Source organism: Hyperoodon ampullatus (genome assembly GCF_949752795.1).
Source record: "Hyperoodon ampullatus genome assembly, chromosome: 4".
In the NCBI taxonomy this organism is placed as follows: domain Eukaryota; kingdom Metazoa; phylum Chordata; class Mammalia; order Artiodactyla; family Ziphiidae; genus Hyperoodon; species Hyperoodon ampullatus.
Window position 1 is genome coordinate 120,445,820 of NC_136917.1, and position 72,089 is coordinate 120,517,908.

The window sequence follows — 72,089 nt, forward strand, 5'->3', positions numbered from 1 at the left end:
ATTTGCCTAAAGTCATATGGTTTGTATGAGCCAGAACCAGCACCCTGGTGCTCTCCATACTGGAGTTTCCCTACTTTCCATCTGCACTCCCTCACCCTTCAGTGTTGCGTTCTCTCTCATCTTAATAGTTGTCCATCACATTAGTTTAATTTTCTTGCTATTTTTATGCCTTCCAAGGGAAATGACAATTAAAAAAATGATGTAATATTTATTGTACCTATCTACTTAAAATTTTTTAATGTATAAAAATTACATTAAAACATCAATATGCAATTATTTTCCCACCACTCAAAAATTTTAATATGTATTGAAGATTCTGGACCAGAAAATGTGTAAAGAGAAGACAAGGAATATCAAAATAACTTATAACAAATTTCTAAAACCTCTCACATTTTAAAATTTGTAAGACAAAAATATGATTTAAATACATGTTTGCCATTATGGTATAGATAAGAAAATAGTATCCATACTAAAATTAATTCATCCTACTTATCAAAATTCCTAGTATAAGAGTGAAAATACTCAGATGCTTATAAATAGGTATTCAAAAGTTTCTCTTGGTCAACATTCTTTGGTGTTCATAAAACTGCATATATTATTATGTATCTATTTATCATACAGTCTTTTTAGACTATACATTCAGTTTAAATTGGAAATGAAAAAATATAGATATTACTATAGAAAGTAGTTATAGAGTAAGTATTTTGATTTCATAGTGCCCAAGGGTTTATGAACAAGATTTACTTATTAAACTTTAAAATAACCACCTAATTCTTTGATATTTCTTCTACATCTACATGTTCCAGAAATTTTAAAAAAAGTTACATCTATAGGCAGAAAATTAACTCTGAGCTGACAATTATTTATGACTCTCTCCACTGGCTGTTCTACAACATAGGAAAAGATGAAAAGCCTAGCATTGCTTGGATACCAGCTTAATAAGCAACTTGGAATGCCAGATGCGTAACAAGAAATGGAATATTCTACTTTAGAGGAAGAAGACAGAGTGAATAACATGAACACAACTTAGTCTAAGTTCTTTACCCTAATAAAGTAATTATTCATTTGCAAATATTACCAAAAGTAAAAAAAATTTATTTTACAGAGTGGTTGGCTTTTGTAATACATCAAAAACTGTCATGTTATCCTTCACTATTCTCACTGCTGCCTCATATCAGTGGTTGAAGTTTCTCCCAAATAATTTAGTTTACATTTAAAGTGGCAATACAGGTTTTACTTAATGGATTTAAGTTATAATTAGGAACCAGTTTTATATACAGAAAATCCATAAATATAGAACTTTTATTCCTATTTTACCCTAGGGCTATACAAAAAATTGACTAAAAATTTTTCATTTGGGTCTTTGTAATAAACATGTAAATACATTATTTACAATGGAGATGCTTTCTTACAGAAAGTAAACACACAGAAGTTATTTTGGTCTTCACTAGAATCCATCATTATATGTTCACTTTTGAAGATAGGATACATCATGTTCACTTAAACTTTAAGTTTCCTGTTTTACACATAATTTAAACAATTATTTTACTTATACAATTAATGCTTTATTCTGTATTTAAATTTCCTTTAAGAAAGATTCCTTGATCCAACTGTAGGGAGCTTTTTTTTTTTTTTTTTTTTTTGCGGTACGCGGGCCTCTCACTGTTGTGGCCTCTCCCGTTGCGGAGCACAGGCTCCGGACGCGCAGGCTCAGCGGCCATGGCTCACGGGCCCAGCCGCTCCACGGCATGTTGGGATCTTCCCGGACCAGGGCACGAACCCGTGTCCCCTGCATCGGCAGGCGGACTCTCAACCACTGTGCCACCAAGGAAGCCCTGTGGGGAGGTTTAAAATTTTTTTCAAATACCATAAAATGTTTCTGTACAATTATGTGCAATTTTCTTCTGGCGATATTATAAATAACCGGTCATTTCATCTTCATTGTTCATACCCCAGGGGTAATTCCCAAGTTATCTCACATGATGTAAGTACCATCTTTGTAGTATTTCATGGACTCCATTTGTTTTGTCATAGCCAGAACATCATGAAATCCAGTACTTAGACCAGACATATGTTGAAAGTATGCTTCTTTTTCCACTTGAATTGTTAAGTTGTTTACTCCAGCATCTTTAAGTATTCCTGTAACCTGTTATAAAAATCCATACATTTAAAAGCATTTAGATTAATGCATTTAGTGCATTTGGATTAAATAATAGATATCACATTTTTTTGAATAGCCATAGATAGTCAATGATAAGTCCTTAAAGTAATGTTTATTATTTAGCTGGTCAAATATTACATAGGATCTTTTAGAAGGCCAGTAAATCACTGACCTGACATTCAAGGTAGAAAAGGAAAACAGCTACTGTTTCCAATTCGGTAGGTCTAGAATAGGGATACAGGAACTGTTTTTTTTTTTTTTTTTTTTTTTTTTTTTTCTGTACGTGGGCCTCTCACTGCTGTGGCCTCCCCCGTTGCGGAGCACAGGCTCCGGACACACGCAGGCTCCGCGGCCATGGCTCGCGGGCCCAGCCGCTCCGCGGCATGTGGGATCTTCCGGGATCGGGGCACGAACCCGTGTCCCCTGCATCGGCAGGCGGACTCCCAACCACTGCGCCACCAGGGAAGCCCCAGGAACTGTTTTGATCCTTATCTCCAACCATGACACATACCTGCCAACTTTATTATTATTATTAACTTAGGACTATATTTATAATAACTTATTTTTTGACCATCTATTGGGAACCAAGGTGGATTACAAATGAATTTTTTTTTTTTACATTAACTTAAGCTTGTCCTCCACATACTAAAACTTGACTTTATTTTTTACTACTTTTGGATATAAAACAAATCTAGATGTAAAAAAATAACTTATCCTTGGACAGCTGTAAGAATGATATTTTTAAACAATTAAATGACTACTGAGCTGTATAACTTACAATGTGTGCAATTACCTCAACTGAAATTATTTTAAAAACTTAAGATTATTACCTGCTGTACTATTCTTTGTTCCAGCACATCAGATGTCACCTGTATATGAATTGTTCCTGCCACAATACTGGCAGAATGACGCCAAAAATGTGGGTCTCGGTATGATATTATTCCTTCAATTTTCTGTAGCTGTCAAATAAAAGGAGAGGTGATATAAATGGATTTGAAGGCTAATTTACTGAACACAAAGAAGTCTTTTTAGTCCAGAAACCATTATTAACCTGATTAAAAAAAGAAAAGTAATAAGGAGAGCCCAGAAATGAGAAAGGAATGGGAGGGACAACTAACTTCAAGTAAAGGTGTCTAAAATATTTTGACCTGGCAGTGATGCCAGGGAAGGAAGTTTGGAATAGGAAGTGAACAGGGTTACACAGGTGACTTTACACCCATTTTCAGCGATATAAGATGTACTTTGCCTAGTCTAAACATTGGATACGTTCAATAAACCATGTTGTTTCCTTTATATTGATACAAACATTCCAGTATTATTTGTTATATTTGAGATAACACATACAAAAGATATCCTTCATGTTCAACAATGGAAGGCTAGTCAAATAAAGTATAGACTATCCACACAATGTAACACTACCCTGTCATTAAAAATGTATTAGACGGGCTTCCCTGGTGGCGCAGTGGTTGAGAGTCCGCCTGCCGATGCAGGGGACGCGGGTTCGTGCCCCGGTCCGAGAGGATCCCACATGCCGCGGAGCGGCTGGGCCCGTGAGCCATGGCCGCTGAGCCTGCACGTCCGGAGCCTGTGCTCCGCAACGGGAGAGGCCACAGCAGTGAGAGGCCCGCGTACAGCAAAAAAAAAAAAAAAAAAAAAAAGTATTAGACTATTTATCAACATGACATAATTAAGTGGGGAAAAATTTACAAAGCAGTACATTTTTTTGGCCATTTTTATTTAAAAAATATTTTTATACAGAAAAATGACTCAAAAGCGTTTCTGGGCTTCCCTGGTGGGGCAGTGGTTAGGAATCCGCCTGCCAATGCAGGGGACATGGGTTCAAGCCCTGGTCTGGGAAGATTCCACATGCCACGGAGCAACTGGGCCCATGCACCACCACTACTGAGCCTGCGCTCTAGAGCCTGCGAGCCACAACTACTGAGCCCATATGCCACAACTACTGAGGCCCGCGTGCCTAGAGCCCATGCTCTGCAACAAGAAAAGCCACCGCAATGAGAAGCCCACACACCACAATGAGGAGTAGTCCCTGCTCACCACAACTAGAGAAAGCCCGTGCGCAGCAACGAAGACCCAATGCAGCCAAAAAAACAAACAAACAAAAAAACCAATAAATAAATAAAGAGATAAATTTTTAAAAAAGTGTTTCTTTCCAGGTAGTGAAATTATGATTATTATTTTTTTCTTTTTTCTACTTTGAAACTTTCTGTAACGGATATGTATTATTTTTGAAATAAAAAACTTTCTTTTTTAGTAGGATGTATTAGTTGCCAATTATGAGAAAGTGAGAAAACTTTACTAATTTTATTTATGAAACCAGTGGGTTAAGATGCTATACCTTAAGTATTCAAGATGCCAACTGTTCATCAGCAGATCCTAATTACTTTAATATGATATGTCAGGGACTTCCCTGGTGGTGCAGTGGTTAAGAATCACCTGCCAATGCAGGGGACACAGATCCGAGCCCTGGTCCGGGAAGATCCTACATGCTGTGGAGCAACTAAGCCCATGTGCCACAACTACTGAGCCCACGTGCCACAACTACTGAAGCCCGTGTGCCTAGAGCCCGTGCTCCGCAACCAGAGAAGCCACCGTAATGAGAAGCCCGCGCACCGCAACAAAGAGTAGCCCCCACTCACCACAACTAGAGAAAGCCCGCGCACAGCAACGAAGACCCAATGCAGCCAATAAATAAATAAACAAATAAATAAATAAATAAGATATGGCAAACCACAAGCTGAAATACATTCTATTCTGTGTTTGGTTTTTCTATGAATTGCCTGTTTATGTTATTAGTCCATTTTCCTACAAGACTGTCATTTTCATTTCTTATTAGGTCAACTTATTTAATTTCAAATACTATTTTAAAAGGAAGAAGACTAGTAAAGAAATTATACACAGTACCTTTTCTAAGGCAATATGTAGTTCTTTTTCACATTCTGGTGGCAGTCTCAGAAGGAGAACCTGACAGGCATCCTTAATCAGTGGGACAACACTGAGAAATATTAATATAGCGATAAAAAGAGAACAGAGGGGATCAGCAATGAACCATCCAAACTGCTCTATAAGAATGGTGGATACGATCACACCAATACTGCCAAGTGTGTCTGCCAAAACATGTAGAAATACACCTACAAGTAAGATACATAAAATATTAAAAATTAAAGCACATTTAATTTAGTTCTTTTATTCATTGTACAAATATTACGAGGTACCTATTATTCACCAGGCACTCTGCTAGGGGCTGGTACTTCAAAATGACTAAACATGGTCACTTCCATCAAGGAATTCATGGCATAGTGGTGAAAGTAAGGATGTGGGCAACTATTACCAGTGTGGTGAGTTTTATGATGGTGTCTGGGAAAGCTTCCTAGAAATCATACATGAGCCAAGTTTTGACATTACCTAAATTATTTCTACTAAATATCAGAATAGGGAATTCTCTGGTGGTCCAGAGGTTATGACTCTGCACTTTCACTGCTGAGGGTGAGGGTTCAATCCCTGGTTGGGGAACTAAGATCCCACAAGCCATGCGGTGTGGCCAAAAAAATAAATAAAAAAATAAAACATCAGAATAAATATCTCAACATAAATGATACTTCCCCCATATTTTTTTTTCAGTACAATAAAAATTTCTTAGTTCTTTTATAGTGAAAGTGCGTAATGCACAGTTTCCCTTGCAACTAATATTTACTCAAATGTCACCATGAAAAGGACTCTATAATTACAATAATTTATTTTAAAAATTTGACATTTATGAACAGTTGTGAGCATTTTCTGTAACAGATGACTTTATATCTCTTTTTAGTTACAGGTTGGTTTTTTAAAATAAAATTGTACCAAGAACCCAATACTTAATACAAATAAACAATGTCAATTCAGAACACAGTTGAAAAGTAGGACAGTATCTGGCAAGGACTCACCCCTCATGTTAGCATTCATGCCTCTGCCTGCAGATCCGTGGCTGTGACCGTGCCCATGGTCACTGTGTCCATGCACATGGTGTGAATGGCTGTGATCAGATGAGTGACAGCTTCCTTGAGAAGCTCCATGGGTATGGTTATGGGCATGGCTAAAGGCACAGATACCAATAAGGTTTACTATCAGCCCTCCAACTGAGACTGGCTAGCAAAAAAGAAAAAAGAAAACCTTTAAATTTGTAATTAAAAAAATACACTTGTTATTTAAAAGTTATTATGTAGCTATATATGGTTTTTGGTTTACAGTTTTGAAAATATTCATAGTAAAACCTCATTAAATTCAATAAGAAAATTTTAAGTGTGAATTTTAGAATATTTTAGAAGAAGCATTTAACTTTCAAATACCAAAGTGTTGACAAGTAAAAGGATTTAGATTTGCTTTAATTAAATGATTAAGAATAAAAATGTACTTGATTCAGGGTTTATGAATAAATAAATGATGCTAAAGTTTTGTTTTATTTAAATAAAGAGTTTGAAAGTACTGCTTACTAGAGCAAGTATACATTGTACCTGAAATCTCATTTATATTACTAGGTAAATATCAATACTTTAAAAGGCAATGATTGTAATTTACTAATGAGTGGATTACAAATAAACACAGTCTTACTGTTTCTTAACTATAGTAAAATTTCCCAAAGTAAAAAAAGTACAATGGAAAAGCATTTTTTAAAAAACAAAGTAGAGAGCCGGAGGAAGATGGCGGAAGAGTAAGACGCGGAGATCACCTTCCTCCCCACAGATACATCAGAAATTCATCTACACGTGGAACAACTCCAACAGAACACCTACTGAACGCTGACAGAAGACCTCAGACCCCCCAAAAGGCAAGAAACTCCCCACATACCTGGGTAGGTCAAAAGAAAAAAAGAATAAACAGAGACAATAGGATATGGACGGGACCTGCACCAGTGGGAGGGAGCCGTGAAGGAGGGAAGGTTTCTACACACTACAAGCCCCTTCGAGGGCGGAGACTGCAGGTGGCGAAGGGGGAAAGCTTCCGAGTAGCGGAGGAGAGCACAGCAACAGGGGTGTGGAGGGCAAAGCAGAGAGATTTTGGCACAGAGGATCGGTGCCCTCAGGCACACACCAGCCCGAGAGACTTGTCTGCTCGGCCGCCAGGGCGGGCGGGGCTGGGAGCTGAGGCTCGGGTATCGGCTTTCAGTCGGAGCGCAGGGAGAGGTCTGGGGCTGGCGGCAGGAAGAGACCCTGAAGGGGTTAGTGCTAGCCCGGAGGGAGTCCGGGGAAAGGGTCTGGAGCTGCCGGAGAGGCAAGAGACTTTTTTCCCTTTTGTTGCCTGGTGCGCGAGGAGAGGGCATTCCCCTCCCTCCCCTCTGCCTGAGTGAGCCAGAGCCCCCGAATCAGCGGCTCCTTTAAACCCGTCCTGTCTGAGCGAAGAACGGACGCCCTCCGGCGACCTACGCGCAGAGGCGGGGCCAGGTCCAAGGCTGAGACCCGGGAGCTGTGAGAGCAGAGACAGGGAAATCTCTCTGTGCAGCCTCCGAGGCAGCGGATTAAAGCTCCACGGTCCATTTGATGTGCCCTGCGTCTGTGGAGTGCATGAATGGACAGCGAATCATCCCAAATTGAGGAAGTGGACCTTGAGGACAAGATTTAAGACTTTCCCCCCCCTTTTTTTTTCCTCTTTTTACAACGAATTATCTCAAATTAAGGAGGTGGACTTAGCAAGATTTCAGACTTTTCGCCCTTTTCCTCTTTTTACAACGAATTATCCCAAATCGAGGAGGTGGACTTGGAGAGCAAGATTTTTGATTTTTCCCCCTGCTCTCTTTTTGTGAATGTGTATGTGTAATCTTCTGTGTAAGATTCTCTCTGTATAGCTTTGCTTCCACCATATGTCCCAGGGTTCTTTCGGTCCGTGTTTTTTTTCAATAATTACTTTTTAATTTTAATAACGCTACTATATTTCATACTTTATTCTATTGTACTTTACCTGCTCTTTCTTTTTTTCCTCCCTTCCCTTCCTCCCTCCCTCCCTCCGCTCCTCCTTTCCTTCTTTCTTTTTCTTTCCTCCATCCCTCCCTCCCTCCCACCCTTCTTCTTTCCACTTTTTCTTTCCTTCCTCCCTCCCTCCCTCCTGTCTTTCTTTCTTTCTTTCCTTCCTCCCTCCCTCCCTCTCTTCTTCCATTCACTCTTCCTTTTGCATTCCTCCCTCCCTCCCTCCTTTCTTTCCTTTCTTTCCATCCTTCCTCCCTCCCTCCTTTCTTTCTTTCTTCCTTCCTTCCTTCCTTACTTCCCTTCTTCCTTTCTTTCAATCTCTCTTTCTTTCTTCTACTAATTATTTCTTTCTACTTTTTCTCACTGTTATTCTGAGCCGGGTGGATGAAAGGCTCTTGGTGCTGCAGCCAGGAGTTAGTGCTGTGCCTCTGAAGTGGGAGAGCCAACTTCAGGACACGGGTCCACAAGAGACCTCCCAGCTCCACATAATATCAAGCAGCGAAAATCTCCCAGGGATCTCCATCTCAACACCAGCACCCAGCTTCAGTCAACGACCAGCAAGCTACAGTGCTGGTCACCCTATGCCAAGCAACTAGCAAGGCAGGAACACAACCCCACCCATTAGCAGAGAGGATACCTAAAAACATAATAAGGCCACAGGCACCCCAAAACACACCACCAGACGTGGACCTGTCCACCAGAAAGACAAGATCGAGCTTCAACCACCAGAACACAGGCATTAGTCCCCCCCACCAGGAAGCCTACACAAACTACTGAAACAACCTTAGCCACGGGGGACAGACACCAAAAACAACGGGAACTACGAATCTGCAGCCTGCAAAAAGGAGACCCCAAACACAGTAACATAAACAAAATGAGAAAGCAGAAAAACACACAGCAGGTGAAGGAGCAAGATAAAAACCTACCAGACCTAACAAATGAAGAGGTAATAGGCAGTCTACCTGAAAAAGAATTCAGAATAATGATAGTAAAGCTGATCCAAGATTCTATTTCCCAGATCCAAAATCTTGGAAATAGAATAGACAATATGCAAGAAACAGTTAACAAGGACCTAGAAGAACTAAAGATGAATCAAGCATCGATTAAAAACACAATAAATGAAATGAAAAATACTCTAGATGGGATCAATAGCAGAATAACTGAGGCAGAAGAACGGATAAGTGAGGTGGAAGATAAAATAGTGGAAATAACTGATGCAGAGCAAAATAAAGAAAAAAGAATGAAAAGAACAGAGGACAGTCTCAGAGACCTCTGGGACAACATTAAACGCACCAACATTCGAATTATAGGGGTTCCAGAAGAAGAAGAGAAAAAGAAAGGGACTGAGAAAATATTTGAAGAGATTATAGTTGAAAACTTCCCTAATATGGGAAAGGAAATAGTTAATCAAGTCCAGGAGGCACAGAGAGTCCCATACAGAATAAATCCAAGAAGAAATACGCCAAGACACATATTAATCAAACTGTCAAAAATTAAACACAAAGAAATCATATTAAAAGCAGCAAGGGAAAAACAACAAATAACACACAAGGGAATCCCCATCAGGTTAACAGCTGATCTCTCAGCAGAAACTCTACAAGCCAGAAGGGAGTGGCAGGACATAATTAAAGTGATGAAGGAGAGAAACCTGCAACCAAGATTACTCTACCCAGCAAGGATCTCATTCAGATTTGATGGAGAAATTAAAACCTTTACAGACAAGCAAAAGCTGAGAGAGTTCAGCACCACCAAACCAGCTTTACAACAAATGCTAAAGGAACTTCTCTAGGCAAGAAACACAACAGAAGGACTATACCTACAATAACGAACCCAAAGCCATTAAGGAAATGGGAATAGGAACATACATATCAATAATTACCTTAAATGTAAATGGACTAAATGCTCCCACCAAAAGACACAGAGTGGCTGAATGGATACAAAAACAAGACCCATATATATGCTGTCTACAAGAGACCCACTTCAGACCTAGAGACACATACAGATTGAAAGTAAGGGGATGGAAAAAGATATTCCATGCAAATGGAAATCAAAAGAAAGCTGGAGTAGCAATTCTTATATGAGACAAAATAGACTTTAAAATAAAGACTATTAGAAGAGACAAAGAAGGACACTACATAACGATAAAGGGATCGATCCAAGAAGAAGATATAACAATTGTAAATATTTATGCACCCAACATAGGAGCACCTCAATACATAAGGCAAATACTAACAGCCATAAAAGGGGAAATCGACAGTAACACAATCATAGTAGGGGACTTTAACACCCCACTTTCACCAATGGACAGATCATCCAAAATGAAAATAAATAAGGAAACACAAGCTTTAAATGATACATTAAACAAGATGGACTTAATTGATATTTATAGGACATTCCACCCAAAAACAACAGAATACACATTTTTCTCAAGTGCTCATGGAACATTCTCCAGGATAGATCATATCTTGGGTCACAAATCAAGCCTTGGTAAATTTAAGAAAATTGAAATTGTATCAAGTATCTTTTCCGACCACAATGCTATGAGACTAGACATCAATTACAGGAAAAGATCTGTAAAAAATACAAACACATGGAGGCTAAACAATACACTACTCAATAATGAAGTGATCACTGAAGAAATCAAAGAGGAAATTAAGAAATACTTAGAAACAAATGACAATGGAGACACGACGACCCAAAACCTATGGGACGCAGCAAAAGCAGTTCTAAGGGGGAAGTTTATAGCAATACAATCCCACCTTAAGAAACAGGAAACATTTCGAGTAAACAACCTGACCCTGCACCTAAAGCAATTAGAGAAAGAAGAACAAAAAACCCCCAAAGTTAGCAGAAGGAAAGAAATCATAAAGATCAGATCAGAAATAAATGAAAAAGAAATGAAGGAAACGATAGCAAAGATCAACCAAACTAAAAGCTGGTTCTTTGAGAAGATAAACAAAATTGACAAACCATTAGCCAGACTCATCAAGAAAAGAAGGGAGAAGACTCAAATCAGTAGAATTAGAAATGAAAAAGGAGAAGTAACAACTGACACTGCAGAAATACAAAAGATCATGAGAGATTACTATAAGCAACTCTATGCCAATAAAATGGACAACCTGGAAGAAATGGACAAATTCTTAGAAATGCACAACCTACCAAGACTGACTCAGGAAGAAATAGAAAATATGAATAGACCAATCACAAGCACTGAAATTGAAACTGTGATTAAAAATCTTCCATCAAACAAAAGCCCAGGACCAGATGGCTTCACAGGCGAATTCTATCAAACATTTAGAGAAGAGCTAACACCCATCCTTCTCAAACTCTTCCAAACAATATCAGAGGAAGGAACACTCCCAAACTCATTCTACGAGGCCACCATCACCTTGATACCAAAACCAGGCAAGGATGTCACAAAGAAAGAAAACTACAGGCCAATATCACTGATGAACATAGATGCAAAAATCCTCAACAAAATACTAGCAAACAGAATCCAACAGCACATTAAAAGGATCATACACCATGATCAAGTGGGGTTTATTCCAGGAATGCAAGGATTCTTCAATATACGCAAATCAATCAATGTGATACACCATATTAACAAGTTGAAGGAGAAAAACCATATGATCATCTCAATAGATGCAGAGAAAGCTTTCGACAAAATTCAACACCCATTTATGATAAAAACCCTGCAGAAAGTAGGCATAGAGGGAACTTTCCTCAACATAATAAAGGCCATATATGACAAACCCACAGCCAACATTGTCCTCAATGGTGAAAAACTGAAACCATTTCCACTAAGATCAGGAACAAGACAAGGCTGCCCACTCTCACCACTCTTATTCAACATAGTTTTGGAAGTTTTAGCCACAGCAATCAGAGAAGAAAAGGAAATAAAAGGAATCCAAATTGGAAAAGAAGAAGTAAAGCTGTCACTGTTTGCAGATGACATGATACTATACATAGAGAATCCTAAAGATGCTACCGAAAAACTACTAGAGCTAATCAATGAATTTGGTAAAGTAGCAGGATACAAAATTAATGCACAGAAATCTCTGGCATTCCTGTACACTAATGATGAAAAATCTGAAAATGAAATCAAGAAAACACTCCCATTTACCATTGCAACAAAAAGAATAAAATATCTAGGAATAAACCTACCTAAGGAGACAAAAGACCTGTATGCAGAAAATTATAAGACACTGATGAAAGAAATTAAAGATGATTTAAATAGATGGAGAGATATACCATGCTCCTGGATTGGAAGAATCAATATTGTGAAAATGACTCTACTACCCAAAGCAATCTACAGATTCAATGCAATCCCTATCAAACTACCACTGGCATTTTTCACAGAAGTAGAACAAAAAATTTCAAAATTTGTTTGGAAAAACAAAAGACCCCGAATAGCCAAAGCAATCTTGAGAACGAAAAACGGAGCTGGAGGAATCAGGCTGCCTGACTTCAGACTATACTACAAAGCTACAGTAATTAAGACAGTGTGGTACTGGCATAAAAACAGAAAGATAGATCAGTGGGTCAGGATAGAAAGCCCAGAGATAAACCCACGCACATATGGCCAACTTATCTTTGATAAAGGAGGCAGGAATGTACAGTGGAGAAAGGACAGCCTCTTCAATAAGTGGTGCTGGGAAAACTGGACAGGGACATGTAAAAGTATGAGATTAGATCATTCCCTAACACCATACACAAAAATAAGCTCAAAATGGATTAAAGACCTAAATGTAAGGCCAGAAACTATCAAACTCTTAGAGCAAAACATAGGTAGAACACTCTATGACATAAATCACAGCAAGATCCTTTTGGACCCACCTCCTAGAGAAATGGAAATAAAAACAAAGATAAACAAATGGGACCTAATGAAACTTCAAAGCTTTTGCACAGCAAAGGAAACCATAAACAAGACCAAAAGACAACCCTCAGAATGGGAGAAAATATTTGCAAATGAAGCAACTGACAAAGGATTAATCTCCAAAATTTATAAACAGCTCATGCAGCTCAATAGCAAAAAAACAAACAACCCAATCCAAAAATGGGCAGAAGACTTAAATAGGCATTTCTCCAAAGAAGATATACAGACTGCCAACAAACACATGAAAGAATGCTCAACATCATTAATCATTAGAGAAATGCAAATCAAAACTACAATGAGATATCATCTCACACCAGTCAGAATGGCCATCATCAAGAAATCTAGAAACAATAAATGCTGGAGAGGGTGTGGAGAAAAGGGAACACTCTTGCACTGCTTGTGGGAATGTGAATTGGTACAGCCACTATGGAGAACAGTATGGAGGTTCCTTAAAAAACTAAAAATAGAACTACCATATGACCCAGCAATCCCACTACTAGGCATATACCCTGAGAAAACCATAATTCAAAAAGAGACATGTACCAAAATGTTCATTGCAGCTCTATTCACAATAGCCCGGAGCTGGAAACAACCTAAGTGTCCATCATCGAATGAATGGATAAAGAAGATGTGGCACATATATACAATGGAATATTACTCAGCCATAAAAAGAAACGAAACTGAGCTATTTGTAATGAGGTGGATAGACCTAGAGTCTGTCATACAGAGTGAAGTAAGTCAGAAAGAGAAAGACAAATACCGTATGCTAACACATATATATGGAATTTAAAAAAAAAAAAATGTCATGAAGAACCTAGGGGTAAAACGGGAATAAAGACACAGACCTACTTGAGAATGGACTTGAAGATATGGGGAAGGGGAAGGGTAAGCTGTGACAAAGGGAAAGAGAGGCATGGACATATATACACTACCAAACGTAAGGTAGATAGATAGTGGGAAGCAGCCGCAGAGCACAGGGAGATCAGCTCGGTGCTTTGTGACCGCCTGGAGGGGTGGGATGGGGAGGGTGGGAGGGAGGGAGATGCATAAGGGAGGGGATGTGGGAACAGATGTATATGTATGACTGATTCACTTTGTTATAAAGCAGAAACTAATAAAAAAAAAATAATAAAAAAAAACAAAAAACAAAAAAAACAAAGTAAATGAGATTATCTTGATTTAGTGGTGCCACAGTAACACCCCAAAGGATACTTACCCTTGATTATCCCCTCTTACAAAAATGATTTTGAATAGTAGCTCTAGCTCAGGGCACTATTTAATTTACATACATCTACAATTTCTCCTTTAGAGAAATCCATTTGTTTTATTTTTAATTTTTTAAATTAAAAAAATTTTTTTAACATCTTTACTGGAGTATAATTGCTTTACAATGGTGTGTTAGTTTCTGTTTTATAACAAAGTGAATCAGCTATACATATACATATATACTCATATCTCCTCCCTCTTGCGTCTCCCTCCCTCCCACCCTCCCTATCCCACCCCTCTAGGTGGTCGCAAAGCACAGAGCTGATCTCCCTGGGCTCTGTGGCTGCTTCCCACTAGCTATCTATTTTACATTTGGTAGCGTATATATGACCATGCCACTCTCTCACTTCATCCCAGCTTACCCTTCCCCCTCCCCATGTCCTCAAGCCCATTCTCGAAGTCTGCGTCTTTATTCCTGTCCTGCCCCTAGGTTCATCAGAATCATTTTGTTTGTTTGTTTTTAAGATTCCATATATATGTGTTAGCATACGGTATTTTTCTCTTTCTGACTTACTTCACTCTGTATGACAGACTCTAGGTCCATCCACCTCACTAAAAATAACTCAATTTCATTTCTTTTTATGGCTGAGTAATATTCCATTGTATATATGTGCCACATCTTTATCCATTCATCTGTCGATGGACACTTAGATTGCTTCCATGTCCTGGCTACTGTAAATAGAGCTGCAATGAACATTGTGGTACATGACTCTTTTTGAATTATGGTTTTCTCAGGGTATATGCCCAGTAGTGGGATTGCTGGGTCATATGGTAGTTCTATTTTTAGTTCTTTAAGGAACCTCCATACTGTTCTCCATAGTGGCTGTATCAATATACATTCCCACCAACAGTGCAAGAGGGTTCCCTTTTCTCCACACCCATTCCAGCATTTATTGTTTGTAGATTTTTTGATGATGGCCATTCTGACCAGTGTGAGCTGATACCTCATTGTAGTTCTGATTTGCATTTCTCTAATGATTAGTGATGTTGAGCATCCTTTCATGTGTTTGTTGGCAATCTGTATGTCTTCTTTGGAGAAATGTCTATTTAGGTCTTCTGCCTATTTTTGGATTGGGTTGTTTGCTTTTTTGATATTGAGCGACACATATCTTAATTGTGGAAGAATGAAAACTAAACAACAGTTATAAGTCAATGTTGCTAAAAGAAGATTGCACAAGATACAATGGGAATATTCAGAAAGGGAAATCTAACACAGTTTAAGGTGGGAAGAAAGGGACTAAGGGAAAGTATCCCACCAAAGGCAACTTTAGAAGCAAAGCCTAAAAGGGCAGAAGTGATGGAAGGCCGTGAGACCTATAAGGAACAGCGCATGTAAAGATTTGGAGGTACAGGGAAAACATTAAAAGTTGCCATAGCAGTAATTTAATCTAGAGTAAAGCCTTTGAATATTTCCTCAGGTATTCAAAAACACATCTTCAAACAAAAACGTTTAATAAGGCAGAAAAGAAACTGTTTTAGAATATTATCTAATATTTGACTACTAGTGTATTAGAGCAAAGTATATTAATTAATTTCGAAGAGTCAGCAGTGTAAATGTAAATAGCAAGATAGGAAGTTATGTTAATTTAAATTTAAAAAAAAATAAAACCTTCCTAGGTCAATAACTACAAGTAGTTAAACTTTTGCAGGGAAAAAGCTGTATGAGTTTGAGTAGAAATTCAAATAGGAAAATGAAAAGACTTACTGTTAACATGTGTGTGTCTAATTCCGGAGGATCAATTAATCTAGCCACTGATTCCATAAACACGAAAAAAGCTATTACCACTAGAAAAAGCCCATTAATAAATCCAGAGAGAATTTCTATTCGGCCATACCTAAAAATGTAGAATATATTTTTAGAAAAGGAAAATGACAAATATTTTTAAAGTATAAACATTATTATGTTACAAATGACGAAATGATTTTCAATGACAGATTTTCAATTACGCAAATAGTAAGAGTAGAAAATTACCAAGATTATAAATATCATACTAATGCTGGAAGGTTCTTTCCATACATATATGTTTGTTGAAATTTTATATATTTATCAAAGTCCTTCGTCAACGTCCCTTCTTACACAAAGCCTGTCCTAATTTCTTAGCAAGAAGTTATTTCTCTCTCCTTTAATCCTTTGGCGTTCTCTGTATCTCTGTCACAGCACATAGATTCGGCTTTGTATCAAAATTTTTTGTAATTTTGGGTCATACATCTTTCAAAATATAAACAGCTGAAAGTAAGAGCTGAATTTATTAACCTATTTACAATAGTTCTTATCAAAATATCTTGCACAAATCAGGGATTCTAATATTTGCTGAACTGAATGATGACTTAGTGAAAGGATACTGCATCATTTCACTAATGATGACTTAGTGAAAGGATACTGCATGCATAGCCACTTCAAATTTTGAATTCTCTTTCTAACTGCAAAGATGTGAATGACCATGAACATTCCATTCCTCAAAGAAACACTGTTGGCCAAATAGCTCACTGTTTAACTGATTTTTTGCTATCTACCTATGAGAGGGATTTGTCAGGGAGTATATAGTCTTAAGCTTACTGCCATTCAGTATTTATCAAATGCTTGGTTTAGTTTCTCTTATCTACTTTAAATTAAAGAAAAATGAAGCTCTGAAAAATTAAATTTGTATTAAAAGTAGTAAAATTTTATTCTATAAGATGGAATTTGCTACAAGCCTTGACAGTCAGTGTACCTACCCATAGGAGAAAATCCGAGTTGCTTTCCATCTACTCATCAGGGCTGCAAAAAGTCCCATGACCAAAGCAGAGCAGTCAAAGAGCATGTGAAATCCATCTGAGATCAGACCCAGACTATTGGTCAACACGCCATAGAATAATTCCACAAAGGTAAAAAGCTAAAACACGTTTAAAAACAAATAGGAGAGGAGTATGTTGGGAAATACTGTTTCAAGAGAGATTTATCAGAATTTAATCATAAGGATTTTAACCCTTAGTTACCCAAACCTTACTTGAAGATATTATATAACTGTCTCTTTCGTTATTTAACTGGTTCTCATACAAGAAACCTCATTTCATATAAACTGTAAGAAATCAAGCTAAATCAGATATGTCTATCTTATAAACTATTTAAAAGGAGATAGTTTTATTTATATGTCTGTAGAACTAAATAAACTTGACTATAAAATGTTAGCAATCTGGTTGGTAGTGAGATCTTATAAGGAGTAGATAAAAATCTTTTTTTCTTTTTGGCTGTGCCGTGTGGCTTGTGGGATCTTAGTTCCCCGACCAGGGATTGAACCTGGGCCCCTGGCAGTGAGAGCAAGGAGTCCTAACCACTGGACAACCAGGGAATTCCTGATAAAAATCTTTATAAACTACTATATCTACTAATTTGAAATAGCACACTAAACCAACATTTTTAAAATACTTCAAAAAATTGTTTAAGTAGTATGAATATGATCCTGTAATCTTTCTAATACTTAGAGAAAATATAATTTTAGCCCATTTCTAATTACTAAAATTATTTGGGAATTACTAAAATTATACCAGAACTGTCAAAATTAAAAGATTAAGCTTTTAAGATATGCCACTAATATTTAAAACTCTTACCAGATTCAAGCACAAGAAGTAAAAGATCTGCCTAGAGTCATTCTCCTCAAGAATTTGTTTTAGTGATTCCTTAATAAACCTAGGGATTGACTGGGAGCTATGCTGAAAAGCATCACCCATGAAGTTATAAAGAGGTATTCCTTCAGGAGAATATCCAATTAGGGTACCTTTCTGTCCTCTCTTAGAAGGAGATGATAAGATGTTGGCAGCTAAAAACAGAAGGAAAAAAAAAAAGATATTACAGAAGTTTAAAAAATTTAAGCCACCAAAACCCAACACAGTATCTATCAGCACTAAATGTATGAAGCATTGAACAAGTTCCCAAATTTAGTAAATGACTGAACATCAGAATCCATAAGATGAAATTTGCTAAGGGGAAAAATGCTTACACAATATGAAGAATACAGCGCTCACTACCACTCCTCCAGAAAGGACGTGTTCTGTGCTCTCCTGGTGTGCTGCTTTGTTCATGGCCCGAAGCTGGTCTGTTATTGGATGCGTCCAAAAATTTCCAAAAAGTAGAGCACTAATAAAAATGGGAAAGGATCCATATCGGGCACATTTGGAAACTTCCACTTTGACTGAACAAATGGAATCGACATAGAAATCCAGGATCATGACAAAAAAAATAACCGTTGTGAAAGGCATAATGAGAGAAAACCAAGACTCGACTTTACTCTAGAAATTAAAAAAAAAAATTTGTTAATACCATATGGGTATAAAGTTCACATCTTATATTTTAGTTAATCCCTTTATGTATAAACAAATATTCCCATGATTCAATATAATTTGTAAAATGCCAAAATATGAGTTATAAGATATTGGCACATTTTCCTAGTATTCCCCAAAGTATTAAAAAAAGAAGCATCTGTTTAATAATTTTATAAATACTTGGTGATACACAATCCTTGGGTTTGTGGGTAGGTATTAAATTATTATTAATATTATTATTAGTATTTATATTAATATTAGTATTTAACTGATTCCTATGGGCCACAGGAATGGGAGGGATATATAAATGTAATAGTACTTGATAATTTAAAGCCACTTGCAACATCAAATTGAAATAAAATACAATGTACTGAACTAAAATCTATAAATAACAGCAATTTATTTTGCTTATTACCAATAAATTCCTGCTCTTACCTCAGTTGTCACAGAAAGAACAACGACCCATGGGCATAAGAGAAGCACAGAAACAAGATGGGATAAAGCTTGAAGACGTCTGGTTCCACCAACATCTATAGAGAGTTTTCTGGAAGCTGTATGAAAACCAACTTTACAACACAAAGCCAGTACTAGCAATAATACTCCACCCTATGAGTAAAAGTAGATAAGTTGCATTAGAAACACACAGTTCAACACTCAAGCCTTAAATACATAATATTTAAAGAAATGGAGCTAGCATGTTTTTTCCATAACCCAAATTACTGAACAACTTAAATGGCTGGCAGTACTGTAAATTACTGATAACTTATTTTAAATGTACTTTTAAAGTTACAGTTGCTGTAACTTTTCAGAATCTCTTGATCACCTTAGGAACAAAGAAAAGAACATACCTTGTGATCTGCCACACCTAAGAAGGCAATGGCTGTGTAAAGCATGTGAGTTAGAGCACTGTCATGATGTCCTTCAGCTAAGTGAGTTGGAGTGAAGGAAAAAAAATTCCAAATATTAACTCTTTGAATCCTGAAGTCCTCCTGGAATTTTAGCTACATTATTTTGGGTTGACTATACACTAATCGGAGGGCAAACCTGACTATCCTCAACAATATGTTTCCCTTAAAAACAAAAGAAAATAATTAAAAATTTAATTTTGGGACATGATTTATAAATTAGAACGGCCTATATATATTTCTTTTGTTGTCTCCAAAACAATTATAATAGTGCTTAAGGCACAGTTGTTAACTTTTAGTACTTAACCTCCAAAAGACCTATGCATGCATACTCTAAAGAGGACAAAGGGACAAGAGCAAGGAACCTCCTTAGATCACTCTTATCCAATGGAATTGGATATGCCATGTAAAAATCAGTCCTAAATCTGTTTCTAAGCCACTGACCACATAAGCCTCAGCAAAACAAGCAGCAAGCAAAAGAGGGTACAGTGGGCAACAATTGTCTAACAATCAACCTGGAGTTCTGCAAAGTCATGCTGTCCTCTTTCACTGTCTGTCCTCTTTCACTGTAACAAAGTAAACTGACATTAGTTAACTAATAGGTTTTACAGCAGTATCAGTAACCAGAAGAATCAAAACTGGTGTTCTGAGTCCTGCTAAATGGAGTGGGCAAGGGTATGTGGATAGGAAGGAACAGTGCATGACTGCAGAGGAAAATGAGTAGACATATTTGATTGGAAAGTTGGGTTTATATAAGAGATGAGTGGGGGCTGAGTTGGAAATAATAATTTACAGCAAGAGAGCAAATACCAGGTTAAGGGATTTGAACTTCTTCTTTCAGGCAAGATGCCAAAGGCTTTTCATTTAATCTCAAAAAAGTTTACATTTAATAATTGCCACTGACTTCTAAAAGGAGCATTTAAATTGTTAAATTACAAGAGAGCAAACAGATTGATTTTGTTGAGTGGTAAATCACCTATTTTTTTTTTTAAATAGCATCAGGACATTCTAAAATATTCTTTCATTGTCCCTAAATTTCTGAAAACTTAGGGTGCTGTAAAAGATATTGAGATGCTATAAAATATTTAATTTAGAATGAATTTATTCATTATTTGAATACTGATTTAGAATACCTACATCAACCTATGAAAGTTTCATTCATGATTGATCAGTATAATTCAGTCACTCCTTCATTTCCCATTGTGCCAGACTAAAAAATTCCGATCTTTTGCAAAAGGATACGGTGTTCAGCCATTTTAGCCATGAGATCATCATTGTCGAAAAGCAATAGGCAGATCACAGCAATAATGAAAAAAGCAGCCCCTCTTGTCTGAAAATGAAGAGAATAACAGCAAGAATAGCTTTTTCAAGTGTTGATTTTTAAGACCATGACTATACAAATGCTAAAGAAAATTTTTTTCAGATAAATATTTAAAGAAAAAAATAACATCTGACATTAAAGTCCTTATACTGTACAATATAAATTTACAGTATTAACAGTAAGATACAAAAGTAAAGAGCCCCAACAGTTTCTGTAGGGTATTTTTAGGGCACTTGACAATTTGACAACTTCAATTGTCTCCTTGCTAGTACTGATAGGCATGTTACCATGCACAAACCATTAAATGTTCACAGAACTAATCTTCCTAAATGTTACTTTGCTTCTGTTTGAAAAGCCCAAGTAACTAAGGAATAATTAGTAGTGACCTAATTTATTATACAACATGCAAGTAATAGAGAAGACAGCTGATTTATAATAATGTCAGTAACCTAGTTATCACTCTTCTAGGGAAAAAGAACTAAGAGGGCATGTTAAGAAAATTAGCAAAGTCATCTCTAATAGCTAGTAAAGGTATTAAGAGCTGAATACACTTCTTATGTTCTCATTCCAGGGAAAGGATTTTGGCAAGAGAAAATTATAGAAAGGACATACTATCCACGTTTATGCAAATACTTCAGAATTTTTGGTACAGAATCAATCTAAATAGCATTATTATACATTCTCTATTTACAAATTTACAGGTGTAATACCAGATACTTCGATAAAATAAAAATTTTAAATGAAAAATGAGGATCCTATTTTATTCATTATACGACTACCACTACATTTGATAAATTCACTATTAGTGTGGTAGGTATTTTGACAAAAGTTAGTATACATAAACCACATAATTTAAAATTTCATAATTTTCATTGCATCAGGACATGGTAACATTAACAATACTCAAATATGGAGAATATAACTTAATCTTTTCTTAGCAAAGGGGGCAATTGAGAATTTTGTGATGCTTCAGAGTCAGACTAAGGAAAAAAAAAAAAATCACAGTCCTGGCGAGATGCCCAGATTCATTATTGACACTATTGACAGGATATTAAGATCCATACTCTCATTTCTGATTAGTGCAGTAAAATGTTTGTTTAATGTTTTAAAGTCATTTGTATTTCTTTTGTGAGTTGTCTTTTCCTGTCCTTTGCTCATTTCTATTGAGGATTTTCAGCATTTTTTAAAACTATTTGAGTGATTATATATAAAAAAAAAAAGTATGGGCTTCCCTGGTGGCGCGGTGGTTGAGAGTTCGCCTGCCGATGCAGGGGACACGGGTTCGTGCCCCGGTCCTGGAAGATCCCACATGCCACGGAGTGGCTGGGCCCGTGAGCCATGGCCGCTGAGCCTGTGCGTCCGGAGCCTGTGCTCCGCAACGGGAGAGGCCACAACAGTGAGAGGCCCAAGTACCGCAAAAAAAAAAAGTAAAACTTTTATCTGTAGCAATTTGTTATTGTTGTTAGTTTGTTGTTTGCACAATGATTTGTTACATAGATGCTTGTAATCATTATGCAGTCAAACGTACGTGGTTTCCCCTTTGTGATTTTTTTCTACTGGTTTTATGCTCAGAAAGTTCCTCTCTGTCCACAGATTAATTATCCATCTATATTTTATTCTATGCTTTTACAAATATCTTTTTCTTTTAACCACAAAAATCTTCAATCCACTTGACATTTATTTTGGAGTACTCTGTGAGTGAGGGGAAAAGATTCAATAGTGGCATATGCTTTAATACCCAAGGATCCAATTTGAAATCTACAGGCTGGGTAGACTCTGCTCTACTTGGCATGTTACTTTGTTCACTTTATTTTATTCATCTGCCTCCATTATTTAGCCTGAAAGCCCCTTTCAGAACAGAAACTATTAAACCTTATTTGCCTTTATTTCTCCTTTCCTCTGTAACGAGCACAATGCATCATGCATAGGAAGCATTTAATCTGGTAAATAAAAGTATTGTAGCTGTAAGTTATAATTGCACATTGGTGATGCATTTACTGAAAAGAGATTAATACTTAAATTATGGAAGATGAACAGGGTCACCTAGTTGGCAAAACATTCATCAGACTTTGAATATAACAAATTCTTAGGGACGTATTTTCCAAAAATGATGTATAGGAGTTAAGAATGAGAGAAGGGAGGGATCAGGTATAGCATGAAGGAGATGTCTGTGGTGATCAATCAGTCCTGCAGCTTGACTGTGGTGATGGTTACACAAATCTACACACACACACATATACACACGAGTGTATGTAAAACTGGTGAAATCTGAATAAGGTCTATGGATTGTACCAATGTCAATCTCCTGGTTTTGATAGTGTAAGAGCTGGTTAAGAAGTTACTGTTGAAACTGAGTGAAGGGCACAAGGACCTCTCTGTACTATATTTGCAGCTTCCTAGGAATATACAATGATTTCAAAATAAAAAGTAAAAAACAAAATGTTTGTGAGAAAAATTTATAATTAGCAGAAAAAGCCTCTGCATTCTTTTAAATGGTAAAGGATACTATTTTACTGCCTTAGATAGTATTTTACATGTACACTTTTCAATTTTCAAGTAACGAATAATGTAAAATTCTACCTTTGCTGGTCCTCCTCCAGAACTAGTGAACAAAACACTGAGCAGTGAGATGACAACAATATCACTGTGCTCGAATAGCAGCAAAGTCCTACAAAAATAAAACATTATCATTCATGAAATATATCTGATCTTTATCAGGAAGCATGAATTCAACTAGAGTAAGGGAGAAGAAAATAAATCTTTCCCCTTGATTTTCATAAAACATTATGGGAAAAATAAACATGTACAGCTGTTTTGGAAAATATTCTGGCATTATCTGCCTTAGGAAGGTTGAAGCTACAAATATTTAATAATATCACTTGTAGGATTATTTCATACAGGTTTCTTGTATATATGTACCAGGAAACACTTATAAGATACCAGCGTTGTTTGCAATAGCCCCAAACTAGAAACAACCTAAATACCCACTGATGAGAGAATGGATAATATAATTTAGGGTATATCTATTCAAAGGACTATTATACAGTGGTAAAAATGAATGAAATTCTATGAATATATTAAGAAATACAGAATTGTATACTTTAAAAATGCTACAAACTGAATGTATGTGTCTCCTTCTCTCCCCCATTCATACGTTAAACTCAATCACCAACGTGACAGTATTAGGAGGTAATGAACACTTCTAAGAGGTGCTTAGGTTATGAGGGTGGAATCCTCATGAATGGGATTATTGCCTTTATAAGAGACCACAGAGAGCTCCCTCGCCCTTCTGCTATGTGAGGTTACAGTGAAGAGACAAGACGGCTGTCTATGAACCAGGAAGCAGTCTCTCACCACACACTGAATCTGCTTTGCCTTGATCTTGGCCTTCCTAGCCTCCAGAACCATGAGAAACAAATCTGTATTTTTTAGAAGTCACCCAGCCCATGGTATTTTTATTATAGCAGTCCCAATGGACTAAGACAGAAAGAGTGAATTTTATGGTATGTGAATTACATTTCAGAAAACTAGTACAAAAGTGAATGAACTATATATATATATATACACACACACACACTTACACACACATACACACACACACACATACTCTCCATGCATCAAAATGGGCAAATCTCAAACACAACACTGAATGGAAAAAGTATGCTGCACAAAAATACATGCAATGTAATTCTATTCATATAAAGTAAAAAACTTGCAAAAAAAGAAATGTGTACCTATGTGGTAAAACTATAAAGAAAACCAGGAGAATGAAAATCAAACTTTAAGATGCTGGTTACATCCAATGGTAGGGGGAGAGTGGGATACACAGGGCAACAAAGGAACTGGTAAGGTTTTATTTGGGGGGATCATGAATGTTCATATTTATTTATATTTATTCTTTTATATGTATGAATATTAAAAAAATTAAGAACATTACTGCCAGCTAAAGGGAGCTTATGGGATCTACATGGGAACGGATTTTCAGCTGCTCATTAGAAAAATTTTCATTTTTCCTCCTTATTCAAAAATCTGTAATGAGAACACAGCAGTGATTATTTTAGTTCTGTTAATATTTGGGAGATTACAATTAAAAAAATATATATCAGCAGGACGATACTAACTTAAAATAAGACAGGTTATGAAACACCAAAGGAGTCTTTCTAATCAAGAAACTGCATGACAATTTTAGTAAAAGAATGAGAGGGGCAGTGTTGGCAGAGGAGCTGGTGGTAGTGCGTGGTTGTAAGGGCAGAGGTAGATGACTAAATAAGGAGCCAAGGAAGAATTTAACAACTTTCCCCCTTCCTTCCCTAGCCTAACACACAGGGACAGTGATTTCGTAACAAACAGACCAAAAGATCACGTCATGAATAAGAAATTACCACTCAATCATATTCAAGCAGAAACTGGAAAGGTTTTCCCCAAGCTGAGAAATCCCAGCCAGCTTTCCCACCACGCCAGGAAGCTGCTGCTGTCACGGACAGGGATATGACATTGGAATTATATACACCCCTCCTTTGACAAAGCACAGAGTAAACAAGCCAAAGGGAGCCAAACCCAGAGCTATTCTATTGTCTGGGAGAGGAGAAAAGACTTTTCACAAAGCATTTCCCACTGATCACTTTCTACTGTCCATTCCATCATCCTCAGTGAGATTCTTCAGAACACCCTTCATCTTATTCCTTACTTCTTGTCCCATATTCCGCCCCCGCCTCATCAATGGCAAGGCACTTTTGCTTATAATTTTGAGATAGAGAAATATTAAAAGAAGACTTATGCACAGCTGCACCTGTTATAATTCCTATTAAATTAAGTGGCCCTAAAGCATTTTCCCCCCCGAACCGACCAATTTACATAAAAAGATCTATAGAGACTTAAGGGAGTATGAAATGAGAGTTAAACTTATCTTTGATGATTGGTACACTATTCCTAAGACATCTGTTTATAACCATATCTTTCAAGCCATCTTCTGTGGGCAGTAGAGGACTTTCAGAGTTGGGGGGGAGGGGGAAGCATTTTTTAAAGATTTTCCTTTCCTCCTTATTGGTTGATTTTATTTACCATTTCAGACTTTTCATTTCTAAAATCAGCTGCTAAAAGGGATCACCAATGAAGAAAAAGTCACGTATCTTAAATTTTTCTGAAACTGTTTGGACTCTAACTAGTAAAATATCTATGACAGATCATGAACAATACATTAATGGTATTCACCAAAGAACTAGTCCACAAACTAAACAGGTCCTCGATATATATATACTCAATGAGCTGTACCCAATGCTATAGAAGTGAAAGAAGCATTTGTACATAACTGACAAACAGTTGACATAAAACATAATGGCATAAAACTAATATTCAAAATGAAGAAACATAAACATTCAAAATATGCATTTCTATTTACCTTAGTGGTCCACAAAGAGTGAGGCCAAAAAACCACAAAAGTGAAATGATACATCCAGCAACTGCATGTTTAAATATTTTGATCCACTAAAAATGGAAACAAAAAATAAAAAATTTCAGTCATATGTTTTGCCAAATATCTCAAAATCTTAAATAAAACACATAGGGAAAGATAATGGTAACACAAACATTTTAATGGCCAAATAGTTACATATTTTAAAATTAAATAGAAATTATTAAGATCCCTTGACTAAATCTAGATTTGAAAGACAGTATTCTGTTTTTCATTTTCCATATTCTTGTCTGTTGCTAGATCCTGAAATCTTTTTCTATAGCATACAATTTTCTCTGTTTTTTACACTAGTTCTCACTAGTTTGCTAGGAACACTTAATGTTTTAGTTTTTAAATTCTTCTCCAGCAGGGATATTCAGTCCTTCAATTATTTGAAAAGAGAGGGAAAAAAGTTAAGATGGGGTTTAAAATATTAATCCCGTTTTAAAAAATGTTCTTGGTCTCTAAAACAGAGGTACTTAAATTCGTCTAATAAAAAATCATGGCACAGTTTTCTAAGTTGTGGCATAAAGCAAATATGTAGTAGGGTGTAACTACTGTCCAAAGAGGTGATAATACGAGACGATGCAGAATGAAGGACATTTCTGGTATGCATCCTGAACCTCAGATGCTTAAAGGGAATAATAACCATGAAGAGGGTGACAGCTGATATGTACTGCATACTCACTATATGCCATGTACTATTTTAAGAACTTTACATGTATTAATTCATTTATTCCTTATAGCTCCATTAAGAAGGCATTATTATCTCCATTTTACAGGTCAGGAAATGAAGGTAGAGAAATTAAGTAACTTGCTTAAAGTAAGGTTTGTAATTAGAACAGCCATGAATTTGTCTGACTCCGGAGGCCTTGTTCGTAACCCCTATGCTTTATCTGCTTCCCAGTGACATTTATCCTAGGCTTGTGGGCATGTCTACATGTCTGATTTGTAAATCTTTTCAGCATATGGATCCTGCATTAAAAAAATAATTATATGCATGCTTGAAACATTTTCTACCCTCATCTACATTTTTAAACACTTCATTATCTTAGCACTTTAGCATTTACTCTTGAAACCTCAGTTCTGAAATGATAAGTCAAGGGCAAGTTAACTCTGGAAATGTTCTGCTGAGCACTTAAAATCATTCAGTAAGTAACCCTGATCAAGCAAAGAACACTGCCTCCTGGTCCACTGCTAGGACAAAAGGATTCTGCAAAAGACTTACCTGGCGTTTGGTAATACTTTTCCCAGAAGAAAAAGGCTTTTGAGACAAAACCATAAAAAATGCAGTCCTGTGAATATTGAAACATTAATATATTAATATTAATTAATCTTACATACAAGGTGTGGTTTTAAGTAAAGACACTTAAACAAATATACTAGAATTTGAAGGGTATGTTAACCTTTAAAGAAAATATACTAGAGAACAATACTTATTTTTTTTTTTTTTTTTTTTTTTTTTTTGCGGTATGCGGGCCTCTCACTGCTGTGGCCTCTCCCATTGTGGAGCACAGGCTCCGGACGCGCAGGCTCAGCGGCCATGGCCCACGGGCCCAGCCACTCCGCGGCATGTGGGATCCTCCCAGACCGGGGCACGAACCCGTGTCCCCTGCATCGGCAGGCGGACTCTCAACCACTGCGCCACCAGGGAGGCCCACAATACTTATTTTAATAAGGTTTCCACTACAATATTTTGGGAACTCTTCTTTCTTTTGTATCTGCCTTCAGAACCAGTTTACAAGCCACAAAAGAAGTCTCAATATTTTTTATACTTTACCAAAGAAAATAATTCCTATCTTCTCTAAAATTTAGTAATAACAAATCTTGAAATAGAAATGAAGTACTAATCATATATCCCTACCTTTCATATTCCCAAAATAGTTATATAAAAATATATTCAAGTGGTGCTAAAAATTTCCTAGTCAAGAATCACTTTCCATAATTACTAAAATTGCCAGGAGTCTAACAGATTCTTTTCTTTCTTTTTTTTTTTTTTTGTCTGAGTTGGGTCTTTGTTGCTGCGTGCGGGCTTTCTCTAGCTGCGGCGAGCGGGGGCTACTCTTCATTGTGGTGCGCGGGTTCTCATTGAGGTGGCTTCTCTTGTTGCAGCAACTGGGCTTCAGCAGTTGTGGCGTGCAGGCTCTAGAGTGCAGGCTCAGTAATTGTGGCGCACGGGCTTAGTTGCTCATGGGATCTTCCATGGACCAGGGATCGAACCCGTGTCCCCTGCATTGGCAGGTGGATTCTTAACCACTGCGCCACCAGGGAAGTCCCTAACAGATACTTATTAATACAGAGGTTGGTCACTATCAATCTCAAGGTCCAGAGAATCTTTACTTAGACTCAGACAGAATTTCTTACTAGATGCAGAATAGTGTAAAATTTATACTGTAAGAGGACCCTATACCATGAAGGGACATGTAGTGAACATAGCCCAGCATGGTTTAACTTGGAAAATAAGGAACATCTGTGCCAAGACAAGTCTCAGGTGACATTCTATGCCTGCTGGAAGGTTAGACTACGCCAGTAGGATGGTCTGGGAATCCCTAGGGCCCCTGAGGCCCTTTTAGGGAGCTGTGAGATCAAACTATTTTTTTCTTAAACATTAAACAAAATTATTTTAAAAATATTTATTTATTTTTATTTGGTTGCACTGTCTTAGTTGTGGCTCATGGGCTCCTTAGTTGTGGCATGCATACTCTTAGTTGTGGCATGCATGTGGGATCTAGTTCCCTGACCAGGGATCGAACCCGGGCACCCTGCATTGGGAGCTCGGAGTCTTAACCACTGTATCACCAAGGAAGTCCTGAGGTCAAACTATTTTTACGGAAGTATTAGGATATTATTTGCCCTTTTCACTCTTATTCTCTCAGGGGTGCATATTAGAGCTTTTCAGAGGCTAGTTCATGTGAGATACTGCAACAGACTGAATACTGACTCAGATATGGGGATCCAGCTGTATTCTATTAAGCCAGACATTAAATATGCAAAAACCTCGTTAACACAAACTAAAGCAAAAGCTGATGTTTTGGCAAGCAAATAGAGTATGATAATCCTTTTTTTTTTTTTTTTTAAATCCAGTCTCTTGGTACCTCTAACCTTAGGTATTCTGTCTTTAAAAAAAATTATCAAGTACTTGTCAGGAGGAATAAAATGCACAAAATATTCTATGTAAAATATCCTAAAGATACTCAGTTAAAACAGGATTTTCAAAGAAATTAAAAAACATTAAGGAAAAAAAGAACCATACACACTCACCCAAGTTTTAATATAAAAATAAACTGAACAATGTGAACTACTTTTAGGAGGTCATATGATTCAAAAAGCCCCACAGCCTTCAAAAACTTAGTGACACATAGTAATACAATATATTTCGTTAACCTGAAAAATAAAAACAGAAACAAGTTTCAGTATCATTGAAATCACAAAGAACTCTGTAATCCTTTTTTTCTTATTATACAAGTAATAGGGGTCTTTATGAAAACCATAAATATAAACAAAAAATGAAACAAACAAACACTCAACTCACCCCTCCACGTGATAACTACTATTAACACTTTGGTATATATAATTTCAGTTTTTTTTTTTTTTTTTGCAATATACATGGACGTATTATGCATAGATACAGTCTATTAAAGAAAAAAAGGCCAAACTAAAAATAAAAATGTTCTTGATTGAGTTGCCTCAACTATTTTCTAATGTGTTTTTTAAACAATTTACTCCAAACAAATAAAGAGAATAAAAACAGAAACCAAACTATCTGTCATGAAACGAGACTATGATATAGGAAGGGAGGGGGGAATGGTGAATGCCTTAGGTTTACCTCTCCTCTGCTTCGCTAAGTGACTGCAGTGAGTCACAGTTGAAGTGACCTGACCTACAGAGTCCTGAGAAGGCTCAGGAATCTGAAGCACCTCAGAAAGGGTGTGGAGAGCTGCAAAGAAGTGGATCATTAGGAAGTCTGCCAGGTAGTTAGGTCCCCAGAATCCCACCCAGCACAGCCAGGCAACCATCCCTCCTAAATCATGACAGGGCAAGAGCTTAGCCTTTGGAGAGGTCTAGACATAAGGCCAAGGGGAAAAGAGGGATGAAGTGTTGGACTAAAATCATGGAGATTAAAAGGAAGTTTCCCTTCTTAACCCCACCCCACCTGCCTTACCCCATTTAACTCTAACATCCTAACTGCCAGGCTTCAGTCTCCCAGCAGGAGAACCCTTCTTTGGAGAAGCCCACCAGGGGACAAGCCCCATACAGGTCTTCTAAGTAGCTTTTTGGGCCTCACTCAAATAAGAATGGCCAAATATGGATAATCAATCCTTTACGATAAGCCTATAATGAGAGACCAAACAAACTAAAACAGCAAAGAAATTTAAAAGATTCAGAGATCATAGGGAATAGCAGAAAACAACGAAGAACTATAAATAATATTCTTGGATAAGAAAGAAAAGTTCATCCATGAAAAAATTAGGCTGCCATAAAAAGAAACGAAAAAGAAGCTCCTGAAAGAGCAATCAGAAAACAGTGAAGAAATTATCTCAGTTTTCCAGCTTAGTAGTCTTCTTTGGTCATATACCTCTAGTAGTCAAAAAAAATTTTGCACCTGAAAACCGATTATTTGTACATTACAAACATGTACTACTCTCCTGATATTATGTTATAAAACATACACAAATTAGAAATGAAAGAGATAAAAAGGTGAGAACTTCTAATATCTCCCCCCAACAGATCATCTTTGCAAGTCATTCAGGAGACTACTTTCTAAGTTTATATCTAACAGGTGTTAATACATTAAAAAGGAGATATAAGGGATGTCCAAAGCCAGCACACCAGCAGGAATGAGAAGTCTCTACCAATGGGAGAAAAATACAGAAAAGCAAACACAGAAGTTTAAGGGAAACCTAAGTCATTCAAATAGCAGTTAAAACAATTTGATATGCAATGATATCAATGTATGTAGGATGGTATAAAAATCAATGAGTGTGAATCATTAAGTCCCATGGCACTGAATCAACAAACAGCAATCTGCTTAAGAAGGCATGAAAATATATTTTTTTGGAAGATTTTGATGCAACTACGAAAATAAATTTCAGTCCTTGAAAGAATGAATCTCAGCAATTCCAACATCTTCACTGTCCGATGGCTCATTTTCTGTTTTAGTCCAAATAATATCATAGTATATTAAAGAAAATCAGATTTGGAACAAAGTGGTTTTTCTTTTCATGAACATAATCTGGGGGGCTTTTTAATAGTACAATCTGGGAGTTTTAACAATGTGACAATTAATCACCAAGAAGCTAATAAAAATGTTATTGTGGAATAAAGTAAGTCAAATCCTAAAGCTCAGAAGTTCCTACTTAATCTACCTGTAGAATAGTATAGACACTGAAACTTCTGTTTAAAAGATCAAGCAGATTTCTGGGGTGATAAAAACGTACTATAGCTTGACTATGCTGAAAGTTACATGGGTATGCATTTGTGAAAAATGAAAACTGGTACCTTTAAAATCTATGCATTTTATGGTAGGTAATTTTATCTCAATGAAAAAAGGAGTATTGGAAAAAATAAATAAAATTAAAATTATGGCTATGATTAAAAAAATCGAGTGTATTTTGTTTCTGTATTGTTTGTAGACTGGCTGAAAACACACAGTACAACATGAAAAATCTACCAAATTTCTAGTAATTGTCTAGGTATTTACTAGGAAGTAAATGTATATATGCTAGAAGAAACAGAACACTAATATTTAAAAGCTGAAAAACACCTTAGAGATTCTCTAGTCCAATTCCTCTCATGTCACAGATTGGGAAGTTGAAGTCCACAGAGTTAGCTAGGGTTAAGTCCATGTCTCTTAAGTATGCTCTTTTAATATGTCACACAGAAAACCAAAGTTCATCCAAAAGGCTTTGAGGATTCCCATCTTCTAAACTGTTCCCAATTATACATTCACAGTGGCCCACATATAGGGTAAAATAATCTTTAAATATGAAAAACAAAATGCATATTAAAACCTAAGATTAATGTCGATTTTGGCCCATTTAAGCTAGAGAAAAAAGTCAGATAAACTTAAGTAAATTAACTATATTAATGTTAATTAAATACTCCAGTCATGGTAGCAATTTATAATTAGCAAATAAAAATACTACTCTTGAGCTAGAAATCTTCTGTTTATTCAGTTCTTAACCCAGGGACTTGCATAATATGTGCTCACCAAATGTTTACTAAATGAAAGAATGCGAATTCTACAATTACACTTGTGTGATACAGTAATATCTAGCACAATAATGTAGACAGTGCAGTAGTACAGTACATAGCTGGCAGTCAAGCTTCTGGCAATTTAAACTGTCATCAACCCAGTTATGAATTCAGAATGAAAGACAGACATCAAGTAGAGAGAGGAAAGCTCAAAACCTCAAGTGCTTCACTCCTAAAGTTCTTAACTAGGTGTAAAAATAAGGCAGCAGGATAGCAGCAAGGATACAAAAAACAACACTGTCAACAAGACAGGGAGGGAGAAAACAAAGACCAGGAAAAACTGACAAAGGTACATTAAAAATCACAGCAATCTGGGAATTCTTGAGGTCAGCAAAGAGCCTTGTATACCCTCATGGGACTATTAAACCATTCTTCAAATATTCCCTGCTCACTTACTATATGCCAGATGTCATCTGTGGCTAATGAGACCTGTCTGTCAGGGTGGTTTCAGGTACTACAGCCTTCCCTCTTCCTGATAAAAGGGCCTGATGCAGCTGGAACTAGTTCTGCATTCTTTCTGACTTCAAAGGAGGACTTTTATCGAAAATTTATCTTAAAAATGTTATCAACATGTTAACATTCTCTAAAAAATGTCATCCATTTTATAATAAGCCTGAATATGAGAGCCACACTTGGGATGGCAGAGAGCAAAGACCAAGAATCTGGTCCCAGATGGTACTGTTGAGGGGCTGAACAAATACCAGCAACCTCTGGTTTCTTTTATGTGAGAAGAATATATCCTCTGTATGTGCTTAAAGCTCTCTTAGTTTGGTTGCTCACAACTAGATGCATTTCTAGGTGTTATCCAAGAAACTAAATGTGTAACAGAGGCCCTGCCCTCAAGAAGTTTGAGGTCTAAGGAAGACAGGCAAGAAACAAGTATTTATGTGACCCAAGTAAGTAGCAGAGATCTAAAGGAATAGATGTGGAAGTAACTAATTGTAACTAGGGAAGCAAAAGTCATCTTCAGAGTCTGAGATGTCTAAGTGTGTTTTAAAGACTAAGTAGAAAAAACAAACAATCCAATCAAAAAAATGGGCAAAAGACCTAAATAGACATTTCTCCAAAGAAGACATACAGATGGCCAAGAGGCACATGTTGTCGCTAATTATCAGAGAAATGCAAATCAAAACTACATGAGGTATCACCTCACACCAGTCAGAATGGCCATCATCAAAAAGTCTACAAATAATAAATGCTGGCGAGGGTATGGTGGGGATGTAAATTCGTGCAGCCACTACGGAGAACAGTAGGGAGGTTCCTTAAAAAACTAGAGTTTCTGGGGAATTCCCTGGTGGTCCATCAGTTAAGATTCCAGGCTTTCACTGCTGGGGGACCAGGTTCGATCCCTGGTCAGGGAACTAAGATCCTGCAGGCCACATGGTGTGGCCAAGTAAATAAATAAATTAAAATGTAAAAAACAAAGAAACAAACAAAGTTGCCATATGATCCAGCAATCCCACTCCTGGGTATATATCCAGAAAAGACGAAAACTCTGATTGAAAAGATGTGTGCACCCCAATGTCCACAGCAGCACTATTTACGATAGCCAAGACAAGGAAACAAGCTGTGTCCATTGACAGATGAATGGATAAAGAAGATGTGGTATGGGCTTCCCTGGTGGCGCAGTGGTTGAGAGCCCGCCTGCTGATGCAGGGGACACGGGTTCGTGCCCCAGTCCGGGAAGATCCCACATGCCGTGGAGCAGCTGGGCCCGTGAGCCATGGCCGCTGAGCCTTCGCGTCCGGAGCCTGTGCTCCGCAACGGGACAGGCCACAACAGTGAGAGGCCCGCATAGCGCCAAAAAAAAAAAAAAAAAAAAAAGTATTAACAAAACTTAAAAATTTGGCACTTTAATGGCAAGATTCAGTCACATGGGACATTAAGTATAATACTTCTTGACAATATTACTATTATGAAATTTCTGACACTTTATTCCCTTTTTAATTTTTAAAAAACAGATTACGAAAGTAATTCCTGAGTGTTGGTTGTTATCAAAGTTTTAAAGAAAACCATTCCCAATTTCCTACTCATAGGTGACCAACTGGGGACATCCTTCCACACCTTTTCCTTTGCATCTCCATGTATGGACAAGCACTTATTTTAGATACAATCACGTATTCACCATTGTACATATATTTTGAAATTGTTATGTGACTTTTCATGTAATATATAGTGAAGATCTTTTATCATTAATTAGGAAAATTATTTTAACATTTAGCTAAAAGGTAAATACTTTGATTTTTAAAGTGTCAATTAATGAAGTCTTCCTGTTGGGCTAAAGACAAAACACTAGCTAGCTAAGGCCAAATAACCATATACTAATAAGTACACAATCCTAGTTCATGTTGTGGCGGAAAACATACTAAGGGGGAAAGTTGGGGTGTGAGGAAGGGAGGCTCTTAAATGGGGGCAGTGGCCCCTGAGCCACTCACTGACCCTTTGGGCAACTTAGCGGGATCCAATCCACTTCCCCTTAGTACCTGAGATGGCTTATATATCATTATCTGCCATTAACTAGTCTCATCAAAAGTATCACTGGTATTTTCTGTGAAGGGTTAGAAAAATCTCTGGTTCTTTAAATCTGAAATTACTGAAATTTGAGTTTGGGTTCAAACCTGTTTCTTGGGCTTTGCCCACTGTAGCAGCTCACAGTTCTCCAGTTAAAAAAACAAATTCAGTGTATGTAATTCAAGCTTGATACATTCAATAAATATTTAAGTGTCCACTGTGTAGAAGGTGCTATAAATGAAGTTTGAGGTAACTGACTCCCAGATTAGTTACTCGGTGTGTGACCTTGGGAAAATTACTTTTCTATGTCCCAGTTACCTGATCTGAGACAAGGATGCAACTAATGAGTCTGTAGTGCTGTTGTAAGGATTAAATGAGATGCTGCACGCAAAGTACCTGGAACATAGGAAGTACTTAATAAATGCTGGCTGTCACCCTCTGCCCTTTCCTGCAAAGAGGACTTATTGAAGCCAACATAGAAACATTTTTTTTTTTGCGGTACGCGGGCCTCTCACTGCTGTGGCCTCTCCCGTTGCGGAGCACAGGCTCCGGATGCGCAGGCTCAGCGGCCATGGCTCATGGGCCCAGACACTCCGCGGCGTGTAGGGATCCTCCCGGACCGGGGCACGAACCCGTCCCCTGCATCGGCAGACGGACTCTCAACCACTGCACCACCAGGAAAGCCCAACATAGAAACATTTAGAACAATTCATATTTGTGAGTTCAGGAATAAAAATATCCACAATTAAAGGATCTGTTAATTAGCTTTTGTTGCAGATTATAACCATACTTTGATTTTTAGTCTACATAAAGGAAAACTTGCAACCTGGAATCTATTCAAAATTCAATCAGTCCTGATTTGAATTTGATTCTGCAATGAACTACAATAGGAGGGCAGCTCTGCTAAGAAAATAATGAAAATAAGACGGCAAAGGACTGTTGACCACATCCAAGATAATGAGCTCTTGAGTAAATAAAAAATTTGTATTACTTATTTAAAAATAATTTCAAGTTACAGAAAAGGTGCAAGAATAGTACACTCTTTACCTAGATTCTCTAATCGTTACATACTACCTTATTTGCCTTATTATCTCTCTCTAAATACAAACTTTTTTTTTTCTGAACTATTAAAGAGTAAGTTACATACATCATCCTCCTTTACCCCTAACTACTTGTATTCCTAAGCCCATGAACATACTTTTATGAAATCAGTAGAGTTATCAACTACAGGAAATTTAACATGGATATACTTTTATCTAATCTATGGTCCACATATCAATCAGTTTTGTCAATTGACCTAGTACTATCCTTTACAGCATTTTCCTCACTATTAAATCTACACCAGAATCACCTATTGCATTTAGTTGTCATGTCTCAGTAAATAATACCTCATAGGCATTGTTTTTTGTTTGTTTGTTTTTTGCGGGCCTCTCACTGCTGTGGCCCCTCCCGTTGCAGAGCACAGGCTCCGGACGCACAGGTCCAGCGGCCACGGCCCACGGGCCCAGCGGCTCTGCGGCATGCCGGACCCTCCCGGACCGGGGCTCGAACCCATGTCCCCTGCATCGGCAGGCGGACCCTCAACCACTGCGCCACCAGGGAAGCCCATAGGCATTGTTTTTTTACAAAATGAGTTGCTCAAAATAGACTAGAAAATTAAACTTGTAACTACAAAATTGCAGCTGATTTAACTTCTGTTCCAGCATTTTACACAAAAAGTTATGTTAGAAATGCTGTTTCTACAGTTCCAAAGAATTTACCGAAACAACCATGTCTCAAAAGGAGGTATCCAAGAACAAAAAATACTGAACTAATCTCATTAACCTTATTAAATATAAAGGCAATGAAAACCAGTTCCAACCAAACTGTTGGGCCATATTTTATACATCTTGCGACACTACCTCAGAAATCAGGACAGGTCAAGAAGGACACAATGGAAAGTGATCACTGTAATTACTTACCTCTTGGGGGTTCGTGGGAACATTGCGGGGAGGGGGGTAATGGGGACTGTTTCCTTTTTATTCTATGAATTTCTGTACTGTTTGAATTTTTTGACAATGAGCACACATGTCTTACTTAATAATAAAACAAAATAAGCGAAGAAAGGAAAAGAAAAACTAGATGGCGGGGTGGATTCTTGTTTTGCGAGGTTAACCTGAACATCAAAGTTCATCTGTTTGTACTTTTGGTTTCTTCGCCTGAAGAGATAAGGGTGACCCTTTCTCTAACTTACACAGGCAGACATCAGAAAGGTTAAGTATCACTAAACTACTATTTCAGGGAGAAAGAGCTAACAGAAATGCTTCTCATAGGTCAGAAAAACCTCTCACGTGAACTGGCCAGCAGCTCTAAGGTTAACGGTCTGCCCTGAAAACCAGAAACTCAAGCAGAACCTTCCCGGATCTTAGAGCATTCATTCTACAGCGGGGAATGGCGGAGCCAATGAAAGCTGTCGCGGGAGGGAGTACGGAACCGAGGAGGGGCGTTCCGGGCTGTCAGCCGGACGGGAGGGACGCCGAGCCCCGCGCGCACCCGGGAGGGTCCGGGCAGCGGCCGGGGAACGTGTGTCCGGAGCGGTCGGGCAGGCGTGGGGAGAGAGCGGCTCCGGAGGCAGGAGCCCGATCGGTCCCTTACCGAGCGCTGGGCACGTCCACCGGCCCGAGGCCGCCGCTGCCGCCGCCGGGGCCGGCTAGCACGTCCCCGCCGTATTTCTCCTCCATCCCGGGGATCAGGAGCCGCCGCCGCTGCCCCCGCTGCGGGGTCTCCTCATGTCTCGCCGCTGCAGCGGAACACCGGGCGCAGGCGCGTCACTCCCCCATGCCAGCGGCCCCGTCGGGTCCCCGTAGGCCGGGCCGCTGCCGCTGTCCCCGGCTCCGGCTCACAAGCACACGCGCGTCGGGACTAGGCCGCGGACAGTTCCGGCGCCGCCGGGTTTCCCGGAGGCTCACCGGATCGGACGGGGCCAGGCCACGTCATCGGGCCCAGCAGCCCTCACTCTAGGGGGAGTGCCCGGCCCTGCGCCTGCGCACAGTACAACACTCGCCGTCCCCTCCCCTTCCTAAGGCTCTTCCTACCGCTGGGCTACGGAAGGAATCCTCGCCCCGTATCAGCTCCCCCCACTGACGAGGCCTGAGCACATACCTGTCCCTGCAGCGCCACCTATGGGATGTCAGGAATACAGCGGGTTCTTCTGGAGCGGAGGTAGGGGACATAGAAAATACACAACTTGCGATTAAATCGAATAGAATTTCTTTTAAATTCTGGCTCCTAAACTGTGTTACTTAATCCTTGCACATCAGTAAACCTAGGCAGGTAGGACCAGGCTTTATTAGAGTTATTTGTCCGTTGCTAAAAAGTTAAGAAGGTGGGCTCCTGTGTCTGTGTTGGTTAGAATCCCAAATCTGCCACTTACTAATTGTGTCACTTGGCCTTTCTGTACCTCAGTTTTCTTATCTGCAAAGTAAAAATAGTAATATCTATATCATAGGGTTGTTGCGAGGATTGCATGTATTAATATGTGAAAAGTGTCTATAACAGTGAACGATACATAGTAATCAATAAATGTTAGCTATTATTATTTATAGGGAAATTTGAGGACTGGGGTATGGAGATGAAAATGGGGTTTTGAACAGTGTAAATTATGATTAGTTTACAATACTCCACTTAATTCGAATGTACATAAAGACTCTTGGTAACATATAAGAGAATGAGGAGTCATAGTCTCTGCCTGCTGGGACTTCATAATCTCTTGTGGAAAATATTTAACAATTTGAGAGCAAGACCTAGTTGGCAACATTACACATTAAAGGCACAAATGCTAAGGTTTCCCAAATAAGGTGTGATATGGGTATAACCAGAAAAGACTCACTGATAGAAGCTGACCTGGAATTTGGATAAGGTTTTGGATATTGGAGAAAAGCATTGTGGGAAGATGTATCCTATGTGTAGAACACAGAGGAAGGCATGAACTTTAAAAGCTAAAGATACGTATTTTGCCGTTTGAGGCAAAGAAGAGAGCAAAGATACAATACGCCATCAGTATGTTGGGGTTTTAAATTCAGGATGTTTGCTTATTGAATTTGTACAGAAATGTCCATATCTTTTGCCTGCATTAGGTGATAATCATTGACTTAGAGTAGAGTAGATCAGGTAAAGCCTAACAAAGAGTGACATTTTTGCTTCACTTTCTTGAAGTCACTTTTTTGTAGCATTTTTTTTTTTTGGTAGCAGTTTCTTTGCAGAATTGCTATTTTCTAACCCAAATGGCAGTGGTAACAGCTAACTATTGTGTTTTTCTAGAGCTAATTCCATTCCTTTGGAGTTCAGAGAACTAGTTAAAATGACATGTATACATTGAGATTAATTTTTATCCCCAGTGGAGCTTGAATTCAGTTGATACTTGGTTTGGTTAGAATTAGGACATTTTTCTTTTAGGCTAATATGTTTCCTGTTTTTTTTGCAGTGGAAGGAAAAGTGTCTCTGTTTTCTTTCTTCCTACTCACTTCTCAACCTGGCCTCTACTTTCATTATTCTTCTGAAGCAGCTCTCTCGTGGATATTTTTGAGCTACATATTACCTTATCTCTCTATAGCTTTCAACATAGTTGATCTCTCCCTCCTTCTTGAAACATTCTCTTTCCTTGGTTTCCAGAACCCCACATTGGGTTGTCAGAGGAAGCTCAAGTTCTTTATGTCCAAAACTCATATCTTTCCGTTAAACCTGATCCTCTTTTAATGTTTCTTACTTCATTGGATGACACCATCTATTCAGTTTAGCAAACCAAAACGCAGGTGTCATCCTTAACACCTCCCCTTCCTTATGGTCTATATCCAGTCCATCATCAAGTTGTGTCATTTTTTACCTTCTCAATATTTCTTGAATCAATCCAAAATTTTCCATCCTCATCTCCACCATCTAGTTTAGATGACCCTCATGTTTTGTTTAGACAACGACAGTAACCTCCTCACTAGTCTTTCCAAGTTCACTCTTTCGCTTTTCTACAATCTGTTTTCCGCATTCTGCCACAGTAACGGTAATCTATTCCAGTTGCCAATCTTATCATGCACTGCCTGCCCCACCCCCACTCTACTCTTCAGCCTTCCAGCAGCTTTCCATTACTCGTACAACAAACTCAAATCATGAACATGGCCAACAGCATCCTGTATGGGCTTGCCCTAACCTATCTTTTCAGCTTCATCTCATATCAAGCTGCCTTCTCCTCTCTGGATTCCAGTCATCCTTTTCCCCCTTCAATTACGCTGTCTCTCTTCTAATACAAGACTTTTCTCAGGCTACTTTTCCTGTGTAGAATGCACACCGTCTCAAGCTTTGCTTGTTAAGATCCTACTCACTCTTTTTGTTTCAGGTTGAGAAAGGAAGCAGACTCTGAGATGGAGTTTAATGTGCAAGATATTTATCAAGGAGTGCTTTTGGGACTAACAACTGTAAAAGGGAGGGAAAGGAAACATAATTGGGCAGAAGGAGAAGTTGAGAAATGGTGCAGTCCAACAAAAGCCACAGTAAACCTCATGGAGACATTGGGAGCTAAATTGATCCTTGAGAAATATCTTACATTTTTTTCCCCCTAATACAGTCTTTTATAGGTCCAGGATTCATCCAAGATCATGTATTGCATTTAATTTTCATGTCTCATTAGTTTTCTTTTATCTGGAACAATTCCTGGTCTCTCCTTTTTTTCATGATCTTGACGTTTTTGAAGTGAACGGGACAATTACTTTGCAGAATGTCTGTCAGTTTGTGTTTGTCTGATGTTTCCTCATGATTGGATTTTAGGTATGCATCTTTGGCAAGAATAACACAGAAGTGATTCTATATTCCTCTCAGTGCATCGCATCAGAAGGCACATGATGCTGACTTGTCTCATTAACTGGTAAAGTGAACTTCTATCATTTGATAGAAGATGTCTATCTGCCAGATTTTTCAATGTAATGTTAATGAATAAGTATTTTGTCTGGAGATACTTTGAGACCATGTCAAGATTCTGTTTCTGATCACACTTTCACTCATTTGTATTAGTATCCATTTTTGCTCCTTGACCAAAACAATTATTACTATAAAGTTTTCCAAATGCTAATCATCCCTTCCATCATCTCTTCTACATTTATTAGTTGACCCTCTACTGTGAGGTAAAACTTTCCTGTCCCCCCACCGGCCCTACCATTTATGTATCTATCTATCTATCTATCTTTGTATGAGCTCAGGGGTTCCTATTTTATTAAATAGATTATAATCAACTGCTGTCACGCTTTTGATGCTAAAATTGTCCCAAATTAAGCCAGTGGGAACCATTTGGCTGGTTCCTGTGCCATTTTGACATATTCCTATCATTCTTTCAGAATTTCCATACTTTCTGGTATAAGATGTTCCAGGTTTATTATATACTTTCCCTGCCTTAGCTCTGGAATTAGCCGTTTCTCCAAGGAGCTCTGGTTCCTTTTTAGGAGAATGGTATTTAGAAACCAAGGTCTATAGATGCATCTAGAGATTATCATACTAAGTGAAGTAAGTCAGAAAGAGAAAGACAAATGTCATATGATATCATTAATATGTGGAATCTAAAATATGATACAAATGAACTTCTCTATGAAACAGAAACAGAATCACAGACATAGAGAATAGACTGGTAGTTGCCAAGGGGGAGGGGGGAGGGAGAGGGATGGTTTGGGAGTTTAGGATTAGCAGATGCAAACTGGTATATATAGAATGGATAAACAACAAGGTCCTACTGTACAGCACAGGAAACTGTTACGGTGATAAACCATAATGGAAAAGAATATGAAAAAGAATGCATATATATATACATGTATAACTGAGTCACTTTGCTGTACAGCAGTAATTAACACAACATTGTAAATCAACTATACTTCAATAAAACAAAAACAAAAACCAAGATCTAGGTGTTGGGTATCACATTGCTGCTGGTGTACTCATTGCTTCTTTGACTTCTCAGTGGACAGAGTTAGGAATTATATATGCTCAGCTAGGGGTGTGTGTGTGTGTGTGTGTGTATGTGTACATAGGTATATCTTTCTATTTATCATCTATCAGAAACCAAAAGTTCATACTGATACCTTCAAGTACAATCCAATCTTAGATGTTTTATCCTAGACTTTGCCCTTTCTATGTTTGTATCTCTCTTCCCTGGGGTGAAAAATCTGGCTCCCAAAAAAGGTTAGGTAAATTGTCCAAAATTATATAATTTATAAGGCAAGCCTCCCCACTAACTGGGCAAAGGGCACCTCAGTGTCAGCTGTTTGGCTCCTCTCTTCCTGATTGCCTGGGTGATGCCTGTTCCAGTGATGTAAGGGAACCCGATGGGGAGGGCCTGTTTTGTAAGCCACCTCCAGGAACCTGGATCAGAGAATATGGTGGAAATTGTCATGAGTAGCAACTTAGTGCCTTCTTCCTTCCTTCTAATGAATACTTGTTGAGTGCTTACCATGAGCTAGGTCCAATTCTAGGTAAACGCTGGGCTTCCCAGAAGCAAACTCTGAGATGAGGATTTGTGTGAAAGTAAGTGTTCCCAGGACAAACTGGTAGGAGTGTGGGAAAGTGGGACAGGAAAGAAGGGTGAGCAGGGATGTGATATCAGGTTCACTCCCACTGGGGAGCCTGGATTCTGCAAAAGTCCCACCTCAGAGGGTCCTGATCTGGGGTAAGGTGTCTTAGTTCATCTGGGCTGCTACAACAAAAAATACTGTAAACTCAGTGGCTTATAAACAACAGATATTTATTTCTCACAGTTCTGGAGGCTGGGAAGTCCAAGGTCAAGTGCTGGCAGATTTGGTGTCTGGTGAGAGCCTACTTCCTAGTTTTTAGACAGTGCCTTTTCGCTGTGTCCTCACATGGTGGAAGGGGTGAATAGCTCTCTGGGGTCTTTTTTTTTTTTTTTTTTTGCGTTACGCGGGCCTCTCACTGTTGTGGCTTCTCCCGTTGCGGAGCACAGGCTCCAGACGCGCAGGCTCAGTGGCCATGGCTCACGGGCCCAGCCGCCCCACGGCATGTGGGATCCTCCCGGACTGGGGCACGAACCCGCGTCCCCTGCATCGCCGGGTGAACTCTCAACCACTGCGCCACCAGGGAAGCCCTGGGGTCTTTTTTTTAAGGGTATTAATCCAAATCATGACCAAATAATCTCCCTAAGGCCCGCCTCTTAATACCAACACATTGGGGTTTAAGATTTCAACATGTGAATTTTGAGACCAAATATTCTGACCATAGTATAAGGCTATATTGGGAGCAGTTCTTCAACAAAGAGATGAAAGCGCTGGCTGGCTATTAGGAGTGCTCCTGGCATGTGTAAAAATGCGAAAAGAGTCAAGGAGATATTGGCAAAGGACTTATTGATGATAATGTCCACTACAAGACTACATATATTTTGATCATTTCCTACATTATATGTTCTACCTTCCCAAGGTTGAAACCAAAAACCTCACATTCCCAGACTTCCTTGCAGCTGGGCATGCAGCCTGAGGCATGTGACCTGAGTTTCACTAGTCAGACATATCCAGGTGTGACATGACTTCAGCTGAGGAGCAGGAAGTTGGGGCATTGATTTTTCTACTCTAGAAAAGGATCCAGTATTTTGGAAATAGCAGTGGCAGAGCTTCTGTGGTCCATTTCTGGGGGTCATTGGTGATAAGTGGCACTGGCAGTGGTGTTTTGGGCAGAGTGGCCTTCATGGCATGGTTGGACCTTGTTTTTGGCTGCCTAGCTTCAGAGCCTGGCTCTGTGGTCCTCTAAGAGATTCTCTGATGTACCCAATGCCCCTTAATAAATTCCTGCCTGAATTAGTCAGAGTGGAGGTTGCTGTTTGTAATTAAATCACTGAGTGGTACAGGTGATATGGCAGCAAACCTTCAGTAGCAATAAAGCAGCTAAAAGATTTTGTAATTGCATATTTTTTCAGACCTAGGGGCAGTATGACACTCATGAAAATCAACTCTTAAAATGTTGCACGGGGGCTTCCCTGGTGGCGCAGTGGTTGAGAGTCTGCCTGCCGATGCAGGGGACACGGGTTCGTGCCCCGGTCCGGGAAGATCCCACATGCCACGGAGCGGCTGGGCCCGTGAGCCATGGCTGCTGGGCCTGCGCGTCCGGAGCCTGTGCTCCGCAACAGGAGAGGCCACAACAGTGAGAGGCCCGCATACCGCAAAATAAATAAATAAATAAATTAATTAATTTAAAAAAAATGTTGCACCGTAGTGGAGAAAGCTACCCCAAACTCATCAGATGACTTCACTTGTTGCCAAACATATTCTTATCCTCTATTTGAAAGTAGAAAAAGAAAATGAGACAATGTTCAATAATTCCTTATCCATCCTGACCAGGTAGGAAGCAAAATGGAGGTGTGTATACCCTGGAATTCTCAGGGGGATACTGGGCTTCACAATACAACTGCAAAGCTATAAAGGGAGCTGAATAGTTTTGAAGGCTTGAGGACTTAGCAGTTAGAGACTCTAATGTGTGTAATTTCTTTAGCAGACATTAAATGTGGGCAGTTAAAAATGAAAAACACTAATTATCTACAGGACGGTCAGGAGGATGCAAATGAGGAAATGGAGGGAAATAATTGATAGACATTTGGAACTAGCAGATCAGAATTTTGCAGTGGATCTTGAAGTTTCATTATAATTGCACCCCAAGTTTTTCATGAATTTATCTTGCCATTCATCCATTCATATACCCAGTAATCAAAAAGGAAATATTCACTGAAAGCCTACTATGTGCCACTACCAATTATATCCAAGAGTGGAGGAAAACACGTTGTTACCCTTCTTCTCAAACTGATTAGAAATTTAACTGGTAGCAACACACTGTGGAAAAAAAACTTAAAAAAAGAAACTTGTTGGAAGACAACTCTTTATGGGTCTCTTGTGTTTCTGCATGTCTTCTGAGCAGAAGCATTGATGGTTTTTGCTCTAGACTGTGTTTTCAAAGATGTTTGTATAGCAAACAGCCTTGGAAGATAGAGATAATACCTCCCTCTGGAAAACAGAGGGAAGATTTGTTTGTTGATCAGGATAATAAAGATAATGCTTCCCTCTAGGACAAAGGTTGGGCAGGTTTGCTAGCAGCTTCTTTAAAAGTTTGGGGTTTCCTAAACCCTCAGCTGCATGCTTAGCATCCACCTAGGCTGCCATGCCTCACCCCCATGGGATTTGGGGGTGGAAGGGGCAAGGCAAAGTGGTGGAAACTTGAGTTTCGTGCTGCCTGCATTTTTGCATACCCCCAAAGAAAAATAAAATAAAAGGACAGAGATTTCAGACAATTTTATGAGTTAAAAATTGTATATCATTGCTATTTAATTAATTTATTTATTTTTAAAAATTATTTATTTATTTGTTTAGTTGCACCGGGTCTTGTTGTGGTAGGCAGGCTCCTTAGTTGCAGCACGTGGGCTCCTTAGTTGTGGCATGTGTGCTCTTAGTTGTGGCGTGCATGTGGGATCTAGTTCCCTGACCAGGGATGGAACCCGGGCCCCCTGCATGGGGAGCATGGAGTCTTATCCACTGTGCCACCAGGGAGGTCCCTCACTGCTATTTTAATAAAAACAAAAAAATTTTTTCACCATTGAGTTTGAACATCTGTTGACATATTTCTTGGCTTTTCTGCCTCATTTTCAAGTGTGTGGAAATTGTTTTTGGATCTTTCTAATTTTTCTCTTAAAGGAATTGTCTTTTGCTGATATTAAAAAATAAATTTATAAACAGGATATTAAGGAAATTCCTTTGACTCTAATTCCAGCTTTGCGTTCCTTGCCTGGATCATGTTCAGGTATAGTTTCTACACTGTTCTCTGTATTCTCTGAACCACCACTTGTTGCCGCCCACATCAGTCTTTCACCTTAACTTACTCATGATGGCTGGGTGGTTGGCCAGTGAAAACTAGACAGGGAAGAAGTCAGAAAGGTCAAACTCCTGCAAGATTGGCTGGAGAAGGGTCATCTGTTGTCAGGTAGGGCTGGATTGTTGTGCTGACATATTCTGGTAGAATCACTGTGATAGATCGCCATCTTGTCACACCATCCCCCTATTCAGGGACCTTCAGTGACTCCCGTGTTCCCAGACTATGTAAAGTTTCGACCTCTCTCCTCTCTCCTTAATTTGGTTCTATCCTTCCTTTCCTATCCAGCCTCATCACCGTCTGTTCCGTACCACTGCACCCGGGCTTAAAGGCACTTCAAGATGCCAAATCCTTCAGTGGCTCCTTCTTTGGAGTCAGGGTTGCACATTAGATCGGAAATGTGTTAAAGCATGGTTAGATTTGTACTTTAATCCATTTTTAGAACTTCACTAATAGTGAAAGAAATGCAAATTAAAACAAAATATGCTGTGGGGGGCACAGACGTGTGTGTCCCAGATCCCACTTCAAGGTGGGACTTGTTGTCCAGCTGTCAGCTCACAATCCTCGGCTCTCAACTCCTTCTGGATGTGCCTCAGCTTCCTAGGGTGGCCTGCAACAGATGGCTGATTGAGGCAGGGTTACAGGGCCTGGCTATTTTGTCTCAATGCTCTGCAACTCTGATAGATCATATATAACCCAGAGCATATCCTGTGGTTGAGGCTCCTTGGAGCCTGTATTGAAGTTCCACTTTTCTCTCTGCCTAGTCCTGCTTTCCTCCCACTCCCGTAGGTGTTGATTCCTCATCAGTATCTTGCATGCAAATTCCGAATCAGTGTCTGCGCCTGGAGAACCCAACCTGCATCAGATCCTTTTTAAAATGTTCAAATCATTAAACATTAAAAAAATGGACAAATCTGATTTAGAAGGAGACACACTGGAATGTTGACAATAATCTTTGGGCAGAAGGAATTTGATTTTAATTTTTTTGTTTGAACTTTTAAACATTTTCTTAATTTTTCATAATGAATTGCATTTCATTCATTCAGTATTAATTACTTTTATAACTTGAAAAGTAGTACTCTAAAATTATATTCATAATGGTATTATTCATAGTAAAGGAAAAACTAGATACCACTCTTATCAAAGCACAAAGTGCACAGCAGGCAGGGGCTGTTGAGTTCTTTTAGTCTCAGTACCTCAGTTAACATATGAGAAGATTGAGGACACGTGAGATAGGTAACCTGCCCAGACAGGGCCATATAAAGAGTAACCAGCAGGATAAAAATAAGGCTATTTGCAGAAACATGGATAGACCTAGAGATTATCATACTAAGTGAAGTCAGCCAGACAGAGAAAGACAAAAATCATATGATATCGCTTATATGTGGAATTAAATATATATATATATATATATATATATATATATATATCAATGAACTTATATACAAAACAGAAATAGACCCACAGACACAGAAAACAAACTTATCGTTACCAAAGGGGAGAGTGGGGAAGGGATAAATTAGGAGTTTGGGATTAACATATATATACTACTATATATAAAATAGATAACCAACAGGACCTACTGTATAGCACAGGGAACTATACTCAATATTTTGTAATAACCTATAAGGGAAAAGAATCTGAAAAAGAATATATATATACATGTATGTATGTGTATGTATATATATATATATATATATATATATATATATATATATATATATATATATAACTGGATCACTTTGCTGTACACCTGAAACTAACACAACATTGTAAATCAACTATACTTCAATAAAAAAAAATAAAATTCTAGGCTTCCCTGGTGGTGCAGTGGTTGAGAGTCCACCTGACGATGCAGGGGACACGAGTTCGTGCCCCGGTCCGGGAGGATCCCACATGCCACAGAGCGGCTGGGCCTGTGAGCCATGGCCGCTGAGCCTGCGCGTCTGGAGCCTGTGCTCCGCAACGGGAGAGGCCACAACAGTGAGAGGCCCGCGTACTGCAAAAAATAAATAAATAAATAAATAAAATTCTGGGGCTTCTCTGGTGGCGCAGTGGTTGAGAATCTGCCTGCCAATGCAGGGGACACGGGTTCGAGCCCTGGTCTGGGAAGATCCCACGTGTCACGGAGCAACTGGGCCCGTGAGCCACAATTATTGAGCCTGCGCGTCTGGAGCCTGTGCTCCGCAGCAAGAGAGGCTGCGATAGTGAGAGGCCCACGCACTGCGATGAAGAGTGACCCCCACTTGCCACAACTAGAGAAAGCCCTCGCACAGAAACGAAGACCCAACACAGCCATAAATAAATAAATAAATTAATTTAAAAAAATTCTATACACACACACACACACAAAGTAACCAGCAGAGATGGGAAGAGAAGGATTGGGATGACTGGCCTTATTCTAGGGTCTTTTCCTATGGTCTCTTCTATTGTGAATGCCTATCATAAGGGAAGAGTTAAGTTGATTTTGGCATAGTAATTTTGGTGCATTATTACACAGTCATTTAAAAAGATAAATATGTAGACAGTGAAGAAATATGGACCAGTATGAAACAACGACAGGTTTTTTAAAGGTAGACCATGATGATATCAATCCTGAATACAATTATCTTTTAAAAACATTTACATAGGGACTTCCCTGGTGATGCAGTGGTTGAGAATCTGCTTGCCAATGCAGGGGACACGGGTTTGAGCCGTGGTCCAGGAAGATCCCACATGCCGCAGAGCAACTAAGCCTGTGCGCCACAACTATTGAGCCTGCGCTCTAGAGCCTGCGAGCCACAACTACTGAACCCACGTGCCACAACTTATGAAACCCGCGCACCTAGAGCCCAAGCTCTGTGACAAGAGAAGCCACCACAATGAGAAGCCCGCGCACTGCAATGAAGAGTAGTCCCTGCTTGCTGCAACTAGAGAAAGCCAGCGTGCAGCAACTAAGACCCAACAACAAAGACCCAATGCAGCCAAAAAAAAATAAATAAATAAACTTATTTTAAAAATATTTACATAGATATACTTATTTCATGTGTTTATTATAATCAATGTTTATACCATAATGTTCTACTTTTAAAAAGTATTTAAAATTATTTTTGGGGCTTCCCTGGTGGCGCAGTGGTTGAGAGTCCGCCTGCCGATGCAGGAGACGCGGGTTCGTGCCCCGGTCCGGGAGGATCCCGCGTGCCGCGGAGCGGCTGGGCCCATGGGCCATGGCCGCTGGGCCTGTGCGTCCGGAGCCTGTGCTCCGCAGTGGGAGAGGCCACAGCAGTGAGAGGCCTGCGTACCGCGGAGAAAAGAAAAAAAAAAATTATTTTTGTCCTTTCCAACTTTTTATTATAAAAATTTACATACAGACAGCAAAGTTGAAAGAATTTTACAACGAATACCCACATGCCTGAGACCTAGGTTCTGTTATTAACTTACAATATGCTTGTTTTGTCACGTGTTTGTTCACCTACCCATTTGCTCTATTATATTTTTAGCTGCATTTCAAGGTCAATTGCAGACATCAATACACTTCTCCTAAATACTTCAGCATGTATATTATTAACTAAAGTTCAGTATTTGCTTACCAATTTTGTCTTTTTTTTTTTTTTCTTGCAGTACGCGGGCCTCTCACTGCCATGGCCTCTCCCGCTGCGGAGCACAAGCTCCAGACGCACAGGCTCAGCGGCCATGGCTCACAGGCCCAGCCGCTCCGCGGCACGTGGGACCCTCCTGGTCCAGGGCACGAACCCGCGTCCCCTGCATCGGCAGGCAGACTCTCAACCACTGCGCCACCAGGGAAGCCCACCAATTTTGTCTTTTGATATAAAATTTATGAACAATGAAATGCACACGTATTAACTGTACATTTGCTGAGTTTTGACAAATATGTATGTATTTGTAACCCAAACTGCTATCAAGATACAGCCTATTACCATCACTCCACAAAGTTCTTTCATGTCCCTTCTCAAACAGTCTGCACCGCCACCTAACAGAGGAAGCAACTACTTTCTTTTTTCTTCCACCATAGAGTAGATTAGTAGTTCTATTCTAGAACTTCACATAAATGGAATCCTGCAACATGTTCTCTTTTGAGTAAGGCTGCTTCACTCAGCATAATGTTTTTAAGATTCATCATGGTTGCTACATATATCGGTAGCTTATTATTTTTTCTTGTTGTGTGTTTTGGTACTTTTCAGTGTATTAATTAACAAAGTTTATTCATTCGCTTATTGATGGATATCTGGGTTGTTCCAGTATCGGGACATTATGAATAAAACTGCTTGGAACATTCTTGTACAAGTCTTTGTGTAGACAGGTGTCTTTATTCTCGGGAGTAGAATTGCTGAGTCACAGAGTAGGTGTATGTTCCGGTTTATTAAGAACATTCCACACTTTATTCCAAAGTAGCTGTATCATTTTACAGGCCTACCAGCAATGTATGAGTTCTGGTTGCTCCCCATCCTCACCGTGTTTGGTGGTATTAATCATTCAATTTTAAGCCTTTCTGATAAGTGTATAGTGATATCTCATTTAATTTACATTTCCCTGAAGACTAATAAGAAGTTGAGCACTTTTTATATGCTTATTGGCCATTTCTCTGTCTTCTTTTGAGTAGTGTCTATTTGAGTATTTCACCCAATTTTTGATTGGGCGATTTGTATTTTTAAACTGAGTTGTAGGATTTGTTTTATTCTGTACATACCATTCCTTTGTCAACAAATATTTTGCAGTATTTCCTTCCAGCGAAAAAGATAAGACTTAAAAAAAAAACCCAATCCCAATACTAACACCTGGATGTTTATAAATTATTTTGATAGAAAAACAAAAAAAATAGCTGAGCTTTAAGTGGAGAGTCATTCAGAGGATCTCAGATCTGATACCTCACGTGATTGCTAATCCTAAGCAGGTTTCCCCACTATGTGATAAATTCTCTCAGGGCAGAGTCAATATCTTAGCTATTAAAAATTTTTTTTCCATTGGTACCTGGTAAGGTAATTTAAAGCCAGAAATTTCTGAGTGAATATTTTTTTGTGGGTTGAAATCCAGTGGTGTTTTTGTTATCTGAAGAACAGGAATGGGATCTTTTGTCCTTAGTCACAGTTTCAATGTAGACGATGATATCGGCTCTTGGTCATTACTGATTTGCTGTTGTTTGTTTGCTGTTGAGCGGTCTTCAATCAGGAGTGAAAGACAGGTGCCATACATTTAAAAAGAATTATTTCAGAGGAGACTTGTCCTTTCTTGAACTCCTTAAACTCCCTTTCTCTCACTCTCTATGTGTATTCTGCTTTCTCTCTACAGGGTAAGCAGTTTGAAAGCAAGGGTGTATCTCATTTGCATCTCCAGCTCCTCCCCAAACTGACATCAGGGTGCCTTGCACATAGCAGAACAATAAACACCTACTGAATGGTGAATAGATACATAAAGAAAAATCAAAACCAGACTTCCCTGGTGATGCAGTGGTTAAGAATCCAGGGGACACGGGTTTAAGCCCTGGTCTGGGAAGATCCCACATGCCGCAGAGCAACTAAGCCCGTGAGCCACAACTACTGAGCCCGCACACCTAGAGCCCGTGCTCCGCAGCAAGAGAAGCCACCGCAACGAGTAGCCCGAGCACTACAATGAAGAGTAGCCCCCGCTCAGCAACAAAGACCCAACACAGCCATAAATAAGTAAGTAAGTAAGTAAGTAAATAAATAAATAAATAGAAAAACCAAAACCCAAACACACAATATATCAAGCTGACACAAAAGAAAGATTAAGGAGGGACTTGCCTATGGTTTGCACGTCACAAATTGCAATTCCTCTGCTATTTCCAAACAAATTCATTTTTCTGGGTAAAAAAAAAAAACGATTAATGAGCTATAAACTTACATAGTTTCCTTATTCAGTGAGGTGTTATTTGAACACGACTGAGAGGTGAAGGCTCACTCCGAAGTGCCTTTTGGTCACAATATTCTGCAATAGAGACCCGCTTCAAACACTTGTAGTTGTTCTTTTTTTTTTAAACTTTATTTTTTATTTATGGCTGTGTTGGGTCTTCTCTGCTGCGCACGGGCTTTCTCCAGTTGTGGTGAGCGGGGGCTACTCTTCCTTGAGGTGCGCAGGCTTCTCATTGCGGTGGCTTCTCTTGTTGCGGAGCATGGGCTCTAGGCGCACAGGCTTCAGTAGCTGTGGCACGCGGTCTCAGTAGTTGTGGTGCACGGGATTAGTTGCTCCGCGGCATGTGGGATCTTCCCAGACCAGGGCTCAAACCTGTGTCCCCTGCATTGGCAGGTGGATTCTTAACCACTGTGCCACCAGGGAAACCCTGTATTTGTTCTTATCAATAGAAAACTTGTAGTTATCATTTTTGGAATTTTTGTGCTCTCAGGCTATTGTACTTCCCAAAGTTACATTGGATTTTCTTGAAACTGTGCAAGAGGCAGTGGCAAACTGTACTGCATTATCTACTTTATTATTTATTTATTCTTTAGAAACATATTTTTATTTATTTTGGTTGTGCTGGGTCTTAGTTGCAGCAGGCAGGCTCCTTAGTTGTGGCATGTGACCTCTTAGTTACGGCACGCATGTGAGATCTAGTTCCCTGACCAGGGATTAAACATCGGCCCCCTGCATTGGGAGAGCCACGCCTTAACCACTGCACCACCAGAAAAGTCCTGTATCATCTATTTTAAAGGAAAGTCACTGATGGCATAAGTAACCTGAGCCTGAAATACTTCTGCCTGGGAGAGTACTCATTCTCCCAGGGAAGCTGAGATAGGTCATTTTATCTGGTTGCAATTGTTTTGTGGATCTCTGTCACTTGTTTTAGTCCATTTAATAGACATTTGTTAAGCACCGTGTGTTTGTGTGGCCCTGTGATAAATACTACCCTTAAAAAAGGGAGATGAGAAATTTTTGAAACCGCTAGAGGACGATATAACACAACACAATCCACGGTGAATTTAGGCAGTGAGTGCTGCAAAAATAGCTAGAAAAGGGAAGGGAGGTCCCTGCAACCTGGAATGACTAGGGAAAGAGGTAGGTTTGTTGCCTGATCTTCTGGGGTTCTCCTGTCAATGAAAAACAGTACAAACTATTCTTCACAGCACCCACTTTACAGGTTGGTTAAATGTGACCTTTTCTAAAACTTGTATATATCTGGCTTTTTCCTGCCTCTAGCAGATCTGCTGGACACCTCCTCCTCTTCAGATGTGCTTACCTGACTCTGTGTGCAGCTGGGTTTTGAGAGCACAGAGCCTAGTTTGTTTCTATCATAATATACTTTGGTTTTACTGTGAGTCATTTGTAACTAATTCTTTCAATTTAATTATTTTTTTGAATGTGCTTTTTTCTTGCTTTTGCACCTTTTACTCTTTTGTTTCTATCACAGTATGATTGGAATGGAAACGCTAGAATTTCTGTAGTTTTCTTTTTTTTATTAATTTTTATTGGAGTATAGTCGATTTACAATGTTGTGTTAGTTTCAGGTGTACAGCAAAGTGAATCAGTTATACACTTACACATCTCCACTCTTTTTTAGATTCTTTTCCCATATAGGCCATTACAGAGTACCGAGTAGAGTTCCTTGTGCTATTGTAGTTTTCTTTTGATGTGTCTTTATATTCAAAAGGGAACCCAAACATTTATCTTGATTTTTACATTATTAAAATGATTTAGCTGAGTCCTTGGTTATTATAAGTTAAAATGACCTGGTTTTGTATCTCCAGGGTAATACATTGAAGGTGTGGCACATAGGAGGCATTCAATGAATGCATAGAACCTCACTTAGAAAAAGAGTGGACCCTCCGCCCGTGCGCCCTTTCCCAATAAAATCTCTTGCTTTGTCAGAAAAAAAGAAAAAAAGAAAAAAGAAAAAAAGAAAAAAGAAGAAAAGAAAAAGGAGTGGACAGGGAAAATATCAGAGTATGCTTGCCTATCCACAGGCCATGTTAAAAGTTTTCTGTCCAAAGTCTGTTGCTGAGGAAACTGGCAGGGGTAAGGTCCTTATTTATAGGTGGCCATGTCCTAAATCATATCACTTATCCCCCTACCTACAGCTGAAGGACATCTTTTTCCAGGACCATCAACCTATAGCTATAGCAGGGACTTTCGAAGTGTTATCTCTAGATCAGAAGCATCAGAATCACCTGGGGATCTGTTAGAAATGCAAATTATTGGATCCCATTAGAGATTTAGAGATCCACCGAATCAGAAAGCTCTGGGGGTGGTGTTGAGCAATCTGTGTTTTAATAAACCTTCTTGGTGATTTCATACCCATATTTGAGAACCACTGGGCTAGAGGCCTATAAGGTGGCCTAGCTAAATCAAGCAAGTTTTCTCTCTCATGAATTTGTGCTGGCAATAAAGGGAAAGAGACAAGCAATTGGTAACAGAAGCAGATCTGGGTTCCCCCAACCATGGAGCGCAGTACATAGATGCCAAGAGGACGTAGAACCATGAACTAGCAGAAGCCATGAGTAATGTAAGCCACGAGGTAGAGAAAAGATATTTAGAGTGAGGTGGTTGGATGATAGCAGTTAAGCTGGACAAATGGAGAAAGAGAATGGCTGAGTCACCGTAAGGTTGGAGAGTCAGTGAACACAGCTGCCCAGGAGTCAGCCTGGCAACCTGGGGCCCTCGTCACTGCTGCTGCATTGGTGCCTTTTAGTTCTGAGAACTGCCTCCCATGCCCTGTAGCACCTGCTGTCCTGCTTGACGGGGCCCCACGATGCCTGGCCATTGTAGCCCAGATTCCTGTTTTTCTTAATCCCGTGTGTAACATGCAGTAAATCCCCTAGCACTCGAAGTTGCCTTGACACCAAAAAACCTAACACACACAGGCCTTCTGGCATTCTTTGTATGTTTTAACTTTATGCACAATTCATAAGTCAAATCCTTCTTTTTTTAAAAAAAATAAATTTATTTATTTATTTTTGGCTGTGTTGGGTCTTTGTTGCTGCGCACGGGCTTCCTCTAGTTGCAGAGAGAGGGGGCTACTGTTCTTTGCGGTGCAGGCTTCTCACTGCGGTGGCTTCTCTAGTTGCGGCATGTGGGCTCAGTAGTTGTGGCTCACGGGCTCTAGAGCACAGGCTCAGTAGTTGTGGCACATGGGCTTAGTTGCTCCACAGCATGTGGGATCTTCCCAGACCAGGGATCGAACCCGTGTCCCCTGAATTGGCAGGCAGATTCTCAACCACTGCGCCACCAGAGAAGCCCAGTCAAATCCTTCCTGTGATGGGTGTGAACATGGAAATGTTTCTGTAAATGGAAGTGAAGCAAGCTGAATCTTGGCTTCTAATAGAAACAAAAGTAAAATAGGGAGGTGATATTCTTGCTTTGGGGCTTGATTTCTTTTTAGAGAAGTGACCCAAAGAAATGTATTTGTACAGCATTAAGCTTTCCAAATTGTTTATAAATTGACCAAGCAGGCCAACACAAAAAAATACTATATAAAATTACACTTCACACGATATAGTCTCATAGAACCCTAGTCAAAGTTCTTATCTTCATACTTCTAGCCTTATTTTTACTATAAACCTCAGGAGACAAGCACCAGAACAGTCACGAGTTGGGGAAATCTTTGTAGGCCTTTTTGAGTAGACTTTTAGAGAGACCTAACAACCCTCCATGTGCCCTAATGAAAAACTAATTCTGGAGCATCTGTTAAGCTGTTTTTGTTTGTTTTAATTTTCACTGCAGATTTTCTTGAAGCAAGTATAGGCTCAAGTTATTGACTTTTTTTTTTTTTTTTTTTTTGCCTTTGAAACTGAGACATTTTATGTTTCCTTGAGCAGCTCTTTCATCAGCTTTAGAAGCTTCTCCCTCCTCCTGGTGTGATGCAAGCCACAGCTTTATTTATTTATTTATTTATTTATTTAACCAACAAAATGGATTTATTCAGAAGCAGGAAAGAATTGCAATTCAGGACACAGCTATGGTGAACCATGTGCAAGTCCCCTAAAGCAAAGGAGAGGGAACTCTCTTATAGAGGAGAGGGAAAGTTGGGAGGGGCTGTTATAAACAAAAAGCCCAGACTGGGAGTTTGAAGTATAGTGGCTTTTCCTTGGCTGAGTTGTGACAGACTCTCATTGGCTCAGCACCACAGCTATATTTAAAATGCATAAATTACGCATGGAGACACTGGTTTGTTTCATCCTTAGGGTCTCCCAGCACACAGCTTTAACACAGCATTAATGAATTTGGCTCAAATGGGGGCTCGAAGGCTGAATTTGAATCCACAAAGTTTAAATTCTTCGCTTTTCAACACACTCTGTAATTTGCCTCATAGCAGTAGATTACAAGGATCACTAGAGCACTCCTCTTTTGTAAGCCACTTAAGGGTTTAAGTATGTACTATGAACATGGGAAGAAATTTAAAACAAACGTGTATGCCCCAATGCATAGTACTCCTTTGAAAGTTTTCCATTTTGTGATATGGAGGTGGAATGGGTACTCACTTGCACAAATGATGCTGGCAACGCTAAGAATATTTTTGAAACCATAGAAATGATTTGGTTGGAGGACTAACTAGCCAGGTGCTACCCTTCCTTTTGTGAGACAAACAATTCAACGATGTTTCTGTAAGTGCTTACTAATTGCTCTAAATAGGAAATAAATTATTTCTGTTCTCTCTAGAGAAGGAGAGAAAGATCAAGTCTAGAAAGTTGGTATAAGAATTAGGACACTTGGAAAATGTTGTGAGCTACTACATCATATTCTTTGGTTCAGATCAAATTAGTAGAAAGGACACTTGAGAAAACAAACAAAACAACCGAAGTCAATCAGATATTGAGGGCCTGACCCTATAAAGTACGAAGGTAGTTAGGACACATACTTGGAATAAGGGGCAAGGATGCCATTATCATTGAAAATTTAGTCACTAAAAGAATGAGTATGTGGGGTTTTTTTTTGCATTTGGTGATCACATATCTTTTTTATTAATTCAAATATATTTGGTGTACAATATTATATAATTTACAGGTATACAATATAGTGATTACTTTTAAAGGTTATACTACATTTATAGTTATTATAAAATATTGGGTATATTTCTCATGTTGTAGCTTATTTTTTACATAATAGTTTGTACCTCTTAATCCGCTACCCCAACCCTTATATGTGGAATCTAAAAAATACAACAAACTAGTGAAGATAACAAAAAATAAGTATGGATTTAAAAAATTTTCTCCACTCAACTCACAATTTTTTATCAGCTAGACTAGACCCAACATTAAAAAAGGCAGTCTGGGGCTTCCCTGGTGGCACAGTGGTTGAGAATCTGCCTGCTAATGCAGGGGACACGGGTTCGAGCCCTGGTCTGGGAGGATCCCACATGCTGCGGGGCACCTAGGCCCGTGAGCCACAACTACTGAGCCTGCGCGTCTGGAGCCTGTGCTCTGCAACAAGAGAGGCCGCGATAGTGAGAGGCCTGCGCACTGCAATGAAGAGTGGCCCCTGCTTGCCACAACTAGAGAAAGCCCTCGCACAGAAACGAAGACCCAACACAGCAAAAATTAATTAATTAATTAATAAAATTAGGAATTAAAATCATTAAAAAAAAAAACAAAGCAGTCTGGGTTTTTGGTTGGACTAACGGCATTTAACCTGGACCTCCCCCATCAGTGGGTTGGAAGAGGCCAGTTATGCCAAAAGTTAGTGGATTTGACAGTTTTATAGATTCCAAATGTTAAGTTTTCCTGCAATTGAGATGTGAATGTAGGAGCAGAGTTTTCTGAATCTATGGAGTTGATGGAGATATTCCTTGGTAAGGAGCAGAAATTCCCCATGGACTTTATAAATCTGAAGCAGATAAAAGAAATAAACCAAACTTTATAGCTTTGATGAGTGACAAAATTTGTCAGGAAGAGCTAGATATTAAGTAATTAGCTTTTAAGAAGCAGAACATAAATCTTTAGCTGTGGAAATTGGAAGAGGATCAGAGACAATCATATCTGAGATACTGGCCTAAACTTGTACTGAAAAAAGAAGGTTTTTGTTTTGTTTTTCTTATTTTTTAAATCAAGGGAGATAAAGCTTGTAGAGCCCCACACTCCCAGGAACCCTGAGGTAAAGGGTACACATAATGAGGCAGGACACTTGGGATGAGAAGTAGCAGTTGCTTTGGCGTATGGCTTGTTTTGCTGTCCTAGAATGACAAATATGGTGAAGAGAATTGTCACCGCTGAGATATGAATAAGGCAGAAGGCCGGAGCTCAGAAGGGTGACAAACTAATGCACACAAAGGCTCATGCGTCACTAGAACTATTGTACCTAGGTGTTCTGAACCTATTAGTTCATTTCTGATTTTTTAAAATTCAGAAACATTCTAGTTATTTCTTGTTACCGTAGACAATAGTATAAGCCCAGGAGAATCGGGTAGTAGCCATTGCTGTGTCTCATTTTATGCCACAGTGCCACCTCTAGGATTCTTACAGGAACTACATGCAGAAGTTACCAAAATCTGTCGGAATCCTGTCTACACAGGATTAGAATCACAGGATTTCAGAGGTGATGGGACTTAAAGGTCATTGGAGGCAAGTTCTACCCAAAGCTTGAATCAAAAAAAAAAAAAGAAAAAAAAAAAGAAAAAAAGTAAAAAAAAAGAAAAAAGAAAAAATATATATTTTTTGGCCACGCAGTGCAGCTTGGGGGATCTTAGTTCCCCAACCAGGGATTGAACCCAGGCCCTTGACAGTGAGAGCACAGAGTCCTAACCACTGGACTTCCAGGGAGTTCCCACTTTTACAATATATTTGATTAGTGGTTGTCTAAATTCTGCTTGAACCTCTTCAGAGAATGGAAACACACTCTCATGAAGCAGCTCATTCTATTCATGTGTTCACATACTTCTACTTCCCACTCTGGGCTTCACCACTCCCTTCTGCAGTACTGGGCCTCCTGGTCCTAGGCCTTTCCAGGGTCCTTAGAGATGAGCTGGCTTCATTCTCACTGGCATCCCTCTTGGCAGGCACTTTGGTGGTGGGTTTTGCCAAATCAGTTACTATTGGCTTTCTACCTTTCAAATTATTGCTTACATCTCCTCTTCTCTATTTATCCTCTCTAATTCTCTTTGTTTTTGTGATTTTTAATTTTATTATAAATTATCTATTGTCATTTTGGTAGCTTCTGGAAGAGAGAAGAAATAAAAGCAAGAAGTAAAACCCACTGTGTTTAATTGGAAGCCTAGTCATGTTTTTCTGATTCTGTTCTTATGCATCAAAAAATGTAAGTGTAGGGTTTTGCATTTATTCCAATTAAGATTTTTATTGTTAAATTTGGTTTGTTATAGGCTTTGGGTCCACACTCTTCCATTCAAGATGTTTGGCTACCTCTCCAGCTGTCGAAGAAGAAGAAAAGCAAGTCAGCTGTACACTCAGCTATTACTCAATGAGCAGGTCAAGGCTGAAGACAGAATTCCGTGGCACTGCAGACTCTGGGCTGATACTGATTCATAATTAGCATCTGTCTTTGTGATCTCTGGGCCACATTCCTCCATCTTGTTCACAAGGTGAGGGTCTCTGTCAAATGCTGAGCTCAAATGATGAAGCAGAGTGTCGACAGCTTTCTCTGATTTACTAATCTGGCAGAAGTATGGATAAGAAAGGAAGTGCTGTGAACTTATTAAATCTTGACTTGTCCTTCCTGACTCCTAGGCATGTTTAAGTGCTCTCCGCTCCTCTCTCTGTGTTCAGAATTGTGTTTGATAACCTGTCTGAGAATTGTGTCATCCATCCCTGACCCGGTTTCTAAGATTCTTTTGAGATAACAAACAGTAGCTCATTTTATCACCAAGTTCTTCCAGTAGTAGGCTGGGATGTAGTTTGTCAGGACCAGAAGGTTTACACTGAGGCAGTGAATCCAGGTGCTGTCTTAGAATCTCTCTACCAGTTTGGATTTTTAGGTCTCTCATCTGAATGCTTGTTCTACTATTTTTTTGTCCAATAATCTTTCTCCTTGTCAGAGATGGAAAATAGAAGAAATGTTCCATGAACTATATATCTGCCCCTATTATCATTCCTTTACTTGCCTTGTTCTTATAACTCCTGTATAATCTCAAAAGGTCATCTGTAACATTTGAAAGTTTATAGTAGGGCACTTGGGTTTACAAAGAACTGAGTTATTCAACATTTCTGGTCTTTATTAAATCGCTTTTTATTGGGTTGGCATTATTGTAATCTATGCTTTGTAGGGTTTAGAGTGGAGATTTTGCCTTAGCAACTCATGATTTAAACTCACATTCAGGAAGAAGGAAACAGGTTTCAAAATTCCTTATAGCTTTTTCTTAAATTATCTGCCTTTCCTACACATGGGATAGAATCTGAAGTTGTTTGGCTGGGCAAAGGGGGGTTGAATTTCTTCATTGTGCCCCTTTAGATCTATTTTCCACCTTTCTCCATACTGGTCCCTGCCCTGTGAGGTTGTCCTGCATGGATTACATCAAAGACGGCTATGTTTTCTGGCTTTCTTCAGGAGATGGGAGGGAAGGAGAGAGGTACATGGGGTCAGGGCATTCACTTTCTTCCCGTGAGGTTGCCAGAGGCCACTGTGTCCCTCAGCAGAATGTCATTGCTCTTGTCTAGGTGGCCCGCTCTGTACAACTCTCTCTCTTTCTGAAATGGAGCAGGACCTTGTGGGGCCCTCCTGGGTACAAATCCTTTCCATGTCCTCCTGTTTCTTCTTTGTAGGAAATAGGCTTCATTCACCTTTCTTGACCTTCCTTGAGTTCCAAAGGGTGATTCAAACTTGCTTATCAGGGAAGGGAATGCAGAAACAAAGAAGGAACAGTCAAAAAACAATAGTGCAGCCTTGGGGCAGCGTTCTAGTTCTTCCTCAAAGAAGATACATAAACAATACCTTTGAGGTCTGCAGGAACTAAGGCCTCACCCAGGTGGAGGATGGCAACTTCACGCTGAGCACAAGATTCCTGGAACACCGCCCTATTACCTCACCACCAACCAATCAGAAGAAAGTCTGCACACAGTGGAAGACTCTGACCCCTCCCCAAATGATTTACTTCCCTTTCTCCCTTTACAAAACTTTCTTGGTCAAACAGAATCTTCTGAGTTGGTTTTTGGACATGAATTCACCTTCTGTACAGGTTGCTGGCCTCCTCAATAAAGTGTCCTTTCCTTTTCTTTCCAACCAACACTTGGCTTTCAAGTGTTGAGCAGCTGAACCTGAGTTTGGTAACATTTTTAGCTTCAGGCAAGCTCTCCTTCCCATTATCCCTTTGGGGATTGTGGCAGCTCTACTGCTACTGTCTCTTATGGCTCCCCTATGAGACAGAAAAGAAGAGGGCAGGGCATAATCATTAAAAGAATGACACAGCTGTTGAGGATATTATAAAAACTGGTTAGAACCAACTAGACCCAAGAGAGTGGAAGATTCCACTTCCCATAGACCTTGAGCCTCATTGTAATACATCAGCTAAATGACAAATCCACAGCCACCTGTTCTCCTTGCTTGGCCTTTGCAACAAACCTTTCTCTGCTCCAAACTCTGATTTCTTTTCTCTTTTCCATCCTATTTCTTTCTTCCTTTCTTTTTTTTTAAACTCCGTGAAAATTATTTAAAGTACTTGTAAATATAATTGGTTCACCAGAAATAAATAGTTCTCATTTGCATGATATCATTACCTACAAATGAACAGAAACTAATGTATGGTCATTGTAAAAAACACAGATAGGGCTTCCCTGGTGGCGCAGTGGTTGAGAGTCTGCCTGCTGATGCAGGGGACATGGGTTCGTGCCCTGGTCTGGGAAGATCCCACATGCTGCGGAGCGGCTAGGCCCGTGAGCCATGGCCGCTGAGCCTGCGCGTCCGGAGCCTGTGCTCCGCAACGGGAGAGGCCACAACAGTGAGAGGCCCGCGTACCGCAAAAAAAAAAAAAACAAAAAACCCCCACAGATAATCCATAAGTAGAAAAAATCTCCCATAGTTTCACTCCCTGTTATTAATAAATTGATATATTTCTACCTAGTACATTTTCTGAGCATAGGTATATACCTATCTTCTTCTTTCCTTCCATCCTTCCCTCCCACCCTTCCTTTTCTCTTTTTAATTTAATTCAATTTAATTTATTTATTTTTGGCTCTGTTGGGTCTCCATTGCTGCGCTTGGGCTTTCTCTAGTTGCAGCGAGCAGGGGCTACTCTTCATTGCAGAGTGTGGGCTTTTCATTGCGGTGGCTTCCCTTGTTGCGGAGCACAGGCTCTAGGCATGCGGGCTTCAGTAGTTGTAGCACGCGGGCTCAGTAGTTGTGGCTCGTGGGCTCTAGAGCACAGGCTCAGTAGTTGTGGTGCATGGGCTTAGTTGCTCTGCAGCATGTGGGATCTTCCTGGACCAGGGCTCGAACCTGTGTCCCTGCACTGGCAGAAGGATTCTTAACGACGGCGCCACCAGGGAAGTCCCCCTTCCTCCTTGCTTGCTGATCTCTTTTAAAAAAATTTTTTTAGAAAATTATTTAATTATTTTTTATTGAAGTATAGTTTTTTGGTTTTTAAAAAATTTGGTCGTGCAGTGTAGCTTGTGGGATCCCAACCAGGGATCGAACCTGGGCCACAGCAGTGAGAGTGCTGAGTCCTAACCACTGGACCATCAGGGGATTCTCAGAAGTATAGCTGATTTACAATATTGTGTTAATATCTGCTGTACACCAATGTGACTCAGTTATACACACATATACATTCTTTTATATATTCTTTTCCATTATGGTTTATCCCAGGGTATTGAATATAGTTCCCTGTGCTATACAGTAGGACCTTGCTGTTTATCCATTCTATATGTAAGAGTTTTTGCATCTACTAACCTCAACTCCCAGTCCATCCTTCCCCTACACCCTCCCCCTTGGCAACCACAAGTCCATTCTCTATGTCTGTGAGTCTGTTTCTGTTTCATAGATCGGTTCATTTGTTCCATCCTATTTCTGCTTGTCCCATAGTCCACCAAAAGTTTTTAGCAAACCCTTACGTCCTGCATCATTTAGATAATAACTATTTCCTCCCACCTCTCATAGAGAAAGTGTAATCCTTTAATTCACATTTGAAATCCCACCCTCTTTTTCCTCTGCAGCTTTAAGGCCCACATCCCTTCTCTCATGTCTCAGCCCATCATTTTTGGATGTGTATCCCCACCATGCTCTCTGCATGTCCAGGGAGAGTCTGTGATTTGTTAAAATGTCTGAGATTGGATTGGCTGCCTTCGTTCTAAGACTGAGAGGACAAACATGGTTTATTCAGGAGTAAAACGTTCTTTGAAGCCAGGGACATGAAGAGCCTTTGCAACATTCTTTTCAGGGTGGCTGGGTGGTTATCCCAAGCCCACGGAAATGAGGAGGGAAAGGAAGAGAGTCTTCCACCAGCTGAGATGGTGTCGGGAGCTCTGCTTCTTATCACATCAGCACACTCTCGTCCAGCTGAACTTTTCTGAAGACGGATTTCACAACATTTGCCACCTTATAACTCAACACGTGTGTTATTTCCTGTCAGTTTAACTTCTCCAAACTTTTGTTTAACAATAACCAGAAATTCTCAGAAATAGGAGGATACTGCAAAGCTGCTCTTCCTTATCACCACCCTGTCATCTCCTTGGAGTTCCTGAAACAACACAAATGATAACTCTTAGCAAAGGCCAGAAGTCAGGATGGGGCAGGGGGCCCTCCCTGCATGGCCCCTCCATTTCTTTGTCAGCCCTCATGAGTCTAGTATTTGACACTGTTAATGTATCCATCCCTCTTTGTGAGTGACATTTCCTAATTTTTTTTTTTTTCCAACAGAGCTTGTTCTGTATCCAGTGGCAGCTTAAAAAAAAAAAAAAAGTGAAGTTGCCTGGCTGACAACCACTGGGTTACCTGGGCCAAGGAAAGAAGAGGTGGTATCCTTGGAAGAAGGCAGCCCTTTCCCACCTCCTGGATCTCTAAGTGTAAACATATATCTTATTTTCTTTTTGGAAGGTCACTCTCTTGAGATAAGCAAAAAGAGATCCTCATTTGTTTGCCAGGCTCGTGACCCTGCCTGAATTCTTGTAAGTGACAACTTTGTTTATTAACAGAATAATGTATTTGAGAGTTAAAGTCTCATTTTATCCAACTTTCTGATTTTGCAGATTAGGAAAGAGACCCAGAGACATTAATAGATTTCCCCAATAACAATAACTTTTTTTTTTTTTTTTTTTTTTGGTGGTACGCGGGCCTCTCACTGCTGTGGCCTCTCCCGTTGCGGAGCACAGGCTCCAGATGCGCAGGCTCAGCAGCCATGGCTCACGGGCCCAGCCACTCCGCGGCATGTGGGATCTTTGTGGACTGGGGCACGAACCCGTGTCCCCTGCATCGGCGGGCGGACTCTCAACCACTGCGCCACCAGGGAAGCCCTCACAATAACATTATTTTATATCACATAGCTCAAAAGTACCATTGCCTCCATTTTACCAAAGAGGAAAGGGATGATCAGAGAGATGAGGTGACTGGTCCAGGGCAGCACAGAGGGTTTGATAACAGAGGCTGGACTTGAAGCCAAGTCTCCTGATTCCCTCTGTGATGCTCTTTGATGGACACCATGCAGCCCCTAGGCATGGGAGGGGACTTTGGAAATAGCTAGGTCTGCTGTCCAGAGCCCTGCTTTATTTTCCTGTTTATACTTGGTGATCCAGAACACTACTAAAAAAGTATATGCATTAAAAAAAGTTAAATTGCGTTTATTTGTTCTTTATTGGTAAAGCACATGGTATAAAATTCAAAGGGCACAAAAGGGCATATGGTGAAAAAAGGTTTCCCTCATGCTCCTGTGCCCCAGCCATCTAGTTTCCCTCCCCAGTCTCATTTGTGTCCATCAGATATGTGCTATGCCTGGATAAGCAAATATATATATGTGTAAATATTAATTATATATATAATTTTTACAAAAAATGGAATTATATTCTACCCTGCTCTCCACCTTGCATTTTAAAAAATTTGAAGGGGAAGGGCAACATGGGGGTAGGGGAGTAAGAGGTACTAACTATTAGGTATAAAGTAAGTGACAAGGATATATTGTACAACATGGGGAATATAGCCAATATTTTATAATAACTATAAATGGAGTATAACCTTTAAAAATTGTGAATCACTATATTGTACATCTGTGACTTGTATAATATTGTACAGCAACTATATTTCAATTAAAAAAAGAATAAGTAGATTCTGGGATTAAAGATAGTCAATATGGTGTTATTCAATAAACCCAATGCAAAGAATTGTAAAAAAAATTTTTGTTTTAATTTATTAAAAAATCTGATAAATTTTGGATGTTAATCCTTATCAGTGTACATAGAGCTGCCTCCTTCTTTTTAGTGGCTGCAAGTATTCTGTTGAATGGCTGTGCTATAATTTACTTATCTAGTCCTCTCTTTTTTTTTTTTTTTTCTTTTTTGTGGTACGCTGGCCTCTCACCGTTGTGGGTTTTCCCGCTGCGGCGCGCAGACTCCGGAGGCGCAGAGTCAGCGGCCGTGGCTCACGGGCCTACCCGCTCCGCGGCATATGGGATCTTCCCGGACCGGGGCAAGAACCCGTGTCCCCTGTCTCGGCAAGCGGACTCTCAACCAATGCGCCACCGGGGAAGCCCTGTGGGGCCTCTTTTTTTCTCCTGTTTAGAACGGAGAGAGTTCCTTGATCTGGTGCTAGAGGCTGGTGCTGTGGGGTGGGGGTGGGGTGGGGTTGAGAGATGCAAGGGTTAGGAGCTAACGGAGTCTCTACAGTTTGTCAAATTGAAATATAAATTGCTTTGAGAATAAAGCTTTCTTCCAAAAAGATAGCAAGGCTCTAAAGTTCTGTCTGTGGCTAATGAAGTCAAAGAAAAACTCCTCAACAACTAATTAGATACGGATCTTCCTCAACTTACAATGGGGTTATGTTGAAAATATCGTTTGTTGGAAATGCATTTTCAACAGCACAGCTTAGCCTAGCCTACCTCAAAGATGCTCAGAACATTTAACATTAGCCTGTAGTCGGGCAAAACCTTCTAATCTCTCTTATAATAAAGTATTAAATATCTCATGTAATTTATTGAATACTGCACTGAAAGTGAAAAACAGAATGGGTTTATGGGTACAGCATGGTTGTAAGTGTATTGATTGTGATCAGGGGCTGACTGGGCACTGAGCTTGCTGCCGCTGCCCAGCATCGCTAGAGAGCATTGGGCCATATATCTCTAGCCCCGGAAAAGATCAAAATTCAAAACTCCCAATACAGTTTCTACTGCATGGTGTATCTCTTGCTCACCATTGTAAAGTTGAAAAATCCTAAGTCGTGGACCGTTTATGCTTAAAATGTGGTAAGTCAGTAACTACATTTAAACATGTAAAAATTAGATTTGTAAGTTCTCGGAGAGGAACTATTGGAAATGACCGTGCTGGAAATATGTTAAATTAATTATGGTAAATCCACTGAATGGATTAGTATGTGGCTGTTAAAAGAATCCATGTATACAGATCCATGTATACAGATATGGAATGTCTTTCAAAAAAATCGATATGGAGAAAAAAATCCATATGAGACTTCCCTGGTGGTCCAGTGGTTAAGACTTCATGCTCCCAATGCAGGGGGTCCGGGTTTGATCCCTGGTCAGGGAACTAGATCCCACACACTGCAATGAAGATCCTGAGTGCGCAGCCAAATAAACAAACAAACAAATAAATATATATATATATATATTAAAAAAAGCAAAAAATCGATAACTAGAAAAGTCAAGGTAAGGGATGGTGAGTGAGTGCCTTGAGTCAGGATTTCTGAAAGCAGAGACTGAGACAGGGATTCCTGGGCTTTTAGGGGGAATTGCTCCCAGGGGCACGAGGGATGGCGTGGTGCAGGGGAAAAAGCTAAGGGGATGGTCTTTTTTAAAACAAACAAACAAGCAAACAAATAAATTTATTTTGGGCTGCATTGGATCTTTGTTGCTGTGCACAGGTTTTCTCTAGTTGCGGCGAGCAGGGGCTACTTTTCGTTGCGGTGCGCGGGCTTCTTATCGTGGTGGCTTCTCTTGTTGCGGAGCACAGGCTCTAGGTGAGCGGGCTTCAGTAGTTGTGGCACATGGGCTCAGTAGTTGTGGCTCGTGGGCTCTAGAGAGCAGGCTCAGTAGTTGTGACACACGGGCTCAGTTGCTCTGTGGCACATGGGATCTTCCCGGACCAGGGCTCGAACCCATGTCTCCTGCATTGGCAGGTGGATTCTTAACCACTGCGCCACCAGGAAAGCCCTAAGGGGATGGTCTTAATGGATATCATCTTTAGCCTGATCCCACGTGGAGCTCTGGAGCTTGAATTGCACTAGGAGTCAGCCAACCATTGGTATCCTGGTGTTGGCTGGGCATGCCACAGTGTGGGCATGGGGAGGACGATTCCTTGTAGAAGGGGGCAGCTGTGAACCATTAACCACCAACACTCACAGCAGCCGGAAGATGGATGCACTGGCTGGACAGGGGATCTGGGCAGAGCTCCAGCAGCACCCACTGTAGAAGGCCCGATGCCATTTGTGGGAAAGGATAGATACAGACATATACATGATTGCACATGCACAAGAACCATAAGAGCAGAGGCTCTTATCCTAGAGCCCAGGGATCCCTAAGGCCTTCCTGGGTAGAATCATATTTCAGTGTAATTGGTTTCCTTTGTAATCCTCTGTACTTCATTTTACCTGCTTTCAAACATTATTCTGAGAAGGGCATGCATAGTCTTCTGCAGAGAGCTAAGGGGTCCATGGTACACACACAAATAAAGAGATTCAGGAAGGGGGTAACAGTACTTGCTTTCTTGAGGTGACAGAGAGGCAGATACTAGGGAGCTGGGGTCAGGAATGGGAGAGAGATTTCCCATTCCTTGTATCCCTTTTTGTATTGATACTATTGGAATTTTTGCTGTGTGTGTGTGTATTATATTTTAATAAGATAAGAGGAAATAGAAAATGTATTTTAAAAAGTTACCTACCACTCCAAAGAATTGGGGAAGAAAAGAGGAAGAGCAGATATGGGGGAAAGTATCCCTCAAATGAACCCAATGTATTCTGGGTTCTCTTTTCACTCTCATTTCCTGGGTTGTTTTTTTCTGTTTTATACCGTTTCTCTGATTGCTTTCTTTCCTCTTCAAAAAGTCCTTCCTTTATCTCTAATGCCTGCATTTGATCTTGAGCTGTTTTTGTGCACTTGATGGAAACTTGCATAGTTATCCTTTACTAATTTTTGCCCAACTCCTAATCAAATGACAACTAAAACGTAAAATCATTTCTTAGCATCTATGCATATATTTGCAAAGGAGACTAGTCTGCACAATATTTTCATGGGTCAAAACATGCTTTTAGATGAAAATATTTCTGTAAGGAGAAAAAATTGGGGGATTGTTTCAAACTCAAGATTCTTTGAGGTTTTCAATCAGGACAGATTTAAGGCCATTAGATGTCTCCTTTTCATAATATATTTCCCAAATCTCAAGGTTTACTAAATTCTACGTCTCAGGATTTTAAAATGAATGTGCACTCTCCACCACTTTTGTTGCCGAGGGAGCTCACATCTGCCCTGGAAAACCTTCCCGTGCAGCATGTTGACAGAGATAAATGACTGAGAGTATAAGGGATTCTGTAATAATAGTGCAATTTGGCTAAAGGGTGACATCATCTTTTTACTGTCATATCTGCCATTCTAAGTAGCAGTAAGTTCAGCCTAGCTAGAGAATGAATTACAAGGAGAGAATATTGGCAAAGTGGGATAAAACATAAAAAATGGAAAATAAAATTAAAAAGAAGGTAGCTTTGAATATATCCAGTCCATAGAGATTTTTTTTGTTATGTAAGGTTTTGATTTAATTACCACATCATAATTTGCCATCATTTTGGATTATGTGGAAAAGATGCAAAGCTTCTTTCCTAATGGCTGGTTTGCTGTATATATATGGGTACCACCAGAGTATAAAGAAGGGCACTGGAATTGATTTTAGTCTTTAAAGGGCACATTTAAATCCTGGTAGATAAAATGCCTTTATCATTTCAATCCACTCACTGTGAGTCCACACGCCTCACTGGTAACACTTGAAGGAGGGTTTGCTGGGTTTTATTTGGATACCAAGAGAAGAATGTCACCATCCTTCATGCTGGTGAACCCCAGACACAGTTTTCTTCTGGGGAGAAGCAGTATGTGATCGTGTATTGGTTCTTTGGGGGACAGGGTCAGTATTAACTCATTGCTTTTTATTTTTTTCCTTTTTAATAAACAGCTTTATTGAGATAGAATTCACATACCAAAATATTGTTTCTATTTGCTAATTTTTAAAATCTCCCTGTCATCTAATATCTCCTTGTCTTCTAATATCTCTCTGTCTTCTAATGTTCACAGGCATCAGATGAATTTCTGCAAAGGCATTGATGATGGCTTTGAGGAATAAATATTGCAGATGGATCAAATCAAAGAATCAAATTTCAAAGCTGGATTAAGAGTCATGGAAAAAAAAAGAGAAGCAGAAATGAGGGAAAAAGAGAAGTACAAAAGTAAAATGAGCAGTTGATTATTGAAAAGAAAATCTTCTGCCGTTTGAATAAAGACCAAAGGGCTTTCATTGTCAGTTTCCCACATGGCTGTGTCTTTTTTGAGCAGCATGTCCCAAGATCAAGAAACCAGAAAGAACTTAGACTTTAACTAATTAGCAGTAATGAAAATTTACTAAACATCAGCAACAAATTTACTAGGCAATTTCATTTCCAAAGCGTGTTGGCATATATCACAGGTAAAATGTTTTCAGAAACATCATTTTTAACATAGGATCTTATTTGCAGAAGCTATTTTCATGGCCTAGGGAACAAACGGTTCATTGAAACAGAACTTTGCTCATCTGGTTTCAAAGAATTCTATGATATGAAAAATTCTGTGGAACAGATGGGATCAGAAGTCCCTGAACAGAGAACAGGCATATTTGGTAATGAAAATGTTCTTTTGGTATAGCATTATGTTTTATGTTCAAAAGTATTAGTATGCGAGGAACTCAGGCAGGAGCAGAAAAGAGGAATTAGGAATAATACTTTATAGGTGAATAGGCTTTATGCTTTCCAAAATACTCAGACCCCACCAAAGCCCAGTAACAAGTATTATCCTCCTTTCATTGGTGAAAAACATGCTTCTAAGAAAGATGTATTAGGAACTTCCCTGGTGGCGCAGTGGTTAAGAATCTGCCTGCCAACACAGGGGACATGGGTTTGAGCCCTGGTCCAGGAAGATCCCACATGCCACGGAGCAACTGAGCCCGTGAGCCACAATTACTGAGCCTGCATGCCTCAACTACTGAAGACCACGCTCCTAGAGCCCGTGCTCTGCAAGAAGAGAAGCCACCGCAATGAGAAACCCACACACCACAGCGAAGAGTAGCCCCCGCTCGCCACAACTAGAGAAAGCCCGTGTGCAGCAATGAAGACCCAATGTAGCCAAAAATAAATAAATAAATACATAAATTAAGAAAAAAGAAGGATGTGTTATAAGTGACAGAAAATCCAACTTAAACTGGCTTAAACAGTAAAAGGTATGTCTTTGTGTGTGTGTGTGTGTGTGTGTGTGTGTGTGTGAGTGTGTTTTGGCTCACAGAATTGAAAAGTCCAGTAAAGCAACTATACTCCAATAAAAATTAATAAAAAAAAAGAAAGAGAAGTCCAAAACAGGAGCTAGCTTTTAGTGTGTCTTGAAAGAGATGTTCAGTTGATAACATCCAATTTACCAACATTGGTATACCAACATACCAATGTTCAGTTGATGACATCCAATGTCAAGGGTCCAATTTCTCTTGACAGTTCCCAGTTCTTTTTCTCTAATATGTTGTTTTCTTCTCAGATGGGGTTTCCCTGTGAGGTGGCAAGATGGCTGTTAACAGCTCTAAGCTTATACTCTCAGTCTAAATCCAGGTGGCCAAAAGAGAGTTTCTCTTTCTCACAGTCCCAGTAAAAGTCTAGACATTGTGTCTCACTGGCTCTGATTGCATCACATGTCCATTCCTTAGGCAGTCACTGTGACCATGTAATAGGGAAGAACAGATCTGACTCCACATTGGTTCTGTTTCTTTTACTTTAACCTTTGTATTCTATTGCTTTTGCTACAAGTTAAGAATGTTGCCTATAGCCTAAAATATACAGGATAACCCATTCTCAAGGCTCTGACCTTTAAAGGTATAACTCTCTTCCATTCATACACAGAAAAAAAGTTGCAGAACAGAGAATAATACTTGTCTTGTTGTCACTAATCATTAGAGAAATGCAAATCAAAACTACAATGAGGGCTTTCCTGGTGGCACAGTGGTTGGGGTCCGGGAGGATCCCACATGCTGCGGAGAGGCTGGGCCCGTGAGCCATGGCCACTGGGCCTGCGCGTCCTGGGCCTGTGCTCCGCAACAGGAGAGACCACAACAGTGAGAGGCCCGCGTACAGCAAAACAAAACAAAACAAAACAAAACAAAAATAGATCTATTTATTTATTTTATTTTTGGCGGCATTGGGTGTTCGTTGCTGCGCTCGGGCTTTCTCTAGTTGTGGTGAGCGGGGGCTACCCTTCGTTGCGGTGCCTGGGCTTCTCATTGCGGTGGCTTCTCTTGTTGCAGAGCACGGGCTCTAGGCGTGTGGGTTTCAGTAGTTGTGGCTCACGGGCTCCAGAGCGCAGGCTTAGCAGTTGTGGTGCATGGGCTTAGTTGCTCTGCGACATGTGGGATCCTCCCGGCCCAGGGCTCGAACCTGTGTCCCCTGCATTGGCAGGCGGATTCTTAACCACTGCGCCACCAGGGAAGCCCTGGTGAAGCCATTTTATAAAGCTCTCCAGGTGGTTCTCTTCAGAGCATTTAAAAATTTTTGTCTCAGTATTTCAGCACGTGAATATCAGGAAGCAGGTTCAATGTACCACAAATAGCCAGGAAGTGATATTAAAGTCAAGGCCCATTAGAAATCTCTGTAGAATACAATACAACTATACAAACTCAAAAAGAACAAAATCAATAAGAATTAAAATGGAAGAGAAAGAGTTTGGTTAAATCATTATGTTTAGGTTAGGTAACCGAGATTCGCTGCATAAAAAAATGGCTCCAGAACTGAGTGGCTTAAAACGACAATCATTTATTGTCTCTACTTGTATGGGTTGCCTGGGCTAAGCTGGGTGTTTTCTCAGCTCCACATGATGTAACAGCAGTCATTCATGCAGCTGCATTCACCTGAGAGCTTGGCTGGGGCTGGAACATCTGAGATGGCCTCTTGTGGTTGAAAGCCTCTCTCCTTGTGCTG

At 39.5% G+C, this 72,089-nt stretch overlaps 1 protein-coding gene across 1 annotated transcript; it reads right to left on the reverse strand.

The window, feature by feature from the left end:
• Nucleotides 1–1,074: 1,074 nt before the first annotated feature.
• On the reverse strand, nucleotides 1,075–37,717 carry SLC30A5 (solute carrier family 30 member 5; the record flags this gene model as incomplete). Its single annotated transcript, XM_079703933.1, has 16 exons — nucleotides 1,075–2,146; nucleotides 2,992–3,120; nucleotides 5,084–5,310; nucleotides 6,103–6,304; nucleotides 15,963–16,092; nucleotides 16,973–17,130; nucleotides 17,846–18,054; nucleotides 18,235–18,523; nucleotides 18,992–19,162; nucleotides 19,405–19,481; nucleotides 20,704–20,791; nucleotides 23,363–23,450; nucleotides 26,181–26,266; nucleotides 27,460–27,526; nucleotides 29,493–29,615; nucleotides 37,632–37,717. The coding sequence occupies 16 exons, from the start codon at nucleotides 37,715–37,717 to the stop codon at nucleotides 1,976–1,978; spliced, it is 2,301 nt and encodes a 766-aa protein (XP_079560059.1). The 3' UTR covers nucleotides 1,075–1,975.
• Between the last annotated feature and the right edge of the window lie 34,372 nt (nucleotides 37,718–72,089).